This window comes from Camelus bactrianus, chromosome 11 (genome assembly GCF_048773025.1).
Source record: "Camelus bactrianus isolate YW-2024 breed Bactrian camel chromosome 11, ASM4877302v1, whole genome shotgun sequence".
NCBI classification, from domain to species: Eukaryota; Metazoa; Chordata; class Mammalia; order Artiodactyla; family Camelidae; genus Camelus; species Camelus bactrianus.
The window spans coordinates 82977685-83038632 of record NC_133549.1 but is presented as its reverse complement, the minus strand read 5'-3'; the positions used below and the strand labels follow the sequence as shown (position 1 = coordinate 83038632).

At 44.1% G+C, this 60948-nt stretch overlaps 2 protein-coding genes, 1 long non-coding RNA gene and 1 other non-coding gene across 10 annotated transcripts; 1 reads left to right on the top strand and 3 right to left on the bottom strand.

Moving 5' to 3' along the window:
• Positions 1–766: 766 nt before the first annotated feature.
• Positions 767–840, bottom strand: TRNAT-GGU (transfer RNA threonine (anticodon GGU)). Its single transcript has one exon. It is a non-coding gene; the product is annotated as a tRNA-Thr (tRNA).
• A 2887-nt stretch (positions 841–3727) lies between these two features.
• Positions 3728–9989, top strand: FXYD4 (FXYD domain containing ion transport regulator 4). Of its 2 annotated transcripts, none has more exons than XM_045520437.2 (8): positions 3728–3872; positions 5230–5305; positions 5924–5956; positions 6065–6088; positions 6763–6837; positions 6966–7002; positions 7267–7304; positions 7478–9989. In XM_045520437.2, exons 1-8 carry the CDS (start codon positions 3762–3764, stop codon positions 7495–7497), a joined length of 414 nt encoding a protein of 137 aa, XP_045376393.1. In that variant the 5' UTR covers positions 3728–3761; the 3' UTR covers positions 7498–9989. The 2 variants fall into 2 exon arrangements, with proteins under 2 accessions (XP_045376393.1, XP_010958051.1); XM_010959749.3 differs by having other exon boundaries at positions 3743–3872; positions 5246–5305.
• A 7637-nt stretch (positions 9990–17626) lies between these two features.
• Positions 17627–36838, bottom strand: HNRNPF (heterogeneous nuclear ribonucleoprotein F). Of its 5 annotated transcripts, none has more exons than XM_074374426.1 (4): positions 25958–26149; positions 25002–25292; positions 23363–23422; positions 17627–19566 (listed from the first exon to the last, which is right to left on the bottom strand). In XM_074374426.1, the coding sequence occupies exon 4, from the start codon at positions 19513–19515 to the stop codon at positions 18271–18273; it is 1245 nt and encodes a 414-aa protein (XP_074230527.1). In that variant the 5' UTR covers positions 19516–19566; positions 23363–23422; positions 25002–25292; positions 25958–26149; the 3' UTR covers positions 17627–18270. The 5 variants fall into 5 exon arrangements, with proteins under 5 accessions (XP_074230527.1, XP_074230525.1, XP_074230528.1 ...); XM_074374424.1 differs by having other exon boundaries at positions 25002–25136; XM_074374427.1 differs by lacking the exons at positions 25002–25292; positions 25958–26149 and adding an exon at positions 36744–36838.
• Positions 36839–42094: 5256 nt separating this feature from the next.
• On the bottom strand, positions 42095–56288 carry LOC123618326 (uncharacterized). Of its 2 annotated transcripts, none has more exons than XR_006726746.2 (3): positions 55324–56288; positions 48233–48514; positions 42095–43115 (listed from the first exon to the last, which is right to left on the bottom strand). It is a non-coding gene; the product is annotated as an uncharacterized LOC123618326 (long non-coding RNA). The 2 variants fall into 2 exon arrangements; XR_012510353.1 differs by having other exon boundaries at positions 42095–43112.
• Positions 56289–60948: the final 4660 nt, after the last annotated feature.

Here is a 60948-nt window from a genome sequence, read left to right as displayed (position 1 = left end):
TCTCGCTGGTCGGTCTTAGATAATTCCTGTCTTATTACCTTTAATGGCTTTGAGGATGCATCTATGTTCTTCTCAGAGCAATAGGTAGGGCTTGCAGAAGGGGGAAAGCACAGTCTGGGAGTGTGAGGAGCTGTGGCAGCGACTGACATGAGCAAAACAGAGAGTCCTGGGTGTGACCGCTGATTTTCAGGTGGCCACTCTTGCCAACAGACATCCCTCCTTCCACACAAGGTCTTTGGTATCATTTGCAGCACTGAGTCCAGAAGGGGAAGAAAGGGTTCAGGGCTAGATCTTGCAGCTTCCTCTCTCTTGACTTTTGATACCTCTAGGTTCGCATCTGCACCCACCCAGCTGAGGATGCTTCTCCATCACCCATTCCTCCCAGCCTTGCCTCATCTGAGGTTTGATTTCCCTGTAAGTCTCAGTGCTTCGCATCCAGCTCTCCCATCAGGTAAATAAGAAATCAGACCCAAATGGATGGCTCCAGGAAGTCTGATAAGGAGTGCCTGCCCAAGAAGCAGGGCAAATGGCCAGCCCTCCTCGAAAGTGACTTCCTGTGGGGTTGGGGATGTAGCACAGTGGTAAAAACGTGTGATTAACATGTGTGAGGTCCTGGGTCCAATCTCCAGTACCTCCATTAGAAAAACTTTTTAGGTTTTTTTAAATAAATAAAATGACTAAAGTTGGAATTGACCTTTTCTTATTTTTTCTTCTTTTTTTTTTTTTTGGTGGGGGGAAGTAATTAGGTTTATTTATTTCTCCTTGGAGGAGGTACTGGGGGTTGAACCCAGGACCTCATGCCTACCAAGCAGGTGCTCTACCACTTGAGCTATACCCTCCCCCCACAAAATGATCTACATTTTAAAAAAAAAGAAAGAAAGTGACTTACTGAAAACAGCCTTCAACTGCCAGTCCAGCTCCTCAGGAATCACACCTTGAGAAAGCAATTGTTTATCCTAAACACTCCTAACAAATGAAACACTTCTTAAAGCTTTTAAAGTTTTCTATGACCAGTTTCATGACCATTTGTAAGGACTGGGTTCAATATCTGAGAAGCTAAATTCATGAACCTGGGAACTGACTTGTGCCACTTCCAGTGTGGCAGGCACTGCTGCCTACCCCGAGCATGTGTCTCAGAGGGGACAGACACGATACTCAGCAATAGTGCGCCTACACCTAACTTTGGGGAATGGGGGAGATGAGGTGGTGACTTACCATTGTGCTCACAGAAGTTACCCACTGGTAGCTGGGCTCCCTCTCCCTGGGTTCAGTCCTGTGTTCCACCTGTCCTCTACCTTGGACCACTGTCAATAGCACCTGGGTCCAGTGAAGTTTTCTTTCTATCTGTTAAAGATGAAAACACCCTGTGGTGATAGGGATGGGAGTGGAGGAATCATAGAGAGGGTAGAAGCTTCAGGGTGGGGCAAAAGTGCTAGGACCTTCCAGAGAAGTGGATCTGAGGTCCTTTTCATACTTCCTGGAGAGCTTCCAAAGCACCTGGGACTTAAACGGTCCTCTTCCTACAAGTGTCTGCTTTCTTCTGCTTATTCCCCGTTGTAGCCTGACAGGGCAGAAGAATTCAGCTGCGGAGTCTGGAAACTTGAGCTGAGTCTCCACTCTGTTATCAAGATGCAGGATGTCCTTGAGCAAGACCTTTATCTTCTCTGGAGTGTAGTTTTCCCAAGGGGGTGAACTGAACTGTAATGATGCCCCCCCCCCTTCTCTTATGCTGCAGAGCTCACCGTGTGTGTTTCAGGGCCATTCCCAGCTATCGTCACAGCTCCTGTGCACTGAGCAGCATAATCAGATGTCATCATCACAAAAAACATTCGAAGTCAGCTCAGTCATCGGTCCCACTTCAGGGATGAGCGAGCAGGCAGGAAGAGGATAAGTCAGTTGCTCAAGTGCACATAGCAAGTGACTAACAGAGCCTGGATTTGACTCCAAAGTATGTGCTATTAATGGTTCTTCTTGAATCTTGAGGTTAACAGACTCTCCTCACACAGGGCCTGGGAGGCATTCATTCCACAAATACGTACTGTCAGCCCCATGCTCCGGCAGCACCTCTACCCTAAACCTGGAATATAAGTCCTGTCATTAATCCATTTTGGGGAGCGGGAGCTGCCTGAGATCACCCAGGGAGCAGGTGGCAAGTTGGACTGCAAATCCAGTTCTTTCTGGTCCCAGAGCCCCTGTCTTTTTTTTATTTAATAGACTTCATTTTTTTTTAGGGTAGTTTCAGGTTTATAGCAGAACTGAGCAGAAAATACAGAGTTTGCACATAGCCCTCCTCACCCCCACACATATATACTCCCCTTCCCTCAACACCCCTCATCAGTGTGGCATATTTGGTACAATCAATGAACCAACATGGACACATTATTGTCACCCAAAGTCCATAGTTTACATTGAGGTTCACTCTTGATGTTGTACATTCTATGGGCTTTGACAAATGCAAAATGACATGTAGCCACCACTATAGTATCATACAGAATAATTTCATTGCCCTAAAAATCCCTTGTGCTCCTTCTGTTCATTCCTCCCTCCCTCCCTCTCCCCAAACCCCTGGAAACCACGATCTTTTTATTGTTTCTGTAGCTGTGCCTTTTCCAGAATGTCATTTGGTTGGAATTGTACAGTTTGTAGACTTTTCAGTCTGGCTTCTTTCATTCAGTAACATGTCTTTTAAGTTTCTTCCGTGTCTTTCATGGCAGAGCCCCCATTTTACACTCTGTGCAACAACTGAATCTTGAAGGAAGTACCATGGAAGGTTTTCATGAGGAGATGCAACATGTTGGCACTAGGGTTGCCCTCCCGCTTCCTACTTACCTGAATCCTCCACACCCTGCCTTTCAGGGCTTTATTCTGCCCTCTGACCCCCCAGCACTGGGAGCCCCTGGTGGCTTCTTTGTCCTCACTGATTCAACAATTCAATCAAAATCTATTTATCGGTGTCCGTGTCTGGGCATTGGCAATAAGGGAGGCAACATTCCTGCCTTCAGTTGGTCACCATCCAGTGGGAGAGAAGGGTGAACACAGAAGAATTAGGCAGGGGAGATGGCAGAATAAAAAGGCCTGTATCGGGGTTGGGGAGGGCAGTTAAGAAGAGAGTTTGGCCAGCAGTTCACAAGGCAGGCATGGGGGTCTGCAGAAAAAGGTGGCCCACTCCTCATCCTGAGGTTGACAGTCCTCTTCCTCCCTCCCAGCCCACCCCTCAGCTTCCCCCTCACACCCCTGCCCCCATGCAGTAGACAGGGAATGAAGGCCTGGGCCTGGGTAGGTTCTGATTCCAGCTTTCAGTCTTCTGGGGCCAAGTAAGTAGTTGTCAGGGCCTGGTGGGTGATCCTGGGGTGCATCCATCAGCCCCAGCTCCTCCTCTTGATAGAAAGCAATGGGATCCCTGAGCAAATGGAGCCTCAAGGCCAGCCCCTGACTCCTTGTTGACAGTATTGTCCCCAAGACACCCTCCCCCCTAGAAGTCCTGGAACATCCACTGCTGGGACAAGGACCCAGAAGCATCCCATCCCCATCCAGCACCCCTCTGGGCCACTCTTTTAGGGTCTAGGTGAAAGTCCACCTTCTCAAGAGAAGGGTCTGAGGCCCATCCCTCTCCCCACCATCACCCTAGCCTCTGAGCTGGCCTGGGGCCCATGACTCCGCTCTGTGCTGGGTGTGGCAGGGTAAACAGTCTCCTTTAAGAGCACACTGGGGAGAGGGAGCTCCAGGAATCTTAAGGAATCTGACCAGTTCCCTTCTGCCTGATGGTATTGTTGCCCTGGGCGGGGCCACTAGGTTTAAAGAGCCAGAACCCACCTGGGCTGGACGCAGTCCCAGCAGCCTCCACAGACCTGCTCTCTGCACTGGACTCTCAGGTAAGCTCAGGAGCAGATCTCCGCTAGGACTTTGGGGCTACCAGGCAGAGGGGTTGGAGGCGGAGGGGTGGCCCAAAGTACCAAGCTGAGGAAGGGGCAGTAGGGGCTTGAGTTTTCTCAGTAATGGCTTTGTGTTTGGGGGTTTTGGGGATTGGGGGCTGCCTTCTCTGTGACCGCTGTCATATGGATGGGGGGGTTGGTGGCTGGAGGAAATAGGACCCAGTCTTTGACTAAAGAATATGTAAAGTGGAGTTGTGATCCTCATGATCCAGAAGTTTAGGGTGGTAGAACGGGTAGAGAGAGATGGGGAGTCCAAAGGAGGGCCTGGTTTGGAAACTGCTCACAGCCAACAAACCCCGGTGATCCGAAGGAGCACGTTAATAGTCCTTCCCTTCTAGCAAAAGGACCCATACATTTATGTATTTACTTCTTGTGACACATTTCACTACTTACTATGTGCTAGGAACTAACCTTAGGCTTAATATACAGTAACCGTATGAAGTTGCTACGATAATCAGCCTCATTTTTACATGGCACTGAGGCACAGAGAGATTAAGTGGCTGAGAAAGGAATTCTCTGGCCAGCTGGGCTCAGCACATAATAACTAGGGTTGCAGTGTGGAACACACTGACAATCCCTATGCCTGCCTGAGGCTAACCACAGGCAGAAAGCTTGGGGCAGTCTTATCTCAAGGACAGAGCCACCCCCTGGACTAGTGAATGAAGACATGGATAGTTCCTACCCTAAGGAGAAAACAGAAAGGAGCAATGTCCAACCCACTAGGCAGTTTCCTGCCACTAGCAGTCTGTTCTCTGAGAGTGGAATTTAGGGCTACCTGGAGCAGCGTCCCTGGCTGGGGCTGGGGGAGGAGGCTCTTGCCTGCCTCTGGCACCTGGCGGCCACTCCCCGCCTTTCCCTGCCCAGCTGTTCACGCCTCTGCACAGCTCAGCCCTGGGTGTGCCTTAGTGGATGCTCTCTTGGAATTCAGTCTGGTAGTGCCCCAGGCCCAGACCTTTGGAAACAGTACACCAAGGTCTGACAACTGTAGTGGTTTGAGTAGGGGTTAGGAAGGCAGCCTGAGTTAGAAGAGCAGCCCTGCTCTCCTGATTGTGTCAGGCATCTGATTACCAGATTTTTAACAAAGCCCTGTAAGGCATTTACTATGTGTAGACACTATTTTAAGCACTTAACCAGTATTAATTCAATCCACGTAACTCCACAAGGCATTACTATTATCATCTCTAGATGAGGAAGCAGGAATTAGTAACTCTCCCACATCCAACCCATCAGCAAGGGCATCCTTGAGGCACAGGCACAGTGAGCCTGGGGCCGGTCTGGGCTGTCTGACCCCAGCCAGCCCCCTTCCCCTGCAGCCCTGTCCTGCAGCTGTGTCATGGAGGGACTGACCCAGGGCCTTCTCCTCCTGCTGGCCGGTGAGTCCTCCCAGAAGTGCCACTCACCCACCCACCAAAGCTGTGAAAACCAGGGCAGCATCTCACGAAGGGGGCCTGATGTGGAGTAAATGTGCTTTCATTTAAACTGTCAATGTAAAGAGAAACCTTCAGGAAATAACAGTACAGGGAGGAAGCAGATATTGCAAAAGTTATCCTGAACAATGGAACTTTGGGAAACTGTAACCATTTGTTGGCAGAAAGAGGACAGCTGTCCCTACTTCTTTAGGAGACAGAGCATTAGCCACAGTCCATGAAGGAAGCTTTTCAGGAGAGGATAAAAAGAAACCAACACACCATCCCATTCTGAGCGTAAGAAAGAATAGCAGGAAGGGTTGTGACTTGCGGGGTTGGGGGCAGAAGAGGGGTATTGGGGGGTGGAACTCACAGAAAGGCCAGGAAGTGGGAGACAAAAATCTCAAGTCTGTTTGCAGGGAAGATGTGAGGACAGGAACTTGTGACCTCAGGTACCCCCCACCCCCCTCCACAATCCACAGTCGAGGCTGCTAGTCCTCTGGACTGGGTGGGGTCAGGCCTGCTGATTCATTCTGAGACCAGTGTCATGGATTAACCCCCAATACCTCTGCTTCTCTCACCCAGGCCTGCCTGTCTTGGAAGCCAATGATGTGGTTGGTGAGTGAGGCCCCAAACTGCCCTGCTGGCCCTGCCCCCACCTTTTCCAAGACCACATATCCTGCCTCCTGGGTCTGGTCCTTATTCTTTTTTTTTTCTTTCCTGCAGATAAAGACAGTCCCTTCTACTATGGTACGAACTGATAACCCTTGCCCCTACCCCTACCCTTACCTCTCCTGGACTTCTTTGCTGGAGGCTGGTGAGGAGTGATGTGGAGGGAAAGAGGGGCGGATGGGGCCAAGACTAGGGATTAAAGAGTCAAGGTGGGTGGTCGATCAAAAGGAGAGGCCAATATGCAACATGGTCTTTGGGAGAACTTCATTCCAGCAGGGAGGTAAGGTACCCACTAGGTATTTGGGAAGACTTCTGGGGAAGGGCCTGGAGGCATCAGGCTGCTGGGCCCCTGGGGTATCTCACACCTAATCTCCTTCCTTCCACTCCCTCTCTCTTGCCTTCCCCAGGACCCAGCTCCTTGCTGCCCTACAGCCCCCCAGATTTCCTCTTCCTCTGCCTCTTCCTTCCCCAACATGCCCCTCATTTCCCCCAGGTCTCATCTCAAAGGCCACCTTTCAGGAAAGCCTTCCTTGATCATCCTCCAAACCCCCTTCTTTTTCTGTGCTCTTCTGCTTATTTTTAATTCCCAGCGCTTGTTCCCACCAGATAGTATACTATGTGTCTATTTCCTGGTTTGTCTTTCTTGTTGCCTGGAATGTAAATGCATCTGTACAATCATGTGCTCGTAAATATCTTTTGCATGAGTGAGGTGGAGTCGGGCTGGTGCCAGCTCCCTCTCTGTGCTCCCCCAGACTGGGAAGGCCTGCAGGTGGGCGGGACGATCTGTGCAGTGCTCCTGTGCATCGCTGGAATCTTGTTCGCCCTGAGTGAGCAGTGGGACTGGCAGGGCTGGGGAAGGGGTGGGGAGGCAGGAGGTGGTAGGTGAGGAGGGGGTGGGAAGAGGGGTGGCCCAGGCTCCCCAGGCTCTTTGCATTGGCTCTCTCTTCCTTCACAGGTGGCAAATGCAAATGCAAGTCAAATCAGAAGCGCAGGTGAGCACAGGGCCCTATTGTGTTTACCTTGAGCTGAGCAGAGCTATTTGGGGATAAAGTCCTACAATTTGGAAAAAGAAGACAGCCTCCTTCCTGGCTGTCCCTGGGCTTGCATGGGATTTGTTTTTCATAGATTATCCACCCTGAAGGGCCCCAAATCAGGGAAAGCTCTGATTTGATCCTGTTAAAGTAGCACCCAGGATTCTGGGTGGCGGAGAAGAACAGAAGGTTCGAGGATGCTAATCTGATGTGTTCCTTTCTCAGCCCCTTACCCGAGAAAGCTGTTCCACTCATCACTCCAGGTGAGACAGGCTCCTTCCAGAGGCTTCCAGGCACTCAGGCAGCCACAGAATTTGAGAATTAATAACTGTTATGCTGTGTATAAGGTGGGACTGTCCTGAGCTAGTCAGCCTTGGGGCTGCCCGAGGCTGAGGAGAGTGTCTATGGTGTGACCGGAGCCCCATTCTCTCCACAGGCTCTGTCAGCACCTGCTGAGCCCAGGACCAGCTTCATGGCAGTCTTTTGCTCCCATGCTGTTCCTGCCCCTTGGGGGCCCCACCCTTCATCATGGCCTTTCTCTCCAAGGGTGGGCCCTTAGGCTCCCTTCTGATAGGGAGGCTGTCCAAGGCTTATTATTAAACTTCTCTCCCCCTACCATGGTTTTCTGTGGGTCTGGTTGAGGATGGGCAGGCTGGGCAGGGGCTACAAAATCTTGCTCAGGAAAGAGCAGGCCCCTCAGTACCTGGGGGAAGGAGGGGGCCCCATGGATTGCTAACGCATCCTCTGGCCACATGTCTGTCCTGAAGCCGACTTCCAGCATGCCCCGCGCTGACTTTGCGACCCTCCTGATAGTTGGTCTCCTGCTTCATGTGCCAGACACCTCAGTGTTTTATCAAAGGGCCTTGCAATTTCTGCACCTTGCTAGAGACCTCAGAAGTCCCAATGACCCAGGTACCCATGACATCCTATAGCCTAGAATGATCCCCAGTGGTTTGACACCTGCTAAGACCCCACCTCACTTATTGAGTGTTCACACAGCCCAGGAAATGCAATTGCTTCATTGACTCACCCCAGTAAAACCCTGTGTAATCCTCAGACCAACCAACGGACCCTCCCCCTTCTCTAATATCCGGTGAGACCCCACTGTGAGCAACATCTCAAGAAGCCCTGCATAGTGCACTTTAGAATGAAAAACCATCCATGCAAATCTAGGTCTCAGTATTGTCCAAAGTCCATTCCTGGAACACCTCCTGGGAAGGTCCCAGGATGCATAGGGTGGGGCTGGGAACAGCCTGTTCATCCTGCAACCTCACCCCTCTTGCCAGCCTCCATAGCCTAAGGTGGAAGTTGCGGAGGCACGCAGCCCGCTCCTGCTCCCAGAAGGGACCCGAGGGTGGGGTGGGCTGGGGTAGCAGAGATCTGCCCTGTCTGTGCTAGGCAGTGGCTAATGGTCTGGGTCTGGGCTGCTGAGGCAGCTCCCTGTCTTCGTGTTGCTTCAAACCAGCCCTCTAATGTGCCCGGCTCCAAACCTTCCAACCACTTCCCACGTTGGTGCCAGATCCTCTAGAAAGTATAATGTGTCCAAGATTTTGGGTCCCCTGACTTGTGGGCTGGGGTCAGGAAGCTAGTGCAGGGGATTCTATAGGTTGAGGACCTTACCTCCTGGTCTGCAGCCCATCCTTGGCCCTGAGGTCTAAAAATGAGGATCATAGATCTGTTTGGGGCCCTTGAAGCAGGACACATAAGCAGGGAGAGGGGAGGATTCCAAGTCTGGCTCAGAACTGCAGCAGGAACCCGAATGGGACTCGGGATACCGAGTGCAGCCACTGTCCTAGGTAGGTGAGGGGAGTGTGGCAGGGAGCCTTGGGGCTGTGCCACGCTCATCACCCACCCTGGGATGGATACTCTCAGACCTTTAAGGCCCCAGCATTGTGAGCCGGATGCATGCTGTGAAAAAAGTAAAAGGAGTGTGCTGCGATGGCTGAGGTTCATGGGTACCTCGTGGGTGATGTGGTCAGGGCAAAATGTGACATCTGAGCTGAATTCTTAAAGGGACATGGTGAGAAGGATCGGCCGCACAAACATCTTTCCTGGTAGAGGGGGACACTGGCCTTCTTACTTTTTGAGGACCAGTGTGACTGGTACGAAGACGATGAGATCACGGAGGAAGCAGAGGTGGCCACTGCAGGGAGAACCCCTGCCTGGTCCTGAGTCGGGAATCAATCGAGGGACCCGGAGCTGCGCAGGCAGCGGGAGCCGAGGCAGGAGCGCGCAGCGGCCCCGGCGCAGGCACGGAGCCCAGGGGCGGGCGCAACCCGGACGCGCGGCTGCGTCATCCGCCCGCGAGCGGCTTCCGACCCCGCCTTTTCCTCCTGGGATTGGGGAGAGGGGTGTCTTCTCCTGGAGTGTGGAGTGTACCCCTAGCTGGACACAGGAGGACGCTGGTGTGAATGGATTGCATTGGAGAAAGTAAAAACGAGTTCCGCCTAAGAAAGCAAAAGTCTGTGGCCATACGTGGGGCTAGGGTGACAGACGCGGAAGCGACACCGTCAGAACGCCCCTTCTCGATGACTGACAGCTGCTGTCCTACTGAGAAACTTGGGTCTCTCCTATCACAAAGTGAGACGCTCTGCTGTTTGAAATCCGACCGGTAAAGAAGGAATCCCCATCGCTGCCAGGGAAAGCTAAGTCCCTTTGACCCCCTCGATTCCAGCCTACTACCCAGCTCCGGAAGAGGGGTTTCTGGACGCAATATTCCACATTCATCTTAACGTTTCGTTCCCTGGCTCCACTTTGCCGTGGAGACCAGTTACACAGAGTCATGATCCACTTTCAGCCTGCCAAGCTTCGCCTGAACAAATCCCACACTTTCCTCTCATCCGTAAACAGCCTAACGGCCCCACGATCTCTAAACGCCAACGTGTGCCGCTCCTTCATTGTCAAGTCAACGAGCGTGACTTTGTCCAAATACAGGCTCCTGCATGGTGGTTTAGGCTGATTCTACCTGTCCAGCGCTGGGGCAAGGGGCTCATGGAGGACATCTAGGGGCCCGGGTTAATCGTGGGTGAGAGAAGTCAGCGACTGTGATGGGAGGGCGGAGGTGGGGAGAGGACCATGCAGGAGAAAGAATTAGCCTATGAAAGTTGGCACCTGGGCCCTGGAGTTGGTCTGCTGATTCCCAAGGGTAATTAAGTTCTCCTCTTTCCCTCCCAGAGTAGGGAGTGGGAAAAGTAGTCACATGACGAGAGGAGCCTCTGCCCAGGTTTCACTGTGTCGAATTACTTGCTGTGCCTCACGGACCCCTTCCTTGGGCCTGTTTCTCCTGGGGAAAGGGGGATGGGGTGGGGAGGCTTTAGTCATAATTCCTAACTCTTGTCATCTCCCAGATGAGGGGCTGCCAAGGTAGGAACCAGAGAAATCTAAGGGTAATTTCCACTTAATTGAACACTTGGTATGTGATGGACACGTTAACTCAGTTTTCCCAGGAACTTAGGTGACAGGAATTGGATCATCCCCTCTGTGCATAAGAGGAAACCTAGGTTCTAGATCTCACAGGCCATCTTGTCCTGAGCCTTTCTGAAGGACTGGGCTACACAGCCTTTCTGGTATTTATCACTGAGAGAGAACCCAGGCACTGTGGCTGCGTGGGAACTATATACCCCCACTCTTTTTGAAAGAATCTTATTTTTTTCTGATTGCAAACATCTTTCATGCTTATTACAGAAATCTGGAACATTACAGGGGTATCTAACTTAGAAGGCAAACCAGTTTCTAACCCAGCACTCAGAACTAATCAAGGATAAAATTTTGATGTATTACGTAATTCTATTATATATCATATATCACACATATATTATTCTATACTTCTCTGGAGCTACAGCCAGGTTATTACATGAATAGTTCATCATTTTGCATTACTGAATAGTAGTCCTACACAATCCTCTTAATATAAGGGAAGGCCTACTAACCTAAATATATAAGGTTTATTCTAGTCTTAGAATAGTCGCTTGAAAACACTGTAATATTTCTGTTTATTAGAAGATAGCAGCATCTTACCCTCAATTTTTGTGTAAATACTGGAAAACCCAGGGTAACAAGTGAGGGCCAACAGCTATCATGAGGGAGCAGTGGAGGGCCATCTTGGTTGGTCACTGGTGAGGTCCTGTGCCTGGTTCTGTAGAGGGATTTATTACTCAAGTCTCAACCCTGCCATCAGAGGAATATTCTTAAGGTCAGATCTGCTCAAAATGCACAAAAGATAATCTATTTATCTTACAGAAAAATCCCTTTAACATGGCCTATAGGCCCTACCTACATCTGACCCCAGGCCCCACATCTGACCATCAACTCTCCAAGCTCCCCCCTGTGCTCTCCCAAGAACAAACACAGTTTATGCTGCAGCCTTAGCTTCAGGGCACCTCACTTCGCTCCCTCTGTCCCAATCTTCTGGCATCCCAGCATCACCAATCCCCTTCCTCCTTCAGGCTCTTTCAGGAGGCCTCTGGGGCCACTCGGCAGCGGCACCACCAGCATTTGTCCTCTCATCACTGTTGGCTGCTTCTCTTTGTACTCAGCTCAATTCACGTACTGTTTATATTTTACTGATTTATTTGATATGGTCTCCGACCTCTACAGAATGTAAATCCATATCAGCACCTGCAGACTTTTCTCAGTTTGGGCTCACAGATTAATTTATTTTCAGATTGCTGTCTTGTGATTTCCAGTGAGTACATATTGGTCATTTTGTGCTTCTCATGTTCTCAGGGTAATTTTAGGAAATCTGGTTGTGTTCCTTCCACCAGTCCCCTCACAGATGAGAATAGCACATGGGTCTTGAGGTCATCATAGGCTCACAGTTTATGTATACAACATCTGGCACCCTACCAAAAATATCCATGCATGAAAGACAAACGTAGACCAGGCAGACAACATACAGAGAAAGAAGATGCAGATGTTGGAATGATCAGACCAGGACTTTAAAACAACTGTGATTAATGTGTTCAAGGAAAGAGATGATATATGGAGATTTGCAGAAGAAAATAAACCTGTATGTTGTAGGTTAAATTGTATCCTCCAAAAAGGTATTTTCAATTCCTAATCCCCCATACCTGAGACTGTGACCTTGTTTGGAAGTTGGGTCTTTGCAGATATAATCATTTTAAAAGGAGGTCATACGGGATTAGGATGGACCCTAATCCAATGACTGGTGTCTGTGGAGCCGGCTGGCACTCTCTGGAATAATAAAAACCCCCACCCCTGGGCTGTCTGTGTGCCTGAAGCCTACTGACACCTTAAGCCCACTCCCCACTGCAGGGTCCTTTGCATACCTGCATTTCTGCAAGATATAAAAGATCTCTTGATGTGTGTTTACCCTAACAAAACTCATCGCCCCAGGAGATAATAGCCCATCTCACAATACCCTAGGCGGACTCAAAGCACATCCTGCCCTTATCAGGGTTGTAAATCCTATTATTCAGAGTAGACCCTGACAGATCTTACAACCAGTCAGGTATCTGGGCACGAATCATGCAACCCGCCTACTGCTTGTGTGCACAGCCCCCTCCCCCCAATAGAAGACCCAACACGCCCATCCCTGGCACTCACCCGGGCGCCTCTCCAGTCTGTGTGGCCCGCTGTTGCCTATAGCAGCATCCCTATTAAGCTTTCCTAAACTTTTCTCGGTCTCCGGTAATTCTTCTACCAAACCGCGTGTCACTGTCACCATCACCATTGCCCACAACAGTGTCCTCCTAAGAGGAGGAAAATGTGGACACAGGGAGAAAGCCTTGTGGCGAGAGGCAGAGATGGAAAGATGCAACATGAAGCCAAGGAACACCAGGAAGAGGAAAGGAAGGATCCTTCCTCAGAGACTTCAGAGGGGGAGTGGCCTCGGCAACACCTTAATTTTGACTTCTCACCACCAGAACTGTGAGAAAATTATTTTTTTATATTACATTAAAAAATTAAGTGGAAATTTTGGAACTAAAAGTTCTTAACTCAAGTTAAGAACACAACTGATGTTTAACAATCAATTAGACTTAACTGAAGAGTGATTGGAAGATAGATTAAGAAAATAAAGACATATAAGGAAAATGTATTAAATAAAATCCAACATTTACTAATGATTAAAAAACAAATTTATACTAAACCAGAAGTAAATGGAAATTTTCCTAATAAAGGGTATGCAACCAAAAAACAATTGGTATTTTAATGGAGATTATTGAAAGCTTTCTATCTGAAATTGGGAATAAGATGCCCTCTGACCCCAAATTTGTTCAGCATCACATTTTCTAATGGTAAAAAAAAAAACTTATCTAAGAGTAGGCAATAAGGCAAAGAAAAGGAAAACGTACCTGAGGATTAGAAAAAAACTAATCAAACTTCATTATTTGCAAATGGCATGATTTTGTATGTAGAAAATCCAAAGAATCTATTCAAATAATCAAAGGTAAGTGAATTTATTAGGAAGACCACAAAGGTCAATATGAAAATCCTAGTTGTTGTTTTTTTTAAATCCTAATATTTCCAGTCCCAGGAACAAACTCTTCGGCAAAAGAAATAAGACACCATTTAAACTATAATAATAATAATTTTTTAAAAACCCTAAAAACAAAGAATTTTTACACAAAAACATTTAAACTGAGATACCTTAAAAGAGCCTTACGACTTGATGCAAATGCCAACATCCAGAACAAGAGGGTGGTTGCTTTTTGAATTGTAAACAGCTCGCAGCTCTCTGCTTCTGAGGGCGTGGTGTGATTTGTGTGTGTGTGTGGGTGGTGTTGATTCTGAACACCCAGTGTCTGAGCTAGGACATGCACTGAGACTTGTCAGAGACACCACACAAGACCATTTATGCACAGTTGCCTGGATGACGGCTCCTGCTCTGTTCTTTGTGGCAGATGGCACGGCAGCTTGCAGACCCCCTGCAGCCTTCTGGTCACCTGATAATGGGGTAGGAGCAGTGTTTTCAAGTGTAAAATAAGGTTTCTCCAAAATCCAAAAGGCCCTACTGACAGTTATGCCTCGTTCTCAGTGAGGCAATGTATTGGCCTTTACATTGGAGGAAATGTCCCAGTTCTGCCCAAGGCCAGATGTCAGCGAACATTTCCTCTAAAGACTCAGATGGTAGGATCTGAGTTAGGATATGTTGGGTGTTGTGGGCCGCATGGCCACATGAAACTACTCATCTGTCAGCCAATGTAGCACAAGAGCAGCCTAGACAAAACACATGGATGGGCATGGTTGTGTACCAATATTACTCTACATACAGAAACAGGCAGCCAGCCAGGTTTGGCCCATGGGGCCCAGTTTGTCAATCTCTGGCCAAGACTACTAGACCCTAAAAATGTCCCCAATGTGGCAGAACCCTGAATCCTTCCACCCTCTAGCACACAGGTGTCTTCCTAGGGCATCCCAAGAACTCACTGCTTCCTTCTCACCGAGACTGAGTATGCCATCAATACAGTGGATCATGGCAAGGTGATCAGTGTCTCTTCAGACTCTGCTGTAACAGAGGGCAGGAGTTACCACACACCTGGAGAAAGACAGGCAATGTGTTCTGATGGCCATGTTATAAGACGGTAATTTTTTTTAAATCTCTTGCTTGATACTGATTGAAGAGAACATATTCACTAGATCAGGGGCTCCCCAAGTCCCAGAGTCTTGTTGACCTGCACTGGCAAACACACCACATTAAATACTGAGCTGTGACGGTGAACTCCATGGTTAAGTTTCTGGTCGTTCACTGTCAGTTCACCATCATCTGCTGGAATCCATCTGCTGTTTGCTGGGACCAGACAGGCAAATAAAAAGGGCGAGGCTCGCCCTAACTTCAGATATTGCACACGTGTTACAGAATCTCTCCTTGTTTACTGTCTTGGACGGGGAACATCATTTGACAGGTTCCTCTTGGCCTTTCCTACCATTATGAGTCTTACTTCAGTGTGTGTGTGGTGGGCGGATGGGGTCTGCAAACCTGTTTAACCCAGTGAGGTGAATTTGGGCCTAGGAATCCACCTGCCACCTGGCTTTCCTATGCTCCCACTCTAACAGAGAGGTGATGGTTTTCCTCCTGGTTATGTCAACTCAGACCCCCCTACCCAACAGCATGTAACAGACTTGGGTCATTTCCTACCCCTGGCCTCAGAGGGGTAGATTTATAGAACCCTTATCACATATAGTTGCTGCAATACAGTCAGGCCCTTCCTCCATTCCAATTGATGGTCTCTGGGGCTGAGACCTGGCTCTGTGCTGGAAATAAATAGAACAAGATCCTGATCTTCAGCTTTCTGCTCATATAACCAAAAAGGGGTACGAGCTGGGAGCACAAAGCTGATAGAGCCCAGAGCTGGGCCTCTTATGACCTCTGGACGCAGAGATCTGAGCTTTCACCACGGACCTTTTGGGCTTTGCTGCCCATTCTGACAGTTACGCTACTTCACATCTTATGATGGCCACCACCTGGTCTCTGCTCTTCTGGAACCCTTTCAATCCCTATGTTCTCCTACTGCCAACTCTGGCTGAGGAGCACTTCCACTAGTCTCAAAATGCTGGTGCACCTCACTAGCACACTATCAGTTTAGCAAAGGAATGTTCTTGGGTCCTTTCCAAGGACATTTTTAGCTCAGTGTTTTTTCTAATCTTCCCTAGCATGCCCACCTGAGGCCTCCAACCCCTTTTCTCAACACTCAGCATCTCTCCCTCCCATAGGCCATTGTCTCCAACCTTTAAGGGTCAACTCTAGATCAGGATGGACCCCTAGAACGCTTAGAATTTAAATCCTGAGTCACAAGAGATGCCTCACATTAATCAATCATTTTATACTCAACCCTCTGCTCTACCATCCTCAAGATCCCCTTGTGTGTTCTAGGTCCTATTCACCTATTCACATACACTAATCAGGCCCTGCAGTTTCCTTCTGTAGGAGGGGCTCTCCCTTCTGCGCCATGCTCAGTCCAGACACTAGTTTTCTGAAACAGAAAAGTCAGTTGTCAGCTGAGTTTCCTCTAAGGGACTAGGCAGTATGTTTTTTTTTTTTTGCAGGCCAAGAGAAATGTGAAATATTCACAAAATTGCAATATTCTGTGCTACAAGCCTAGTAACAAGGGTGGAATTCTTTGGGGGGGGCATTATATTCCTAACTGGGGTTCCTTGCCATCAAATTCATCTGTAAAAACCACGCAGCTGGTACTTGGCTTACCAGCAGTTTGCCAACCCATTCTGCAAACAATAAGACGTTGAGGGGGCAGGTATGTATTATCGTGTAATTCACCTACCTCAGGTGAGGCCTCTGGACAGTCCTCTAGTTAAGAGGCAGGTGGCTACTGCTGCTGGCCCAGGTTTCAGAGCTACCTTGGGATTTAAGGTCACCTAGCACACCCCCAACTTCCCATCCCAGGTTCCCAGAGCCCACTCCTTCCATATCTGGACCTTAAAATTAGTAACTCTACAGGGGGTTAATATACTCCTTGAAACTTCACTGCTCTATCAAACTGGCCTTTCATGGCATCCTAGCCACTGCTACTACAGGTTTCATAAGCTCCCAGGCGTTCCACCTCACAACCCAGAGGGCCTTTGCTGTTCCATGGTTGACCATCGCCTGAAAACGTCAGCACTGTAGGCTCATGGGACGAGCAGAGACCCTGTGAACATGGGAAGATGCAGTCTCTGCCCCACCCATCCACCTTCATGCTACTCAGTCTTCTCTGTTTATCTCCCCAGGTCTGCCTCTAGCATTCCTGGGTGATGCTGCAGCCCCATCTCTAGCCACGTGAGTCTGCAGAACACTGGTGGGAAGAATGGTGAAGTGGGGCGAAGCCCAATAAAGCCAAAGAAAGACTAGTCTACCTACAGATAGACACCAGATAAAGATCCTTAAAATGATGAAACTGGGATAACTGGGCTGCACTGCATAGTTATTAAAGACAACACTGTATGGTTATTAAAGACAAGTGGGAAAATAAAGCTGGGTAAACTAACAGCTATCAAGCAAAATTCTTTTTAATAAACTTCACTCACATTTTAAAGTCTTGACATTTTTATTTAATATTTGTGTAAGTGATAATGTGCTATGCGCAGAGCTGCCTGAAATGTGGAGCTTGCTTTCCACTGCTAGAAATTTCTAGTTAACAATTTGGGAACAGGTCTCAAGCTTGAGAATATGTGTATCCTGCAGTAACTGTTAAGTGCTAACCCAGGGTAAAAGTATGAAAAAAAGCGTTCAAATCAACATATTTTATATAGAAAAACTGAAACAAATTGTGGCTGATGATTCAGGGTATAAAGCACCCAAAAACGAAGATCTCTAGCTATGAATAGATGCAACTCCAGCATAAAGGAAGGGAACAGCAGGGCATTACAAATGGCTGATGAATAGGACATGCTAGCCACAGGAAGCTGGGACTATATGCTCATTCTATTCTCACACTTCCTGGTATGTATTTCTAGTCACCATTTCCACTCACATATTGAACATTTTAAAATATGATTTTTAATTTAGCCTTGTTTTAATACAAGGGAAATTAGTGCTAAATTTTAAAATTCACACTGAAATACAATAGTATTAAAATGAACCACCCAATCATTCTGCTATATTTGGTGAGTAGATAGTCTGTGCCAGTCATTGTGAAAAAGTCTTTTTATTTTAAGAAAAAAATTTAGTTAACAAAAAAATTTAACAAGTTTCACTTAGCAAAATACACCCGAAAGGAAATCACAGTACAAAGAAAGTTTTAAGTCAAGGCCTCACCAATTCCTACAGTATTAGTAATGTGTCTCAATTTTCAAAACTAACTTTTTAAAAGCTTAAACTTAACCTAAAAGATTTTAAATGAAAATAAACTAGAATGAACAAACATGAGAAATGTTCCTCTTTGAATTAGGGATCTAGCACCTTGAGTTTTAAAAAAAAGAGAGAGAGAGAGAGAGAGAAAAGCACACCTCCCCAATGTGTTCACGATGATGTAAAAGATCCACATTTAACATACTTAAAACTACTTTATAACTCAGCTATAACATCACTCCAGAAGTACACTACCAAAATATTAATTGAGAAAAGCTGAAAATAGTTTTAGTTTACTCAATATCACATGCTAGAAGAAAGTTTGCATGAGAAAACACTGAAGAGGTAATTTTTTTTAATCCAGATTTCACAAACTCATGGTGCAAAACGGGTCCCACAGCTTCCTCTAGAGTAATAACTGCTTTTCACTGCTTGTTGGCTGCCTGTGAAAATTTGATTGAAATAACTCAAATGCTACTACAAAACTAGTCATACCCTCCCATGCTGTTCTGGCCACCGTAGCCAGCCCCGTAACAGCCACTCACGGATTGGCTCTCAAGGCCACTGTAAGTGGACTGGGTTGACACCCCCATGCCTTGCATCATCTGGCTGCTATAAGCCCCGTTGCTGGCCCCCGTTGTGGAATTCAAGAAAAGTTCTATGTATCTGTGCTGCATGTTGGCCCTGTCTTTGGACATGGCCGCCACAGCTTCTTCATGAGTGGCAAACTCAACATCAGCTTCGCCCGTCACTCTTCCATCAGGGCCAATCTCAATATGGACTCTCACAGGGTTGAGCGGAGAGAAGAAGTTGTAAATGTCGTTCTCCGTGGCCTTGTAGGGCAGCCCCCTCATGTGGACGCAGTGCCCGGTGGTGCTCTGGACAGTGAACTCGCCATCTCCATACCTGTGGTCGTACATCCCAGAGAGACAGTAGCTGAGGTCTCTTCCAAACAGGTCGGTGGTGAAGCCGTAGCCATCGCTGAGGCCGCTGTACTCCTCGTAGCCCCCATAGCCTGCACTGTAGGCTCCGGACCTCATCCTCTCCAGGCCTGCTTGTTTGACAATGCCGATGTACCTCCTGGCTGTGCCGGGGCGGTCATAGGGCCCCGGTCGCTGCACCGACATGAACTTCAGAGGGGGATCCGAGTATGACCTGACTTCTTCCTGACTGCTCTTGAACACCTCGATATATCTGTGCCCTATTCTCTCCTTGTGCTTCCCTAGAGCCTTCTCAGCTAACTCCTGGGAGGCAAACTGCACAAAGGCTTCCCCTGTAATCTTGCCCTCAGGGTCCACAGGCAATGTGATCCCGTTTGGCACGATTTCCAACCCTGAGAAGAACTGAACGATTTCTTCCTTGGTGCATCCAAATGGGAGTCCTCGAAGCCGCACAAAACCATCATTGGCGGTGTCGGCACTGTTTGGACCACTGTGCTTCAACACCCAATCCATCTCGGTTCTGTGGGACTTGAACACCTCAATGTACCGGTGTCCCATGCTTTCCCTGTCTTTTTTAAGGGCCATTTTTACATCTTCTTCTGATTCAAGTTCAACAAAAGCCTCACCACTCTGCCTGCCCTCTCTAGTGTAGATAAAATGAACGCCTGCGGCCCCATCATGAATTGTGCAGGTGGAGAGGAAATTCTGCACATCCTCAACAGAGCAGGACCAGGGCAGGCCACGGAGCTTGACCACAAAACCTTCACCTCCCTCGGGGCCCAACATCATGGACACTTGACAGGGCAGACGTCAAACAAGCTTGGGTGCAACTTTTTGTGGCTGCAAAGAAAGCAAAAACTACTTTACATAATTTTTCATTTAATATGTGCAACAAGAATATGCAATAAATAGCTTCCCCCCTTTTACAGATGAATGAAATTAAATAAAGATGTTAAGAAATACAAATACGTTTGAGCTCAGATTTAACCCTAGGTCTCCCCAAAAATGTTCGTATTACTCACAGATAGCTCAAAAATAACAAATTAAGGGTTGTTTTTCTTTAATAGTGATCTGGAAGTCAGGCAATAAACTAAAATTTACAAATCATAATTATCAATTACTATGAGTTCTAGGAGGGTAGACAGAAGAATGAGTTGAGGTAACATTCAGAAATACTAAAAGAACTCAGAACTGGAGGAAAATAGATGAGCTGTTTTCTTGCATCGCTAAAGTAAAGGATAGATGTGACTCGGTACTTTGAACACAGAAGAACCTAAGTATAAGGCAGAGCATTTTCTTGTTTTATTTATTCCAGATGTCTGTCATGAAATGTGTTAATTCATTTATGACAGTTCCTGAGTGATTTTTAAACTACAATCCTTATATTTAACCTATATGCTTGTTTGTGGCAAGATACTATACAAGCAAAAGGAAGTGATGAATACAACTATTTTAAATCACAATACAGAATAAGATTTTCTTTGATACTGGGATGAACCAGAATCAGTCTTTACATCAGCAACAATGCTGCAAGGACACAAGGAAGCAGTGACTTCCAGAGTCTAAGGAAGCATCATTTTGTTCCTAAATTGTTAACTCAAACATGAGTTAAGTGTGAGGTCAAACTGAAGACATATACAAACAAGCAGATAAGCCCATCAGATTAGTTATGTGTGCTGCAAATACAGAAATCAGATTATATGCTTCTCAGTCTCAAAAACATAACACACAGATTGCTGTTTTGTTGAGACTAGAAGGGAATGACCACCTCCAAGTACAAGAGGCATGCGCGAGCAGTGCCCTTCCTGACAGGGTGTCACTAAGTGCACGTAGCACCTGGTACCACTCACTGCAAGAGTAAAAGTCAAATTCATGTCAAAGGGCTATACTGGGAAGAGGAGGAGTTGAGCCAGCAGACAGCAATATATGCATAACTGAGACAATGAAAATATTGATGGGGCCAAAAATATATTCTTGGTCATCAATACTCAAAATGGGCACATGTTAAGTATACGGAAATTACATGTTTCATCAAACTGTCACTGCCCATCAAGCCAACAGATGTAGTCATTAAAATCAGTGATAAGAGAGTTGCCTTTTCAAGAAATCCGGGCACAATGGTTATCACACAGATAAAAGCAGAATCTTACTTCAGATGAATCCGAAAAACATCCCAGATGGAATGGGGTATTGAGCCCAGGAAGATTAGGTATCTGACTGTTTCATACTGGGTACTTAGCACTTCCCCAAGCCCTCAAATGTCTGTGGTAAACCACACTAGTTCTAACCTTCCCCCACCCTCAGCTGATCATCATATCTTCTTAGAGGACTAGAAACCGGCTGAAGGAAATTAGAACAAGGTCTAGGAATTCATAAACAAGGAGTTGCTTCGCCTCATAGCTGAGATCAGTATCCATGACTCTTGCTCTGGTCTCAACTCCACCCATCCCCATGAAATTCTTCTCTAAAGAAACACCATTTTTCCTTATCAATTAAGGAGACTATCACTTCTAACCAATCCCCTTACACTTTCCCTAATACCAACTTTCCCTCCAGCGGATTGCTGATTGGCTTTCCCTTTCAGTAAAATCAAAAAAGGCCTGTCATCTCTACCCCGCACCATTAAAAAGGGCATGATCTCACTCTGCCAAGGATCTCCCAGGCAAAAAACATTTTCTTATCACCATCTAATTTGTTCCTACGGCAGAACTTGACCATCCTCTGAAAATCTCCTCTTGGTTCCTGGCTTTTCTCTTACTTCCTTAGACACTGTCTCTTTGAGCCTTTCCTCATCATTCAACTATAGGCAATCACTGGCCTTTTTGGAGGCAGCCTCACCTGATCCCTAGATCTTCAGGGCCAGCTCTGAGCTCAGGATACGCAAGTTCTCAGTCATAGGCTGAGTTCCATCTATGCACCAGAAATGAATGTAGCCATTTTCTCTCTGAAACTCTTCTATAGCACCCTGGTTGCAGCATAAATAGCCTTACCTGTCATCCAGAGGCTCCAGAATGAAACTGAAGAAAGCCCTGACTACTTCTTTCAGGCCCTTAAATCCAATGAGTTCATCATCTCTTTGCAGTGAACCCATTCTCCACCCTAATCCTTTTCCTAATTTCATGCCCAAATTCTGTTCAGTAACTCTTCTGACTCCAACATGTAAATAAAGGTTTCTCACAGCTCCTCCCTGTCCCTAGCACGCTGCTTGGCTGCTTGGTAGAGTATGAACTCCACCATTCCTTCATGACCTGAAATCATGTTTTCCCCTGCATTGTCCTCAGATCCCTTTCTATGTCTTACTTTCAGTACCAACAGCCCATTCCAGCATATTCACATCTGATCCTCAAACTTTTCCAAGCATAAAGTTGGCACTTCCTGAAGCCCTATCTGCAGCTCGCACCAGTTTTTTTTTGGTGGTGGTGGTGGTGGGGTTTGGTTTAGTTGTTTAAAAAATTTTTTCGAACCCAGTTCAATCCCCAAGACCTTATATATGCTAGGTACACATTCTCCCACTGAGCTATGCCCCTCACCCCTCTCATGTTCTTTTTTCCTTACTATTTTACATTTCATTTTGGCAGAGGGAGGCAATTTGGTTTATTTATTTGTATTTATTTTTTAGAGGAGGTATTGGGGATTGAACCCAGGACCTCATGCATGCTAAGCACACATGTTCTTTTAAAGTGACTTTTTCACTCTCCTGTTCTAAGACCTCAGTCGCTTCCCACCGGTTGGAATACAAACCACAAGCCTAAGAGGGTGCTCAAGCCTTGCAACTGTGGCCTGCAACACACTAAGCTCGTATCACTTCTATTAAAAAGAAATCTCTATTCCTGTATTTCTCTGTGCCTGGAATGTGCCAGGCTGTCTGCTCCCTAGAATTTAACACACGTGGTTATTCTCTCTCCAGACTCCACTCAATCTTCTGTCTAGTTAAATCCTACTAATCCTTAGGGTCTCAGCTCAAACACACCACCTTTCCCACAAGACCTTCCCCTTCCATAAATTAAGTCTTATGCTTCTATACTCCCTGAGCATTCTTGCTGTGATTTGTTTAGAAATCTTCAAAAATGCCTTGAGAGCATAGCAGGAAAAGACTTATCTCTTCTGTAGGTCATCGTGGTCCCACCCCCAGCACAGCAGGCCTAAGATTAGCAAGAGATTAACTGATGGCCATGTGGGGCCAACATCACCCTCTAGAATATGGCAGCACAGCTAGATTAAAAAAGACAAGCAAGAAGTGTGTAAAAGAACAGATATTTCGTGTAAGAATTACTTAAAATGCCCAATACAGAACAGAAAGTATAAATGTTTCTTTGTTCCAGAAAATGTTTCAAAAATAAAGTGGTTTCTTCTCTGAATGCAAGATGAAGAGCACTTTTCCAAAACAAGTATCTGTACATTAATTGCACATAAGGCAATAAATACCCTCACTTCTGCCCCCAGAATTCTCTACATTTGGATTCTTCGCAGACTTACATTACTTAGGACATGAACTAAAACTCAGAAATTAAGAGCACTGGGGCTCAAGTTGGATTTAAAGCTAGTGAAAAAACGTTTTTACTTCACACTCAAGAAAACTTTCTGCATCAATAAAATCAATTATAAAGAAATTACTTAAAAAAAAAAAACAGCTCACCTTAGAGAACAGTGAGAGATGCCCACAGTCAGAGACACTCCAGGTAGGCAACGAATTATCCTAAAAAAGAGAGAGAACGTTAATTTTGCCTCAGTGCCCCAGCATTCCCAGAGTGACTACAGAGGCAGCAGTCCCCCGGCTGGGATGGGCTTCTCGGAACCACGCAGCTGCCTCAAATTAAAGTACACACCTGCCACACCCTCGTTTCTAAAAGGTTTACCCTTTTCATAGGGTAATGCAGAGAGTAACAGCCACTCCCACTTGCCTTGAGAGATTTTCTCAGTACCGGAGTTCTATACAAGGTAAGGAAATTTAGATATTTCGATATCCAGGGCGGGAGGGGCACCGTCAGGGTGGGGCCTGGGCAAGGTCGGATGGGTCCCAAGAAGCCAAGGGCGGGGAAAGCCGCGCAGACCTGCACGGGACACGGGGGAGACGGGGCCAGATTTTCACTGGAATGGGCTCCAGGGAAAGGTTATTTGCTAGAAACTGATCTAACAGAATTTACAATTCACAAGTATCCCTATAGGATTGGGTGGAGATACTCAAAAGACCTTTCTTTCCTAGTTTTATTTGACAACTTCATTTCTTGTGACTTGTATTTCTAACACTGATCTTTTAATTAACTGAGGAGGAATGGGAAGGAGAGAAAGAAATAATGCTTTAACAGGAAAATCACTACCATAACATACAGCCACAGGACAAAGACGTCCCCAAAAGACTAGGATATGTGCTTATGCCCAGGAGATACTCTGATAAATAAGGTACATTCTTAGTTTTAGAAACACAGAATTGAGAAACTCAAGTTAATTTCTCTAAGCCCGCTGTCTTAGTTATCTGCCATGCTTACTAGCGATCTAATTATTAGGACATGCACACCCAGGGCGGCCTGAAGCACCGAAGCCGATTTCCACAAGACTGAACCGTGGCGCGCACACATTTGAAACGCTGTAGAACACTGGTCCCCCACCCTCTCCACGCCTGCACCCTGTAATCGCCGGAGGAGTGTTACAAAATACTGCTCTTGGATCCTGCACCTGGAGATTGATTCAACTGTACGTACAGAAAGGGAAGCAACCAAAGATTTTAATTTTGCACAACTCACCCCAACGACTGGACTATAATGGAAGTGCACAAACGGACCACCCAAGAATCTTATTAAAATGCAGATTTTAAAACAATAGATCTGGGCTGGGGCCCAGATTCTGCATTTTCAACAAGTTTCCTGGACTCCTGGGAAGCTCTCCAGAACGCGCTGTTCCTCACTCTACTATACTGGTTAGACAAGATTTAGTTCGGATCGAGGTAGACCAATCAAGATAAACAGGGTGCGCCTCCAGCGCGCGACTGACTAGGTTTATCAACGGAGTACACAGGGCGGTCTAAACTGCACCCCCACCTTCTTGTTCAGGGACGGGAACTCGGCGGGACCTGGCTTCACCCTCCTTTATTTGTGTTCCAGGAAGGCCTGAAAAGCATTTCCGTCCTCACTTGTAAACGAACTGTAACCTACAACCGGCAGCACGCACAAGCCAGATTGTCCTGGGTGTCTTGCTCAGAAAGTTCTACTCTTAAATCATAGACCGCGCGGGAGACGCCGCCTCAGGATTACGCGGTTGACTCTTGCCCTGAGACTTACCGCTGAAAGCAGGACCGTTTTCTACTTTCATCAAGCAAGCGTGGTTTACAGCGAAAGGACCCCCAATTCCACTCGACGCTTAAAAACGCAGACGATTCCGGGCAAAAGCCAGGTGCATCTCCTTTTGTTATTAACCTGAAATTGAAACTCAACTGGCTGTGGGCAAACGCCTCGTTCGAGAGCTGAAAGTGCGGTTTGAAGCTCGCGGCCGCGGGCCGCCAGGGGCGAGTCTGAGCGATTCGGCGGGAAGCTCGGTATCGCGCCCGGACGCCAAGCTTCTGGCTGGGCCGCCTGGCAAGATGAAGCGGCTCGCTCGGCCTCCACCCGGGGATACGAAAGCCTCGAACCCGCCCAGCTAGCCCTACAGGAAGGCCCGACGCCAGGGAGCCCCATCCCCGGGCCTGGGCGGGGTCAGCGGGAGCTTCCGGGGCGGGGCGAGCTACGGGTGGGGGAGGGGGAAGAGGCTTCCCGGGCCTCGCGAGGTGGGGGAGGGGAAGGTCACGAGGCGAAGGCTCACCGGGCCCGGTGGGGGGGGGGGTCGCGGGGCGGGCGGAGGGGGGCTTACTAGGGCTGCGGGAACAAGAGTTTTCACGCCGGGGAGTGTGGCGGCAAGTGTTGGGGGTTAGGTGGGCAAGAGTTCTCGGGCCAGGTTTCCCGGCGCCGCGGGGGGAGGGGGCGGGGCTCCGGAGTCAGGGGCTTCGTGGGGCGGCCAGGAAAGAGTTCCCGGGACCCGGGGTGGTGGGGCGGGGGGCTCCCCGGGCTGGGGGCGGAGCTCCCGGGTCGGGTCGGGGGACTTCCTGGGGCAGCAGGGAGCGGGGGGAGCTCGTGGGGCAGGAAGGGGGAAGAAAGAGTTCCTGAGGTAGGAGCGGCTGTTGGGGGAGGAGGCGGGGAAAAGTTCCCGGGAACCGCGGGGGTCTGGGGGCGCAGACGGGGGTCGTCCGCTCGCGGCGGCTCACCACGACGGGTCCGAGGCCTGGAGTCCGGAAGGCCGGCGCGCGGGGCTGCGTCCCGGAGGCAGAGGCCGCGTGACTAGGAGGGCGGCGAGCCGGACGTGGGTCACGGGGTGTAAAGGAGGAAGTGCCACCGACGGGCCCGCCAAGATGTCACCAATGGAAACGCGTCCTGCAGGTGCGGCCCGCGGCCCGCGCGGTCGGCCAAGGGAGGAAGTGGGAGGAGGAGGAAAGAAAAGCAACGAGGAAGACGGGTCTGCGTGAGCTCTCAGGAGAGGTGCCAGGGTGGAGAAAAGTCCAGAGTACGGGCAGAGGGGAGGGGTGGACGGGCACCACTTACGTGGAAGGAGCCACCGTAAAATTAAAAAAAAAAGAAAAAAAACATCTCTGAAGACAAGAAGAATTCAGAATGGAAACTAATGGACGAAAGGTGGAAAACAACCTCTTTGTATACCTTGTTTTGTACATTTGGGCAGAGCCATGTAAGTATTTTGCACAATTCTAAAAAGACTAATTTTAAAACATGCAATTCTTAAACTTTATACCTAACAAGCAATTACACATTGTGAACCTTTGAATTCTAATTCAAATGAACTGGAAAACAATTACAAGGCAACTGGAGTAATGTTAGCAGTGACTGAATTTACATTAAGAAGTTATAAAATTTTAGTTGCAACTATGCCGCTATGATTCTTTTAAGTCATTAAAGAAACATCTGATGTCTAGAATCTTTCTAAATCTGAGTTGAGGGAGTCGGATAGCAGATGAAACATGGACCAGGATTTAGTAATTACTGAAGCTGGGGGATGGGTACATGTAGTTTCATCATACTTTTGTCTCTACTTCTGTGTATGTTTAACCCTTTTAAGAATAAAAATATTTTTAAAAGAAAAAAGTCTTAATCTATTTACTAAAAATAAAACTACAGAATTTACAGAAAAAAGGAATGGTACTAGGTGAGAATATGATGATGCGGTCTGCAAAGTCAGACTGTGGGAAACTCTTAAAAGGACAACAGCCACTCCGACAAAATAGCTCCAAGGGAGCACTTACTGAATAAAATAAATTTAAGAGAATTATCAAGGATTCACAATGCATGGGACATATTCAGATCTTGATTCAAAGTGGTACACATTTATAAGACAAGGAGATAAATGAACACTGATTAGAATTTTGATAGTAAAGTATTATATTTACTTAACATTAGATATGATAAAATTTAGTTATGTTTAAAAATAAAGGAATTAATTTTTAGAGATACATTTTGAAATATCTGTGGGTGAAATGGTGTGATGGCTGGAATGTGCTTCAAAATTATCTGTGAGTAGGAAGTAGGTGGGAGATGTAGAGAAAAACTGTCCATGACTGGTGATTGCTGAAACTGGATGACAGGAATCAAAATCCAGCCATCCCATGGAAAGTGAAAAACAGACACTAAAAACTCATACATTCAAGAAAAATGAAACAATAACGTGAAGGAAAATTAAGCCACAAAATTGGCTTATTTCTGGAAAGACTGTCTCTACAGAAATGAGTACCTTGACTGCTTCATAAGCATTTTACTTTTTAAAATCCTCTTCGAAATATATTCTGGGTAATTTATATAACTGGCATACATTTTCTCACTTATTTTATTTAAATATATTCACTGCAGTTAAGTATTTTTACATATGCCTCTTTGACTTAACTGGCTGGTGACAATGGCTAGGTAAGTGTTAATAATCGATCAGTCATGATAGGGTTCCCACCTGGTGAGGAACAACATGTACAGAAGACACCGGGGAACGTTATGCTGAGACAGAAAAGCACCTGAAAACACAGAAAGCAGCCAGGGCTGAGATCAACAAGGGAGGGAAGCAGAATAAGAACCTCCAAAGCCCTGAAGGACTGGTTCAGTATTTTGGACTTTATTCCAAGGCCAATGGGAAGTCACTTAACTGTTTCAAAATGGGATGTGGTGTAATTTGAGTTTTGCTTTTCACCAGAACAGTCTAGCTGCTCTTTGGAAAATGAATGGTGGAAACAGATGCATGGAGATGAGATGGGAAGAAATGAGAAGTTTAGGAAGAACTGATGGTACTCTGCAACAGAAATATTGTGGTAGAAATTGAAGCACATGAAAGGATTTGAATGATGTGCTGTAGATAAAATTTACCCAACTTGGAGAGTCATTCATTAACCCAGAAATATTGTGCACTGACAAGATCCAGGTCCTGTGCTAAGTCCACAGAACAGTGGACTAGGAAATCAATAAAGAGAGGAACAAATAAACATGATGACAAATCCTGAAATAACCCAAAATTAGAAAATGGGATTCTGAGGAAGAGACATTTAAACAGACCAGAAGCATGAGCGGGGCTAGAATGTTAAAACCTTTTTTCCGCCTGGTAAAAAGCTATGGTTTAAAAGTAGTATTCAGAAGACCATATTATTCTTTTTTTCTCCTTTGTACATTACCTATTTATTTCCCCCTGGATACTTGTTCAAATTATTTTTAAATGTATCCCTTTGTCAGGTTATGTTGGTGTTGGCTGCTTTAAAAATACTTTTATTTTGTGGTGAATCTTTTTCTATTAAATTCAAAAGGGAAGTTTAGATACCATATCTGCTGCTTATATCAGTTTTCCACTTGCCGAGCACCAACAGGTCTGGAGAAGAAGCAATTCCCTGTCATAGGACAGTATATGAGCAGAGACCAGACCCCTATTTGTTTACAGGTGTTTTACTGTTATACTGGAAATTCCATTAGAAAACTCCAGTCTCTTTGAAACCAGTAGTTTTATAAAGTCCCAACTGAGTGGTTCTTAAAACACTTTTTTGCTCTCAGGGACTCAACTCAGAATAGGATGCAAGTCTTGATCAGCTTTTTCAAAAGTGTACCCCACCTCCCCCAGAGCTGTACCGAAATTTTCAAGGGGTCATGCAGCTGAAGTGTGAGAACTGACCCAATTTGCACAACATGCCAAGTTCAATACATAAAGCTTCCTAAGGTCTATTAAAGAGAGAAACTACAGATGGATGGTTAAATACATCAACATTTTAAGTGATGGATAAAAATGTAGTAATAGTAACAAAGAAGATATGTCATAATCTGTAAGCAACAGGAAAGCTATCTTCCATTATCTTTTAACTCTTAGGCTCTTTATTTTTCTGTAGCTGTCTCATGGTAATACTACACTGTTTTCCTCAGTGTTCATTTCTCAAAAGCTGTCTTAACTAAAAAGCAAAAATAGTGTAATGTAAATTATAGGTAGTGTAGGTAAATTCTAACTATAATGCCTGTGTTGAAATTGACACAAAGGACAAATTTTTAGCCAACATAGCACAGGCAACCATTGATCTATGATATTATTGATTGCATTTTGCAGGTGACTGAAGAATCAAGATCTAAAGACATAACAGGAAAAAAAAAATCAGGTGGGGTGTTCATAAAAAGAAACACTGCTATTAGACTTCCACTGCTAAAGATAAAATCTGTTCTCAACAGAGGGAACTACTTCGTCATCATATTAACTGGTAGGGCTCACCTCATAGTAGGAAATATGATTCTAGCTTAGCTAAGAAATGGAGGTTGGGAGTAGGGGGAGGGAAAGGAGGGATTTTGATAAAGAAAATACAATCGCTAAAATAGCTCCCAACCACCAGCTCTACCAACTGTCCTGTGAATGAGCAGAAGGCCTCAAGAGGCCCGTGGGTTACACTCATGGTCTCTAGGGAGACCTTTGCAGCACATGCCCACAGCCCCCTCTTGAGGCCTAGAGCTTCCTCCTGGGACTCAGTGGAGAGCTGACACCTAGTGTCACCATGCAGCTGCCGCAAGAGTGGAGACTGCTGTAACTAACTCCCTGCTCAGGGGACCACAGCACACTGCCCTGGGGAGTGGAGAACAGAGAGCCAAGAGGGGGAAAGGAACATGACCATGTGCTCCAGCACTAGGATACCACAAATCACACAGCAGGTTAGAAGAGCAGTTTTCAGGGAACAAGATGTGCACACACACACCTGAAACTAACCACACTGTGAATCAAAGACTTCAATAAGTAACTAAGTAAGAGGAAAAAGTACTACACAAAACTATTTTAACAGGAAAAATAACAAGCACTTTCAGATACTCAGTTACAGAATAAAGAACTTTCCAGTGCTAAAAACTGAGTTTTTATAAAGTTAGTAATGAATTGAAAGAAAGGATAGTGGCTTGGAAAACCAAGTGTTCTAAACAGCCCAAACAGAAGAAAATTTAAAAAACAGTAAGGGGAAAATGATATGAACTTCAGAGAACTAAGATAATTACATAAGACAGGAGAAATGGCATGTGAATGATAGGGTTTCCAAGAGAAAAACACAAAATGGAGGCAAAAGAGAACTCATCAAGAATGGAAGAAAACTTTCCTGGCTTAAGATAAACTCGGTTGTGTAATTCCCAACAGATACTTCAAAAACACACAACCCAGGCAAGCATATGTTAGTAAAACTCCTAAATTTAAAGTACAGAGAAAAATTGCTTTGGAAAAAGAACAAGTTAGGTACAAAGGATAAAAATATGGTAGCCACTAGCCACATGGGGATGCTAAGCATGTGAAATGTGGCAAGCACAAATCGAGATGTGCCAAGTATAAAATTTAGTACCTATAAAATGAATTTCAAAGATTATAAAAGAACATAAAATCTCTCAATTTTAACGTATTGATTATATGTTGAAATGATATTTTGGATGTACTGAACTCATTAAAATATACTAAATTAAAATATTAAAGCATTTCCCAACTTACTTTACAAAGCCAGTACAGTGTCCCCAAAATTCATATACTGAAGTCTCAACCCCCCAGGTACCTCAGAATGTGACCAGATTTGGATATAGTCTTTACAGATGTAATTAAGTTTAAAATGATATAATTACGATGGGCTATATTCCAATATCACTAGTGTACTTATGAGGGGAAATTTGGACACAGATAAGCAGAGAGAACCATAGACACCTTAATACAGGACTTATAGCCTCCAGAACTGTGAAACAACACACTTCTGTGGTTTAAGCTACCCAGACTTCAGGACTTTGTTATGGCAGCTGTACAAGCTAATACACCTGTAGATATCAAAACCAGACAGACATCACAAAACAACCCCTATGAGCATAGATGCAAAATTCCTCAACAAAATACTAACAAACTGAAACCAGCAACCTATAAAAAGGATTATGCACCATGACCAAGTGGGATTTATCCCAAGAATGCTTAAGGGTGTTTCAACGTAAGAATATGTTCTGGAATTAGATAGTGGTGATGGGTTTTTACAACTTCGTGAATATACTAACCTCCCCAACTGCCCCCCCTCAAAATCCCTCTGAACTATACCCTTTAAAGGGGCGAACTGAATGGTATGTGAATCTTATTATTTAAAAATTAAAAAAAAATTCATATCATAATTCTACTGGACAGCACTAATCTAACCAAATAATCATGTAAAGCAGAACAGAGACCTCAATTAAGGGAAGATGAAGAATGGAGATGACAATGATGGACCATTTTTGCAACATAAATAGACTTATAAGGAAAGACTGTGATAGGAATTTGTAATATTTATTATGAAAGTCATACTATCAGGGAAACCTATAGTTTAGATTTTTTTTCATTCTTGTCATTTCCCCCCCTTAAATGATTACCGCTTTTTGTGTCCTGTTTAAGAGATCTTTTTCCTAGTCCAAGGCCATATGGATTTTTTTTAACCTTCTGAAGTTGTTGTTTTCATCTACATTTTTAACATATTGATCTACAATAAACTTGGAATTGATTTTCCAAGAGTTTCATTATTAGTTTATCAAGTTTCACAGGCTAATTTCACTCATGAACTCATATGAAAAAACCCTAAATAAACATTCGCCAACCAAATCCGAAATACACAATGCTATTTAACACATCATGACCAAGTTGGGTTTATTCCAGGAATGCAGTTATAGTTCATCATTTCAAAGTCAATCACTGAACTGTCACACTGACATATTAATGAAGGTAAAATATGAGTTAGCTAAGCATTTTTCATGTTCTTTAAGAAATGCTAATATCCTAAATAACAAAAGATAAAAAAAAAAAAAAAGATGAATTACACTATATATTGGAAGTAGGGAAAAACTTTCCTGACCATGACTCAAAACCCATTATATTAAAAATAACAAACAACAAAACCCAATCATTATATAGGAAAATACACACATACACAAAACAACCCAAACCTCATGCATGGCTAAAAACACTGTAAGCTAAGCAAAAATACCAATGATTAAAAAAAAAGATACTTGCAATTTATTTTCCCAAGGTGTTAATATCCTTAATATATTAAAGAGCTTCTAAAAAGAAAAAAAAAAGGAAGTCAAACAATCCAAGAAGGAAAATTGGGCTAGAGTTACAGACAGATGATGGAAAAAGAAATGCCCTTAAACACGAAAAGATGCTCAACTTCACCCATGTAAGATAAATTAAAATTTTAAATGAAATAACATTTAAAATACCCATCACATTGGCAAAAATACCGAAGTTGGATAACAAACTCACTTGCTGAGGTTGTTGATAAGCAGACTCTCAGATACTATTTGTGTAAACACTAAGTTCAACCCCCATGGCCAAAAAGGGAAAAGACACTTGTGAAGGCTATTCATTGCAGCACTAGTTCTAATAGAGAAAGACTAGAACAGCCCAATTGTCCATCACTAGAGGTCCAGTTGAATAAGCTTTGGTGGAGTGTTATACCTTAAACCAAGAAAACCAAAGACCACTGAGGTTGTATCAAGAAAGTCAGGAACCAATTTGAAGGGCTCCCACTGGCCAAAAATTGGATTAATTTGAGCATCAAAGAGAATAAAAGCTGCAATAGATTTAAACACATCCTATATGTAAAAACCCACAACTTATGATACCAGAAAAATTACTATCTCTGGCACATGCTAGGGATTCAATTCATTACACTAGATATTTATAAATACGAGGAAGGAATCAAAAACTTAAACTGTCTTTTATAAAGTACACCAGAGAGTAATCAAATGATTAAGAAGATTTCCTCTCTATAAAGTACTCCTGCTAATAAATGAGAAGGAATATTTAATTAAAATATAACTGATTTGGAAACTTAATTAACAAAACAATGGATCTAGAGAACAACCATCAATGGCTGCTAACATCACAAAGGCAGAACACCAACCAGTATGTGCCTCTGGCAGGAGCATACAGCACCTCCACGGCAGTGTTTCCCCAAAGAATCTCAACGGAATCAGAACAGCCTTAAGAGGTAACTACCATTTTACAGGAAATGCATAGGACAGAGATTCAAACACCACCACAGGAATGCGCTCAGAAAAATCCTGTGGGGAACGAATTCTATATGACAGAACCTGATTTGCACAAACGAAGATCTTAAGCATAGAGAAACGTTATATCATCACAATAAAGCCTATTGTTACACCTGAAAGGTAGGTGGTACAAATTGAGATGTGCTATAAAATAAGTACACACTGGATTTTAAAAGCTTAGTTTGAAAAAAAAAAAAGCACGAAAAATATAATTTAAAAAATTGTATTACATAATGAAATATGTTGGATCTATTTTAGATGTATACGATGTTAAGCTAAATTCTTAAAGTGAATCACATCTGTTTCTTTTTATTAGAAAATGCAAAATTACTATGTGGCTTGCATTATTTCTATTGGACAGTGTTGGTTGCTCTGTCTTACAACTTAAGAGCAATGTATCTACCAAATATATAATGACCTTGCTTGGATCCCAAATCAAACCAACCAGCTATATAAAAACATTTATTACACAATCAGGTTCATTTGAACACTGGAAATTTGGTATCAAGGAATTACAAATTCTTTTAGGTCTGATAATGGTATTGTGGTTATTTTTTTAAATCCTTAGAAATACAAATAATTGTGGATAAAAATCTTACTAAGTCTGGAATTTGCTGTAAAATAAGCCAGGCTGGTCTTAGATGAGCCTGGTTCTCCCTCTGCCCAGCCTTTCATCTTCTACAAGAACCCTTGTTCAGGGCAACTAAGTAGGGGTAGGGGCCCTGGCAGAACACTGTCCCTGTCAGACAGACCCGAGTCCCAGTCCCAGCTTTATCCCTAAGGACACATCTATATTATGCTAACAGTAATGCCTCCTTATAGGCTGGTCATGAGCATGTGATTAGAAAATGTAGTAAACACCTAGCTCTGTGTCTGGATCCAGTAAGGGCCAATTAATGGGATTCTACAGAGTCTGAGAGACAGAGCGCAGATGCGACAGGGGAGGTTGGTGGGTAAGTCACCACAGTGGAAAGAGGCCCCTCCCATTTCTGTAGGCCCTCCAGGCACCTACTCCAACCGACATTCCTATGTCTCCACTCTCCCTCAGTTTTGGCTTTATCCAAGAATGAACTCTCTTCCTATTTAATCACTCCTTTCCCTTAAATCAATTCACGTTTTTATTTGAGTTATTTTTTAAAGGGAGCTTTAGTAACAATACTCAAGTGAAAACCAGTCACATGCCAGTTTAAAAAAGGTAACAAAAAGCAAATAGTACAAAAAGAATGTTACTAAAATTTAAAAAACCTAAAAATAAAAAAAGACCGTAACATAAAAATATACCTAATCAATGAACAGAAATGCATACAGGATCCCCAACGCAAAGGATGGCCTTGCTTAACACCAGTAATAAAGCAATCTCTCCCAATGTTCATTAAAAGCAAAACTACTTATTTTAAAATGAAGATGTCTAGAAGTTAGCACTGAAAACACCACTTTTCACTGACAGATCCCAATATATTTTTTGTCTAACCAGAGAACCCAAGGTATTTTCATTCCTAACAGAAATTCAGAAACATAGTTAACTTTTAAAGACGTGACTAAAATTAACAATGAGGTCGGTAGTTTCGATGATGTTTTTAACTAAGAAATTATTTGCTGCCTTCAACTATCCCTGCTCTACCAGGGTCCGAACATCCGAGAACGGCCGCCAACCTCTGGGGTCGGGGGGGGGGGGCTACTCCCCTCCGCCACCCTACCCCAACCCTGGCGGTTCCGGGAAGCGGCCGCGACCACAAGCCCCCCCCACCCCCCAGCACAGCCGCTCGCGGGCCCCTCACCCGCAGCGACAGGCAGGAGCCGCCGGAGTCTCAAAAACAGTTGTAAAGCACGTTGGTGCGTCTCCGACCCCCAAAGGGAAGGAAACTGCCGCGAAGGGCGTCTTGGGGGACGCAGATGCCCGGGGAAGGGGAGGCTCCCCGGGGCCTGGGGGTTGTCTGGCGGGAACCTGTGGGGGTCCTCTGAGAGCCCCTTTAAGTACAGATTAACCGGGAGGAGCCTGCGGCCCCCAACCGTTTCCGTAAGACCAGGTCTCGGGACCGGGGCCGGTCGGGTCCCCGCGGCTCGCGCAGCGTCACCCAGGCCGCCCGGCGCCACCGTCAGTGAACCACGAGGGAACCCGGGAGGCAGAGGGCGCCGCGCGAGCGCCGGCAGCGTCCAGAAGTTTCTCGGGCTCAGTCGGTAGTCAGCAAAGATACATTCAAAGATCAAAGAAGTACAGGGCAAGGAAAAAGAAATGGCCGGTTAAGTTCGCTCAGAAGCCTGCTCACAGCAGGTAAAGACGAGAACCCGAGTTTTAACCAAAATGCCGACACGATACCTCTGAGAGCGGGAGTCAAACGCAGACAGGTTCAGGGCACACACGCAGCACGGAGAGGGGAAAAAAGGCCGCAAAGACGGAAAGCGGAGGTTCGGCGGGAACGTGGGAGGGGGGAGGAGTCAGTTCAAACCAGTCTTGCGCAACTGTCGGACGCCTCCAGCCACGTGAAAGTACTGCTTTCATTTTTAAATGAGCCCCTTCTCCGACCGTCGCTCGTTGCCCTCACTCTACGCCTGGCAGGGGCGCTCGGGCTCTGCTCCCCCTGAAGTCCGCGTGAGGCTCTCCTTCCCTTCCTCGCTTCGGGCCCTGCCTCCCCAAACCCCAAATCTCAGCTCCCGGTCCAGTCTCGGATTGTAAGGCCCTTCACCTCAGGCCCACCTCCCCGAAGTCCAAATCTCAATTCCCCGGTCTCCGGGTGTGCGGCCCGTGACCTTAGACCCCACCTCCCCCGACCCTAAATCTCAAGTCCCGCAAACCCTTCCCCTCAGTGAGCCCAGTCCCGTGTTGGACCCCAGGTGTGTGGCACTTCACCCCAGACCGCACTTCCCTGACCTCCCCACCCCCTACTCAAATCTCAGCCCCTCCGTCCCCGGTCGGTCTCCGTGTGTGCGGCCCTTGACTGCAGACCTCTCCTCTCCCTATCCCAAATCTCAGCTCCTCAGTCCTCACCCCCACGGGCCGCAGTCCCCAGTTGGTTAGCGGGTGCGGGACTCGGGACACGCTGCCCGTCCCACCCCTCACCTCGGGCTTCGAGTCTGCACACTCCCGCCCTTATTCACATTTGGCACCTCTGTCGTCCCTCTGAGCACCTAAAGGAGGGTGGAACGCGGGGGACTTGGCAGTTGTAGCTGAGGCAGTTGAGGCTTGTTTACCGTCACCATGGAAACCCCTGGCAGCGCGCCCTGGGCGGGGCTCCCGGGGGGCGGGGTCAGGCGCGCAGCGGGCCTGAGTCCACAACTCCCGCGCGTCTTGCGCACGCGGAGCTTCCGGAAGCCCTTCTACCCTCGACGTGCCCTGCCCCCCCCCGCCCTCCGGCCTTGCGCCCAACCACCCAGGAACACCAGCCTGAGAAGCCCACGCTCCCGCCCCGCTTCCGGCTGCCGCCGTGAATGCGGGCCGGTTCCCCTGCAGAACCCCACCTTTCTCTCCAGTAAGACGCGGAGCAGTCCCACTTCCAAGACCGAGCCGGAAGGACGCAAAGACCACGACGGGGTGGAGTCCCCGTGGCGAACTTCCGGGGGTGGAGCCGCGAGGGCGCCATTGTGACGCACCCGGAGCAGAGCCAGCGATTGGTCGGCCAGACTTGGGGCGGGGCCGAGGCCTGCAGAGCTTGGGTGGTGCGGGGAGAGGAGCGGCTGGACCTTGCTCAGGAGAGGGACGTAGGTCGCTGAGCGCTCCTGAGCTTCTAAAGATACTGACTCCGAGAGTTTCCCAGTGAGCCCAAAGGGTGCCTGGATTGAGGACCAGCGTGACAGAAGAAAATGAGAGTCTTTTCCTCCCGAGGAGAAAGAGGGAACCGAGAATACCGGAGACAAAGGCGGCTTCTGCGGCAGGGTTTAGGGAAGAATTAGTAGGTTGACTGAGGTTGCTCACGTGATTATCCCTTAGGCTGAGAAGCCCCGGTGCCTCCGAAGGTGACCCAGATGACTCAGGGGGAATGTAGAGTTTTCAGTCAGTGAGCACCTAAGTCGACAGGCTGGATGGAAATGGTTACCCTGCCTGAGGCAGTGGAGCTGGGGTTTTTTATGTGTTCTGGGATTAGTAATTATTACCATTTTATTTTTAGAGACTCGGTTCATAAAGAGGACGATATCAAGGCACTCATCACAGTTTATGCAGAAGATCTTCTAAAATCATCAGTTAAGGGAGTACTTGGAATAGGGATAGATTAGGAATGGCCGACTCTAGTAAAGGAAAGAACACGGTTTCTCAAAAGAAGCTGATTCCAGGAAAGACGAAAATGGGAAGAGTAAAAAGCTGAAGCTGTCAGGGGAGGTGAAAATGTACCATAAAATTAATCTGAGGCATAATTACAGAAAACAGGTCCTACAAAAATCAGATAGGTATTCCTAAGAAGCCTAATGACAACACAGCTGGTACTGTAGAAAAGTCTGTTTCTTGAGGGAAAATGCAAGTAGCTGAGGCAAATATTAAAATTATGCCAATAGTAATGATGCTTCAGAATTTAGAGACTGTGAAAGCAGGTCCAAGAAGATACGTTCATGCAATCTAGTAAGAGAGCCTCTGAGCCAGGTGGGCTTTTTGAACTCCTCATCAAGTCTGACAGTTCTCCAGCATTCATCAGTGATGCAATAATCTTTGAGGTCTTCTCTGAACAAAAGACTAGGGCCTTGTCCTGATTATGAGCACCACCTTGTTCCTAGGGAGTTACCCCAGGTGTCCTCCAAGACATCTTTTGGCAAGTGAGTCATTTGTAGGCCCTCTTCCACAGTAAGGGCTGGAATCACTTCGATTGGTGCCACAGATCCCAGGTCTGTTCGACAGATGTCTGTCTCATGTCACTAATTGGAGGAGGCTTGCCCCCACCCCTGGTCTACTTGGACTGCCTCCTCAACTGTGGGGCTTTAGAGGCCTCCACCTTTTCTTTTCACCTCTATGTCTCACCCAAGCTCTGAAATCTAAAAAGAGACATTTTTTTTTCATTCTTGAGAGTACCTGCACAGAGATAGACCTCAACAGTCTGGTTTAAAAACAATGAATTCACCGCAAATGAAAATCATCCCAAGATGTATCCATTTACAAATGGACTTGCCTGTTTATTTCCTATTGTTTGTGTAAACAGATTATTATCACAGATTTAATACCTTTTAATAAATATTTTAAGTTTTAAAAGCTCGTCTCTGGAAACTTTTCCAGAGGTTTGTATTGTCTAGAATTTTCTAGCTGATACCCCTTGAAAGATTTTACCCATTAAGCTTTAATTTCTCTTCCTTTCCCAGGAGAGTGCTGCTGGATAGGCAGGATGACGAAGGCTCAGAGAAGGCTTTTACTCAAAATCACATTATCTGTCAAATAGCAATGACAGTAATAATAGCTAACGTTTATTGCACCATCACTGTGCTTTGCACTATTATGAATACTTAATCTCATTTCAGCATCATAGCAACCCACCAGTAGACGTTGCTACTATCACCACCACTTAATAGAAGGAAACTGAGATACAGAGTCATTAAGGTAACTTCCCTAAGGTCACGCAGCTTGTAGACGGCAGGTCTGAGCACTGGGCTTAGGTATGCTAGTTCCAGGGTCTGCACTCTTAACTACTATACTCTCAAGCCCCGTGAGAGACGGGACTTTCAGGCTGGCTCACAAGACCCTCCTCTGCCTTCCTTTCCCATCTGAAAGAAGGAAAGAATGAAATGAGAAAGCAGTTTAACTATCCAGTCACAGAATAGGTCCAGTCCAAAAGGAGTGTTTCTCATGGAGGCCAAGTACTCTAGTAGACAGAGATGAGGGATAAGATAACCCAGGTGGGATACAGGCAGGTCCAGCGGTCACAGCCTTGTGTGGCTAATTTTCTTGATTAATATAGAAAAATGCACCTTTGAAGCAGCACCAGTGCTTTTTCAAGAAGTCACCTGCAGAAGGCTGGACCCCTGAGTTATTTACAGTTCCTTCAGGATACTTCATAGTTCTTTCAAACTGTGGTTTGTGTTAAATAGTACAAGAGGAGTAATGGTACCCCATGAGCTTGATGGTTACTTGCTTGAATTGGTTTCTGTGCCTAGCCAGAGTGCAGGTGGACTGGGTGGGCCTGGGCAGTGTTGTGTGGCTGCCCTTACTTTGACCATTTCTTCAGCAGGTCTGGCCAGCAGCAAGCCCTAACTTGAGCTAAGGTCTAGTTGTGTCTCCATTCTGAGTTGTCAGCCTTTAACCTGATCGTGAATGTTCCCACCCAAATATATGTCCAGTTAGATTCCTTCACTTCTGTGGGGCCTCAGGAGAGTCAGAAAACTTCATTCGCCACAAGATGTGCTATTGTATGTCAATTATAGCTCAATAAATCTAGGGGGGAAAAAAAGAGCTGGGTGCAGGGCAGCTGGCAGCCTTTCTCTTTCTCTCTCAGTAACTTCCATTTAAAAAAAATTACGGAATATTTAAAACATACAGAAAATTACAGGCTTGCACACATTTAAGAGATATTAATATTTTGACTATTTCCTTTCATTGTTTTTGGCCAAAAAATTATAGATAAACCAGTGCCTGAGATGCTTTTCAACTTTCCAAAAGGCAATTATTATAATTTTTTTCTAATTCCTTTTTTGCTTGTTTGTTTTTTGGGGGGAGGAGGTAATTAGCTATTTATTTGTTTGTTTATTTATTTATTTTTAATGGAAGTACCAGCAACTGAACCCAGGACCTCATGCATGCTAAGCATGCAACTACCACTGAGCTATATACCCTTTCCCCGTGATACAATTTTTGAAAGATGAAATATTTCAGAATTTGAGAAAAATCTTAAAGATAATACAGTCAGTGGGGAGTATTGAAGTTTTGAGATCAGAAAAATAACAAAATATGTAGTCCATTTACATACATTTTTTAAAGAGTATTGCTTCCTATGGTCTAGTTTATGTGGGTAGGTGTGGGCCATCTTCATCCAGTTTCGAGGCCCCCAGCTAGAGTCTGGTCAGTACCTCTTCCTGAACAGACGATTAGGTCCACACCACCGAACACCTCCCTTATGGGGTTCTCACACCCTGGGCCACCATACACTTACCCTAATTGCCCAGGGGCCAGATATAAGACAGCCAGGGACAGCCCCTGTGCCCCAAAATCTACTGAAATTATTCAGATTAGTCAACCATAAACCTGCTTGCCCTGTCTCTTTCCTTCCAGCAAAACCACAATAAAGGTGGTTTCCCTGCAGCTTGCCCTCCCTTTGCCTGGTGACTGACTTCGTTCTTCCCCTGAGTGGCCCTGAGTGGCATGCTGTGTTCTCCCCCAAGAGCTATGGGTACAAACCACTGTAAAAACTTTCCAGTTTTTCCCTCTTGATATGCCTCTGACCTCACCACACCTTACCCCAGGTAATACGGTTAAAACAATTCCTTCTCACTGCAGCTTCCATTTCAAAACCGTGGGAGGAAGCCTGGCAGGAGGTCCCTGCATCAGTTCCATTTTGTCTTTGAGTACTAGCCCCTCCTGGGGAGCAGCATGTCCTGCCTCTGCTTCTTCATAGCAGAGTTTGTGCTCCCTAAGGCCAGTGAGCAAGGAGGCCAGGATTGGCCAGTGATTCTTCAGCCTCACTCCACGTGGGAAAGAAGCCTCACTCACTGCATGTGGGATACAAGTGTGGGCCCAGGTTAAGTGGGTGGCAGTTCTCCTGAGAGCTGACTAACTGCATTTCATTACCCATGCTTTTGTCAGAAGTTCTCTTTTTCATCACTTGGGACTTATTAAGCAGCAATGTGTCCTAACATTTTCATTTTGACCACTTTATGAAAAAATAAGCCCCAAGTTTTATCCTGGAAAAAAGGGAATAAATTTGAGGACTTATCTTCATAAAGGTTCTTAATAATGTTGATTTTGAAAGTTTCTGACCTACAACAGAGAAAAAAGAGGGGGTGGTGAGAGTTTGTAAGTTAACAATCAGTTGATTAAAGTGATTTGGCTGTGACTGACAAGGGATCAATTTTCAAAATATATAAACAGCTCATACAACTCAATATCAAAAACAAACAAACAAAAAAATCAAACGACCCAATCAAAAAATGGGCAGAAGAACTACATAGATATTTCTCCAAAGAAGACATACAGATGGCCAACAGGCACACAAAAAGATGCTCAATATTGTTAATTATTAGAGAAATGCAAATCAAAACTACAATGAGGTATCACCTCACATGGGTTAGAGTGGAGAATACAGTCTACAAATAGGGGAGAGGGTATAGCTCAATGGTAGAGTGCCTGCCTAGCAGGCATGAGGTCCCAGGTTCAATCCTCAGTGCCTCCATTAAAAAAATAAACCTAATTACCTCCCCCAACAACCAAAAAAAGTAGTTTACAAATAATAAATGCTGGAGAGGGTGTGGAGAAAAGGGAACACTCCTACACTGTTGGTGGGAATGTAAATTGATGCAACCACTATAAGAAACCATGTGGAAGTTTCTTTAAAAAAACTAAAAATACTAAAAATATAGCTACAATATGATCCAGCAATCCCATGCCTGGGCATATATCCAGAAAAGATGAAAACTCTAATTCGAAAAGATTACACACCAGTGTTCATAGCACCACTATTTACAATAGCCAAGACATGGAAGCAACCTAAGTGTCCATCAACAGATAAATGGATAATGGAAGATATGCAATGGAATGTTACTCAGCCATTAAAAAATAATGAAATATTGCTATTTGCAGCAACGTGGATGGACCTAGAGAATATCATACTAAGTGAAGAAAGTCAAAGACAAATATTATGATATCACTTATATGTGCAATCTAAAAAAGAATAAAATTTACAAAATAGAATTTTATTTTGAATTTATTTAGAAAATAGAAACAGATTCACAAAGAAAACACTTATGGTTACCAAAGGGTCCTAGGGTGAGGGTGTGGATAAATTAAGAGTATGGGTTTAACAGATACACACTACTATATATAAAATAGATGAACAACAGGATTTACTGTATAGCACAGGGAACTATATTCAGTATCTTGTAATAACCTATAATGGAAAATAATCTGAAAATATATACATATATGTGAATCACTTTGCTGTACACCTGAAACACAGTATTGTGAATCAACTATACTTCAATAAAAATAAAAAGTAAGTTAAGTGGTTTAGTGTGTGGGTGGCAATGAGAGATGGGGAGGGCAGCAGGGGGAGGAAAGAAAAGATAGGGCTTATTCTTCTATATAAGGAAGGAGAAATCAAAACTTCCCTGCATCACAGACAGCCTCATGTCAGGAATCATGGAAACTACCTAAACTCTTGCTTTTGTCAGGGCATCCCAAGAGGCAGGCCACATGGAGTGCTATAAAGAAACTAGGAGGGGAGGGAAGGGTAGAGCTCAGTGGTAGAGTGCATGCTTAGCATGCACGAGGTCCTGGGTTCAATCTCCAACACTTCCATAAAAAAAGAAACCTGATTACCTCCCTGACAAAAAAAAAAAGAAAGAGAGAGAGAGAGAAAGAAAGAAAAGAAAGAAAAGAAAGGAAGGAAGGAAGGAAGGAAGGAAGGAAGGAAGGAAGGAAGGAAGGAGGAAAACCAGAGGTGGTGGCTTCATGCTGTGGCAGCCTGGCTAAGCAGAAGGACATTGCCCGGAATCCCTTTCATGTGTGTTTCCGAATGGGAAAGGAAATATAAGATTCTTCTGTGAGATTTGGCGATGGAACCTGCCATCCCTAATCCTCTTCAGTGAGTGTCAGTGACCAGCCTTGCAGCTCTCCACTTTCCTCTGGATCCTCTGTTAACTTCCCCAACTCCTGGGTCAGGTGTGAGTTTAGCAAGGCAAGAAAGGGTCTTCGACTGGACGCCCCTACTACCAAGGTTAGAGGCAAGGAGGACAAAGAGAATGGAGCAGAATTTCAGTTTCAGGTCTGATCTGTGAGTTCCAACTGTCCCCACTTCATATCCATCTTTCCTTCCCCACAGAGAATGCTTAACCAGCTCCCACTGTGGCATAGCTGTCAAATCCCTGTAACAAGTTAGATATACACATCTCCTGGTGGTTCTGTTCCTCTCTTTGAACCTTGACAGATAAAGAAGGCTGCTCAAAATTTTTAGTTGTACATATAAAATAAATGGGTACTTAGTGACATGGCTGTGTTCTTAGTGCCTTCCTACTTAACACATGTAGAAAATATAAATCACATGATCTGACAAGCAGTTAAGTATGCTGTCTTCTTGGCATGCTGATAGCAGAGATTTTTTTTTTTTTAATGGTCTGGTGTACATTTTCCTAAAATGATATATTCTGGTATTGTGATTAAATACAAAATATAGATCTATATCTATATCTATCTAGAGGGATGTACCTAAAAATGTTAACAGTGGTTTCCTCCACACTTCCCCTCTTCTGAATATTGGGACCACTGCCTATTTCTACTATTCTAGCCCTTTATCCTTTCTCCAGGGCTTCTCCAAGCTTATGGGACCTCACTGTAGCAAACTCACTTGCAGGCCATCAGGTCACCTCTCTTTGCTCTTACGGATCTCAACTGCTCATTATCAATGTTAACTTCATTGACTAAAACCAGCATCTGAGGTGCAATCTCCTCATCAGATAAAAAGTTCTTACATTTTTCTGAATGTCTATTTTATAGGCGCTCACGAAAAAGTGCTAATAAAGACAAGTCATCTACCTTGTAATCTTTAACACCTATGACTCACAAATATCTCTACACTACCATATATAAAAATGTGTTCAGGAAACCTAACTGGAGTTGGGAAGCCATGGAGAAAAGGAGCTCTCACGCATACATCACTCATCGCAGCATGCATAGGAAGCAGGAAGAAGGAAGATTTTCCCTTGGCTTTGCAACAGCCAAGCTACAGGTGCCCAGCACAGAAAACTGCCTTCACCTGTAGCCAATGGTACCATGTTATTGCCTGTAGCCAATGAGAAGCCACCACCACTTTCAACTCTCATTTTCTTCCAGTGAACTTTTGTTTAAAATAACCCCAGCATCTCCTAACTTCCTCCTTTCCTCTATAAAAATACACTTTCCTCTTGGGTTCTCTGGACTTGCCTATGGTTCACCATAGTGTGCTTGTCCCGAGTTGCAATTTCTCTGCTACTTCTGAATAAACTTGATTTTGCTGGCTAAATCGCTTTACCTTTTTCTTTTTAAAAAATTGACATTTCTAGTGTCAGAAGTGGGATCCGAAGATGACGAATCCCTGAGGAGTTAACAAGCCTGGAACTGTGTGTGGTGCCCCTTTGAGCCCCTTGTGCCCCTCACTTCCATGAGTCATCGTCGTCCTTTTGGTTTGGTAAGTCTCTTCTGAGATTCGAGCTCCCCCCATTTTGGTTGAGCTCTCCAACTTTATTTGGGATCCGTTTTCTTGCAGGCATCATCCTTTTGGTGAGTACTCATTTGTTTTCTGAACTTCTGGTTTTGAAGTATGGGATCCCAGTCCTCTAAATTCTCTCAGCAGAGGACTCCTGGGACACCCTGGCCGGTTTAATGTTAAAAAAAAAAAACAACTATGGTCCCTCCTTGTGTACCTTCTTAAAACTAAGTGGATCGACTTCATCAAAGATCATTTACAACTCCAATGGCCATGAGAGAAACTTCCAACCTCCCCAAGCTTGTTTTTCTCAGAACCAAATTAGAAGACTGTAGCTCTAAAGTCAATCAGACTGAATGGGATCCCTCTTTTAATTGGTACCTGGAGGCTTCCAACAGTATTCAAGATTCCAAAACCGCCTCTTTACAAAATACCATTTCTAAATTAACCAACAATTGAAAGAGGACCCCCAAAAGAGCTTCTGAGGTCTCTTTTCCCCTTCCCCCATCCTTTGTCTCTGGAGCCAGCTTCCTTTCCCTTCTGCACTGTCCCCATCTCCTCCTTAGTCTCCACTTCCTCATTCTAATCTCCTCACTGAACTTTCCTTTTTCTCTGAACCTCTCCTTGCCTCCTCCTTTTCTGAACCTGTTAAAACTTGCGCCTCTAAAAATCACACTCTCTGAGGATCCAAATGCCTAACCTCTAATTTTTGCATGTTTCCTGGACTAAAAGCTGAACTATGAGCCATAGTCAAAGGTGTTTCCAAGGTAACTGAGGATTCCCACAGATTTGCTGAGGAATTTAATATAGTGATTCACATTTACCAACTAACTGGGCTTCTCTGACTTATATCAGCTAGTTCATATTCTTGTCAGTGAAGGCCAGGCTCACACTGAATGAAAACTGCCAATTGAGAGGATCCTGAGAAATCTTTAGAATTACAACCCTAGGACAAAGAAACTCCTGAGGTCTTATTATATGATCAAACTCATGGAGTCACCAAGCGACTCCACTTGGCAATTCCTAGGACTTTCCCAAAGCCGGTTGACTGGAATAAGAGTCAGGCTTGCCTCCAGAAGCCTGATGAGCTCATGGCATGATTATTACAGCCAGTTCCAAATTGTCTTTAAAGAAAACTCTGGTCTTCGTTTGGATGTTGAATCCACTCGACTTGCCTTTAATTCTATGTTCATTAACAGGCTAAACTGGGATCTTTCTCTTCTAGCTAAAAGGACCAGGATGTAATGGGAAACTGTGTCCACTCTAGATTTAGTTAGTTTAGAAAACCAACTCATGCACACCCTAGATGATTCAACTAAAAGGAAGACCACTAAAATCCTTAATCTTCAACTCCAAAAATGGAGGCCTCTAAACAAAACCAAAACCCTCCTGACCTCCACCATTATTTTAAAAAGCTAGGACACTGGAAGTAAGAAAGGCTGCTACACTTAAGTATTGCAAGGACTTTTAGTCTTCTAATCAGCCTTACCAATGTCCTCCTAATCTTCAAGGACTTTGAGGAAATACAGAGGATTTCCCCAACCTTTTCTCTTGTCTTGAAGAAATGACCCTTTAGAATGGGAATGCATCTCTTTCTGTCCTTTTTGCACCAGAGCTATATTCTTGGTGCTCAGTCCCACTACCATTAAACAGCCCCTGCCTCAGAGTACTAAATGGTTCAAATAGTGGGGGGTCTCTAATAAAGCTCAATAAGTTTTTATCTCTAAACCTACCTCCTTCATACTCAACACCTTTCAGTAAGCCATCTCACTTGCTATGAAATTCTCCTGTTAACTGCCCCTTGTATCACTCTTGTCCACTGTAATAATCTTAATCCTGCTACTCTTCTCCCCTCTTTACTGATGAAACCCTTCATGACTGCTTATAGGAAATTCCCTTAGATAATGTTGGCTTCTCATGATTCACTAATGGTTCTTATTTGAAAGACAAAAATGGTAAATATTATGTTGGATATGCAATGTCAACTCTTCTTTAAGTAACTGAGTGGCACCTTTGCCTTTGGCTACTTTGGCCCAGTGAGCCAAACCATACAGACTCACATGGGCTTGTATCCCAATCAAGGGCAAAATTGCCAACATTTACACTGATGGCAGCTATTCCTTTGGCATTGCTCACAATTTTGGATGTTATGGAAACAACATGGCTTCCTTACTTCCAGTGGAGATAAAATTAAAAACAGCCTTTATGTTCAGGAATTATTAGATGCCATACTCTTATTACCTGCTGCTTTGACTATTATTAAGTTTCTGGGCATGCTAAACTTGACTCTTTAGAAGTTAAAGGAAATTACCTCATTCACATTTTTTTTTCCCCAAAAAATGCTGCCCTCAAAGGGTCCAAAAGTCAAGCTTCTGTCATGGTCCAAAGGAACTTGGACCCTTCTGATTGTTGGATCTGTCATCAGAAAACCCAATCTGTCCATGACAGCCATGACTCTATTCTTCACTGTAGCAAACATTTTCCCTTCATCTCCTCTGTGACCGCTAACTACAGCTTACTCTTTTGGATATATCTCACTGAGTCAAACATCTACAACCAGGTTTTCCTGCACCTTGCTTTGACCTCTCTCATGTCATACCTCTCAATGCAACTAATCATACCTATTTCACCTATACAGTTCCCAGTTCTCACCACTAGGTTAGGTGTGCTTGCCATGGGAAAACAACTCCGTTTTGTATGGCCTTTGAGAACAAAGTCCACAGAAAGCATGGTTTCCCTTTAATTGTTCACCAAACACCACTGACCCTTGGTTTGAAAGGGCCAATAGAACAATCTCAATTAACGGCACTATTAATAACCAAACCCTAGCAGGAGTCTTACATGAACCATCTGGTTTTATCTTTGTAGCCAATGGGGCTCTCCATGGGCTTATGAATGTTTCGACAGCTGGTGGGTTAGAGGCCAGTGCTTACTAGGATTTCTAACTGTCCACATGGACATCCACATGGAAATCTGAAGCTTCCCATTGGTCTTCCCCATTAAACCTTCACAGCCACCTTAAATGGGAACTCCTGGGAGGTATACACGACTCTGGATTTGCTTCCATTGGAAGGGCACTTTTTCATTTAATGCAATCATTATTTCTCACGGTAACCCCAAGAGGTAGTTTTATCTCAATTTCATAGGTGAGGGTCTTGTCCAAGTCATCCAGATAGAAAGTGGCAGATCCTAGATTTAAACTAGCCTGTCAAATCCTGGAGTCTATGTGCCTCTTAAACTCTCTACAAGATTGCACCTTGACACAGCTAGGCCTCGCTTTGTAGGGTTCCTGTATGCACAAATTTCACTTAACAAAGTTTAATTAAGTAACACCAGCCCCCAACAACTTGGTTCAAATTCCAGTTACTACGTGTATTAATTGTACTTGTATAAAATATAAACGTGGCTGCTAGCTCTTCAGGCTACAAATCATAATAGAAACAACAGATGTCCATCATGATCAGTGACCAATAATGTAAGTTCTCTGAAAGTCTGTCAGTGAGCACTGTGAGGCTGTTACTTAGTTCACACATGGACAGAAAAGCATGTGGTTGTGTTGCTTGATTCCCAAATTAAACCTAAGTGACAATTTTTAAAAAGGGATGATCAAAGAGGGTACTCAGGCTAAGGTAGTGTCTTACTCACAGATAGCTGGGTGACAGCTTCCCATGGGCTGCGTCCACAGACATGTGAAGACTCGCACCATGAGCCATGGAAGGGTTGGTGCCACTACTGCAGTATATAGTGCTGCAATTCTGGGGTGCCTCACTGCTGAGGTGCTGGAGTGGCAAGTAATGCTTCCAAGGATTTCAGAGTAGAGCAGATCACTCCATGTCACCTGCAGCTTGCAATCCGTGGTGAAGAGCTGGATTCTCTTTTCAAGGCTACCATAGCTGGTGTGGTGTGATCCCTTATATTCCCAAGTCTCTGGAAAGAAGGGACAGCAGAAAACTGCTTAGACAGTTGTTTTAACCAATACTCTTTCCTCCCCCATCATTGTACTGTAACTGGGATGGAAGAAATAATGGGAATATGTGGAATTTTTAAAATAGTTATATTGAAAAGCATAGATAATTACTGTAGACATGACAAAAGAAACATTTGGACATTCTTAGATTTGAAGTTGGTAAGAGTACCCTTTTGTGTAGCAACAATTGTGTGTTGATTGGCTAGGTTCCTCCCACATGTTTTACACAAAAATGGAATTGATAGACCATTTTTTACAAAAATAATTTGTCTCAAGACTCTTCTATTTGTGATGTGTCAGAAATATTTTGCTCATATTTTCAAATTTTTAAAATTTCAAGTTGGTTATATATTCTGAATAACCTTAAAACAAAAGCTGGGAATATAGTGTTATGATGATTGATTACCATATTAGGTTGAAACTGAGATGCTATCCATTTGTAGTATGCACCATTATTTTACATACTCCTAAAGAAAGAAAAATTCTGTGAATTAAACTATGATATCCCATCAATTATGAGTTGTATCCCAATTTCAGAGATGTTAGAATACAAAAAAATGTTCATTTAGAAGTGACAAAATAGGGTAGTGGAGTTATTTATTTGCTCAGCACTTAGTATATGGCAGGCCCTGTGCTAAGTGCTCTCTCTATTGATGAATTTTTTCACCTCCACTTTAAAGATGTAAACCTGAGGCTCACAGAAGTTAAATGATTTGCCAGAATCACTCTAGTTATCTAGGAGATAGACTAGTAGATAGAAAAGGGCAGAACTAGGATACAAACCTAGATTTGGCTGACCCCAGACACCACACTCATACCTAGAATTGAAGTTAAATTTATCAAAGTTTTCTGCTTTTGGCTTAAAATTCCAACTTTCAGTGGTCCTTTATTGATATGTTAATATTCAGTAATTCATATAATATTTTAAAAATTATATTTGTCAGTTTCTAACTAACTGTTATACGATTTAACTTAATGTACTAGTTAATGGTCCATCAGAAAGTTATATTTTTCTGCCTGGAAGTCTTCATTTAAAAAAAAAGAATTTTTTGATGTTTTATAATAGTATCAAAAAAAACTTCTTATTTTAAAAAACTTATTTTATTATGGAAATTTTCAAAAATACAGAAAAATAAAGAGACTAAACAGTATAATGAAAAAAAAAAGGGGGGGGAACTGACCAACAAAGAGGAAAGTGCAGCAAGTAAATGAAAAGTGAGTGCTGGGTGTGAAACTGGAATGAGCTTAAATGGATTTATGGAAGAAACAGCTGAATGGAGGAATGTTGACACTGCTGCTGTTCAGGAGACTAGATCTGCAACCAGAGGAACCCGTTGAAGGAAAACTTATCAACAGAAATGAGAAAAGTGTGATGAAAAAGATGAAGGTGTCCTAGAGGATGTGATGCTGGCAAAAAACTTCACATTCACGGCTTCTTGGAGATATTTCATGACATTAAAAGTGGAAAGGATAAAATGTTGGAAGCTGGCAACATTTTATAAAGGGGTATGACAATTCACCAAGGCACTGAAAAGATGCTTGCTGTATCGTAAATTATACAATGAAAGAAGCAGCAAGTGTTGTTTAGACTACTCTTGGTAAGTTTTTATAAATAAAACACTTTAATGCTCAATGTTTCTAGTAAGTTATATAATACAAAATAAATATTAGTTTTAGTATTATATAACTGTCAAGAGAGTTTTAAATGTTTTGGTAAAAAATTTTAAAGGTCACAGAACGATAATAATATTCCCCCACTGAGTATTAAGATTGCTTTGCATGGTTTCAGTTTGCATGGCCACTCTGACAAGCCCATGCTGCCGTGCAAAGCAAGGAACACACACACACACACACAGCAAAGAATTAGTCTGACTTAAGAGGACGACCATTTGAATGGGATCAAAGTACTCTAGGTTTCTATGCAACCATTTACTATTTGGGCAACTTTGGAAAAATCACTTAACTTGCCAGAGTTGAGTCTCTTCAGCAGTGAAATAAGGCATTTGAACTATAACTTTCTCTTCTTTCCTGGCCAGTCTGACGTCTGCTAAGTGACAACCTACAAGTTACTAATGGCAAAGGCCTTTCTTTTGTCCTCTAAGTGAGAGGGCCACCTGACTCAATCTACAATGTGATCGTGAATATTAAATCTATAAATAAATCTAAGATAACAATCTATAATAAATGAAATCTGTAAATGCAATAAAAAGCAATTTGTAAGCCACTGTTCCTTCTGAGACAGACCGCATTCTTCTATGAATATCTCTCTAAATAAACTTGCTTTCACTTTACTATGGAAAAAAAAAGCAAGTGGCCATTTCCTGAAAATGTTAACTATAAACTTTTTGTTTCCTATGGGGGGGTTCTGGCTGATTTAAGAGTCACAAAGTTGGTTTTCATTCATCCAGACCACGACTGACACAGGCCCCTTTACATGGCTGAGCTCTGTGAGCATGGTTCTTTCTGACACTGAACTCACTTGGGCAAGTGTGCCCTTGAAATGTGCCTTTACGTTTATAAAATCTGAGCGATGTTGAAAACCTCACTTTTGCTCTACTTTTTAAACACTTAGTATATTTACATGAGAATTCTTCCTAAGGATTAATAAGTGCAATTAGATACTCATTTCAAAGCAGTTTACTTTGGTTCTTCCTTCAGGCAGGGGACCATGCCAGCTGCTCTGGACACAGTAGTAACTACATTTGGTCCCCACCCTTGATTACTGGTGAGCAACAAAGACATTTAAACCTTTTAAAATAAAACCAGATTAATTTCATTTAGATTACACATGAACACCTACTGAAGAAGCACTTCTAGCAATCAGCAAATACTTTTTGAGAACTTATTGGAGCTCCATGCTTAATGGTATGGAAGATAAAGAGAATTAAATTGTTCTGTCTTTGTGTTCAGACAGCTTACCACAAAGCTGAGGTTTTGGTTTTTTTGTTGTTGTTGTTGTTTTTTCTGAAAGAGCACAACATGTATGCAATCATGCCTTTTCAGAAAAGAAAAAGTATTCTCAGGGTCACATTTCATTAAAAACTCCGAGAACAGAAAATTCGATTAAATCGCATAGGACTAAAATATGAAGATTGCAATAAAAATAATGACTCCAGTCAATCCTTGACTAAAATTTATGTTAAGCACCTGTGAGGGATCCTAAACTGTACTGAAAGCTGTAAATAAAAGCCAATCACACTTAGGCCCTAGAGGGAAAGTCAATGGCAAACCTTGGTGATGCTTCATACCTCTCCTTCATCTTTCTGTCCCTGAGATTTCAAATCTCTTGCTATTCACAAATGAGATTTTACAAAAAGCTGCTTTTAAATCTTGGACATCGGATCACAGTGAAATAATCCATTGTGGGATAAAAGTTCGCAGGGTGGCAAACGAGTTAGAGGAAGCATCTGGAGCCTTTCTTCTGAGAAATACTACACCCACAGAGTTAACGGGGAGGGCTAGCGTTCTAGAAGGCCGCACTTCCTTCTGTATACAAGTGAAACTCCCTCAAGGAAAAACTTTTTTCTGAAGTAATTAGTAGGAGTACCACACCTAAGACTGAAAAAACAGGTTCTAATCCTCCAGGCAGAGTGAAGAAAGGCAGTGGCTTCCAGCAGAGACAGAGCCATAGGGCAGTTCTTTCAGGGTGTTAGTTGAAGATCGGATTTTTTTTAATTGAAGTATAGTCAGTTACAATGTGTCAATTTCTGGTGTACAGATAGGATTTCAGTTCCTCCTTTCCTTCAGTGTAAAGCTGTCTTGTGTGATAAAGTTGGTGGGGGGACAGGCATTTTGCCACACAGGTTTGTTGAGCACTTGAAATGTGGCTAGTATGACTGAGGACCTGACTTTTTATTTTGTCAAATACACAACATAAAATTTATGGGGGCGGGGAGGGTATAGCTCAAGTGGTAAAGCACATGCTTAGCATGCACAAGGTCCTGGGTTCAATCAATCCCCAGTACCTTCTCAAAATAAAAATAAACCTAATTACCTACCCCACCCCCCAAAAAAAACCCAAATAAAGAAATGACTCTTAAAAAGTATTTTTAAAAAATAAATAAAATGTATCATCTTAACCATTTCTAAGTTCACTAAGTATATTCAGTATTGTGCAAGCAACCTCCATAACTCATTTTTATCTTGAAAACATGAAACTCTTTACCTGTGAACAATTCCCAATTTCCCACCTTTCCCCGTCTCTGGCAACATCATCATTCTACTTTCTGGCCCTATAAATCTACTTTTGATACCTCAAGTAAGTGGAATCATATAGTACTTGTCTTTTTGTGACTGGCTCTTTTCACATAGCCGAATGTCCTCAAGGTTCATCCATCTTGTAGTGTAATAGAGAAGAACAAATCTGACTCCATATTAGATCTGTTTCTTTGGCTCTAACCCTGTGCTCTGTTTCTTGGGCTTAGTCATGCAAGTTCTGTACCTTTTGTAAAAAATGTTTCCTATAGCCTGAAATATACAAAGACAGCCAGTTCTCAAGGCTCTGATCTTTAAGGATTTAACACTTTCCCATTCATATAAAGATAAAAAGTTGCAGAATAGAAAATAACATTTGTCTTGGAGGTTTACAGGGGCCCCATGACCTGACCTACCTGGACAGCTATAAAAACAAAGGATTCTGACACTAAGAAGTTTGGAACAACCAACCACACCCCTTCCCCTTTTTAGTATAAAAGGAGCCTAAATTCTGACTTGGGTAAGATGGTTCTCCATGACATTAGTCTGCCATCTTCTCAGTCTTCAGGCTTTCTGAATAAAGTCATTATTCCTTGCCCCAACACCTCATCTCCTGATTTACTGGCCTGTTGTGTGGTGAGCAGAACAAGTCTGGACTCAGTAATAGTGGCATGTCTCAGAGTTTCCTTCCTTTTTAAAAAGGCTGAATAATGTTCCCTCTTACGTATGCACCACATTTTGTTTATTCATTTAATGGTCAGTGAACACTTGGGTTGCTTCCACCTTTCAACTATTATAAATAATGCTGCTGTGAACATTGGTGTACAAATATCTCTTTTAGACCTTGCCTTCAATTCTTTTGGGTACATATCCAGAAAATAGAATTGCTCGATCATATGACAATTCTTTTTAATTTTTTTAGTTGTCATACTGTTTTCCATAGCAGCTGCACCATTTTACATTTCTATCAGCAACACACAGGAGTTCCAATTTCTCCACATCCTTGCTTTAATTTAAAATAAAAACTCATACTCAATCCAGTTATGGGAAAACTTTTAAGTATGTTTGGAACAACATGGATATATGAGTCTGCTTTTCAACTGTAAATTTTATGAAATCTAAATATACATTAAGTATTCCCAATAAAAATTAAAATTCCTGATTAAAAAAATATATGGAGATGTAATATAAATGGAAAACACACACCAGGCTTCAAAGGAGAAAAGAACATCAAACATCTCATTGATAATGTTATATACTGACTACATATGAAATATTTTGAATATGTTGATACAAATAAAAATATTAAAATTAATTTTACCTGTGTTTTTACTTTTGTAAATGTGGCTACTAGAAGAATTTTAAATTACATTTGTGGCTCACATTATATTTCTATTGGACAGCACTGCTGTAAGGGTAGACACTATTCCCACCACATAATGAAAGCCATCAGATTCTGGAAGACTTCTTCTGGAGTCCCAATTACTGTAAGTCAAACAAATACTTTTCATTCTGTCTTCTGTCCCTAATATTTATATCCATCTTTCTTTTACTACGGGAGGATTACCTGAATGAAAATCTCTATCCACTGTTACTGAGAAAACCTGGACTGCTATATCCAGTCCCTCAGTGACTATCTGGTGTCCAGGCTTGGGTATCCTATTTTCTGTTTTGTTGGTGTATCATAGCCTGATGCCTTCCATTAGAGTGTCAACTCCCATGCCTGGGATGAAGGATGGGGACTGTGTGACACCACACCAGGGAAAGCTCAGTGGTGGTAATGTGTTTGCGGAGTCCAATTTCATTCCTTCTCCTTAAACTTGACAATGCTTCCTTAACACAACTTCTCCTCCTGTACCTTTGTGATTCTTACCCATTTACAGCTTATTCCCACTCTGAAAGCAGGCAGAAATCCTGGGGTTCCTTCTGTCTATGTGATGACAAATACTGGGGCAGGACCTAGGCCAGGCGTGGTCACTTTCAGTGACTATGGCTACATGCCCAGAGGAGTGTAGCCCCTCAATCTCACATTGCATTTAGAAGATTTTTATATACCAAGAGCTTGCCCCATTTTACCATTCACATTAATGTTTTGAGTTCTCATTATAGACTCTAAGGTTTTATTTTTGTACGGCTATGTGCAATCATAAATACGTTTTCATACTGGTGATGCCCACCAAAGACTACCAAAACACAGTTATGGTCCAACAATGAAGGGTTGTATGCTGTAGTGAGGGAGACCTCACACTCTGGGGAACCCTGGGGTATCTCACGAAGGGGGTGTAAATCAGAGGGTTTATTATAGTATTCGGGCTTGTGTTAGTTTGGGGAGGGCCCAAAGAGACAGTGATCTGTTCTGGTGCCGTCAGGAAGTAAGGGCAATTCAGTGATACACTTATCTGGAAAGCAGGAGGAATGGAGTAGGGCTAGAGTTGTCATTGGAGAAGCAACACTCATGTTAGCTAGGGAAAGGATGTTTGGTCATCTTTTTTGTGGTTGCATTGCGTTTTTTACCTGTTCAGGCATGATTAGTCTAATTATCCCCACCTTCCATCTCCTCAGAGAGAGACCTCACCTGACATCAAAATTCCATGACTCTGCTTATGTTGATCAGGACATTCAGGTCACCAAAGGTGGCTCTCAGGATTCCTTTTCTTCTTAGCGCTGAATCTGATCATAAGACGGAAAGCAAAAGATTTGCTTAGCAGCTTTTGCTACAGAATATGACAACTCTTGGTCCCCGATACTGCTAATTCCGACTGTGTATGTGTGCTTAACAAACAACTTCTCCCAAAGAATGGAAAGTTCAGTCTGTCTTGTTTACAGCAAAAACAGCTGGCCCGGATGTAGCAAGAACTCAAATGACACTGAAATGGAGCGTTTCTTACAGAAGTGAAGGTCTTAGAGTTGACACCCCAGCACTTTGTCTCTGAGGATCGGGCCTGAGGCGAAAGCCCTGCCCGCCAAAGGAACCCCTTGAAGTAGCCAGGTGAGGTCACCTGACGGTGCGGAGTAGCGACCCAAGAGCTGAGAGCGCAGCCTGCGCCCGCTCCTAAAGTTCTGCCCTCGGAGTCGCCTTTATTGGTCTCGGGGGTTCTCGGCTCCCTCTTTCTCCTCGTCAGGAAATGACTCTCATTTTCTTCTGTCACGCTGGTCTTCAATCAAGCGCCCTTTGGGCTCATTGTTTGGGAGACTCCGAGTCGGTAGCTTTAGTGGCTAAGGAGCGCTCTGCGAACCCGCTGCCTCGCCTGATAAGACCTCCCCCACCTCCCGCCGCTTGCTACACGAACCGCCTCCGGAATTTCGCCCACACAACCACACTCACCCACGCCCCCGCCGCACCCCGCCCTCCGAAGCCCCGGCCCCGCCCCGAGCCTGGCCGACCAATCCCCTGCTCCGCTCCAGGCGCGACACTTGGGGCCCTTGCTGCCCCGCCCCCAGGCACCCGCCACTGGGGCCCCGCCCCGCCCCGCCGTAATCTTTGCGTCCTTCCCGCTCGATTTTGCAAGTAGGATTGCGCCCATCTTCCTGGAGAAGAAGGTGGGGTTTGGAGAGAACCCGGAAGCGGGGCGGGGGCGCAGGCTCCTAGGGCTTTTGTTGCCGGGTGCATGGGCGCAGTGCCGAGGGTAGCAGGGCACGCCACTTCCGTGCGCTGCGTGCGCCGTGCGCTACGTGCGCACGACGGGCGGGAATTGAAGATTACGGCTAGCCTCGCCCCTGGCTCTGCCCCCTTGAAGCCCCGCCTAGGGGTTTCCATGGTGATGATAAACTAGCCTCAAATGCCTCAGCTAGGCCTCCGCATTCCGTCCTCTAGGTGCTCAGAGGTACGACCGAGGTGCTGAATGTGTATAAGAGCGGGAGTGTGGAGACTCGAAGCCCGAGCAGAGGGGTGGGACGGGAAGCGTGTTCGAGACCAGCACCCCTTGACCAACTGGGGACTCTTGGGGTCGGGACAGCGGGTCTGCGATTTGGGATGGGGGCGGAGTCGCTCTTTGCAGAGGCAGCAAGGAGTATCCTTGGCTTCAGTGGAGGAGTCTTCAGCCCACCCGGGAGACGGAGACCGGAGGAGCCGGAAGGGGACGAATTTGAGGAAAATCCCTTTTTTAGGGCAGGGATGTCGGGGGAGCCCTAGACGGATCCGTATCCTAGGACATGGAGGTTTGAGAGGTCTGCGCCTGCCTGCGAGGACACCTTAAACGGTGCAGACGTGGTAGGAAAAAATTGTTTTATTTCTTAAGGCAGTAAGTCACATATTTAAAGACTCCCAAGCTTGCACGAGGCTTTATTACTCAAAAGCTTTTCTCCTACCCATTTCCTGCTTCCTAAGGAAATAGTTCAAACCTTTGAATTTTTCTAATCCAAGGAGTTTTATTTCTTCATTTTGTATCTGCATCTCTTCTTTGTGTTCTTCCTTCATCAGCTTCACTAAATTTAAATCCATCAGTCTGAAATATTTCCTAATTGAGTTCCTTTGCCTCTTGGTCACACTTTGCTGCAGCATTTGTGTAGTCAGCCATTTGCTTGTCTTTCTCTTTTTCTTGTCATACTCATGACTACATTTTACACTGGTTCCTTTTTGGCAAATCATCTTGGAATGAGCCTGCATTCAGCAGGTTGTGGGAGTAGATCCAGGGTTTTGTCCCACACTCATATTTTTTTCTTTATTATCAAGATTTTTTAGTTTAGTTCTTTTTCTCCCACTTTAAAATTAAGAAAGATGACACAGATATATTGTAAAACATATCTCGAAGGTGTAAAGAATACAGCTCAACCTAGAATCTGTGTACCCATCACTAACCTTTTTTGGGGGGTTATTAGGTTTATTTATTTATGGAGGAGATACTGAGGATTGAATCTGGGACCTCGTGCATGCCAAGCATGCGCTCTACCACTTGAGCTATACCTTCCCTCCTTCATTAATCTTAAGAAATAAAATTCTACTCTCAGGTTCCCCTTCCCATTGGTTCTGAATACTGGTCTTGGTAGTTGGAAAAAGAATAGTAGTAATGAAGCTCTCCATACAGTGCCTGTGTTAGAGCAGGCAGGTAACTATAGATACGAGCAGAGAAAGGGGGATGCAGGCCAAATGGCAGGAGTTGGGCAGAAAGGAGAGACACAGGCCCAATGCAGGAAACCATACATCATGTAAGCACCAGCAGTCCCTGGGCAGAGAAGGAAAAGCAGGAACCTCTGGGCTAAGTGGTCACCCTTTGGGGATGATGAGCAGCCTGGAGGCTAACAAAGAAAGGTGGGAAAAGGCCGGAATTTCTAGTGTCTGAATGTAACATTTTGCTTATTATCCCCTCATTTCAATAAAATTAGCCTTGCAGATTAGAAGTACCCATCATGCACCAACACCATGACACTTCTGATCCAACCTAAATAAGGAAAGAATCCCTCCTCCCTTTGGGAAGGTGGAGTTGGGATGAAAATCAGGGAGTATGACCCCAGACCCTTCCCTCCCCAATAAATACTCTGCCCGTTCATTTTTACACTCTACGTAACCAACTTGCCAAAGAATCTTGCAGCAGCTGCTCACCTGAGCCCGCCTGCTCTCCCCTTGAAAGTGTACTATTCATTACTTAATAAATCCTCACTTTACTTTATTTAAACCTCCACCTCTTGTCTCTGAATTCTTTCTGGGACAAGAACCTGGAACACCAGTTACATCCATTGGCAACACATGTAGTCTACTCTATAGCACGTGGGCTAGTTTCAAACAAGGTTGAATTCTCTTAGAACTTGTCTCCTCCTCCCCTACAACATGGCATAATCTTAGGCTTGAAGGGACGCTGTATGTGAAGCTCTGGGCAGTTGGTACAGTGATTGCTGACTGATACTTCTGTATTTGGAGGGATTTATCAATGGCTCTCTTGCCTCTTGATTGAGTGTCCCTTTTTTGTAAGATCTGTTACCAGTAAAGCTGCCTTCATCTGTGATTGTGGATCTGTAGAGTAGTGAGAGAAACTATGGGAAGAGGCAAGCTAAAAAATAACAGGCTGTTTTAGGTTGACCTTTTTTTTTTTTTCTAATGTTGGTACCTGGCATGTGTGTCTACTGAAATAAAATGCACAATGTAGAAGTTGAGAGTTATATTTTATTCAGTGGACATTTCTGAGGAATCGAACCCTTTGAACGAACCCTTGATCGCAGTGAGGGACTGATCCAAAGAGGTAGGGGAGGAGCCAGGATATATAAGAATAAAAACAAAGACCAGGTAGCCGGAACATCAAAAGATTACTGTTAATGAAAGAAAACCAGATAGCTCAAGTTAAGGAATTTAGTGCTTTTCTAAGTATGGGAAGGTGCAAATGTCTGGACTTCTTGAAATCATTCCTTTGACATGCACCTAGCTATCTAGGGCCAGTATCCTGTTCTTTCACGTCCCTCAGGGTGTCCCTCAGAGGCCTGGCTGCCTGCTGGTCTACATCCTGAGTTCACTGGCAGGGAGTGGCAGGGCTGGTGGTAGCGGCTGATGACTTGATGGCCACAACATTCTTTGTTTATTGATATGGCTTGCTGTATTTTTTGTTCACATAAATGACCAATAAAAGACTACTGGATGAAAAAAAAAAAAAAAAAAAGAAGGAAAAGTAGAACACTGCCTTTTATTTTATGATCCTTTGTGTAGTCCTAATCATCACAGCTCCTCCCATCTCTATCTTGAATTTTATGTTGGTTAGTTGCTTGCTTTTCTTTATAATTTGACTAAAATTGTGTCCCACAGAAAAATGTACTGAACAGTTCTGCATGTCTTTGGATTCTTTATGTATTGTTTTCCTACTCCGTGTTTTCTTCAGTGCCTTTCTTTGGTTAGTTAACCTCATCTGTTGTTTTCACAGAATTATTCCAAAACCAAGCATAAAGCTGTAGTACTTTTTGCTGCTAAGTATTCCATTTGATAAGCAGGCAACAATTTATTTCTCCACTGTTCTGTTAAAGGACTTATAGGCTGTTTCTAGTTTGGGGTATTGTAAACAGTGATGCTTTGAATCAGGACATGTCTTCTGGGACACACGTGCCTGACTTAGTTTTGGCTTCTGTACCTATGATGGAATTTCTGGGTCATAGAGTTTGCCCACATTCAACTTCATCACATAAGGACACTTTCTAAGACAGTTGTACCAGTTTATTTCCCTAGCCCCAAGGGGATTGCTAGATTATATAATGAGTAAATATTTAACTTTATAAGAAATTACCAAACTTTTCCAGAAGTGTCTGTACCATCTTGCATTCTCACTAGCAATATATGAGAGTTCTGATTGCTTTACATCTTCTTAACATCTTTTAAAACATTTAAAAGTATTTTAGCCATTCTGTAGGGGTATATGGCCATATTTTGTCATGGTTTTAGTTTTCATTTCACTAATGGCTCATAATGTTGATTATTTTTTCATGAGCTTACTTATCATCCCCATAACCCTTTTAAGGTATTTATCTGATCAAGTGTTTTGCCCATTTAAAAAAATTGGGTTCTTTCCTTCCTATTGAGTTTTAACAGTTCTTTATGCTTTGAAAATACAGATCCTTGGTGTTATATCTAAGAACTCTTCGCATAACACTAAGTCTTAAAGATTTTTCACCTGTATTTTCTTTTAAAAGTTTTACACTTTTATATTTTATGTATAGATTTATTCCGAGTTTTTTTTTTTTTTTTTTGCTTTTGAATGAGGTGTGAGGTTTAAATCAATATTCTCTCTCTTTCTTTTTTTTTTCTGCATGTGGATATACAATTGTTCCATCACCATTTGTTGAAAAGACTACTTTCTCTGCTGAATTGCCTTTGCTGTATTGTAAAAAATTTTTTAAAAATCAGAAAAAAAATTTGTGTGGGTCTGGACGTGGACTAGTTACTCTGTCCCCTTAGTTTATATGTGTATCTTTTCATCATTACTACATTGTCTTCATTGTAACTTTATGCTAATTTCCAAAATAGTGCAGTGTGAGTTCAACATTATTCACCTTTTTCGAAATTGTTTGGCTATCCTAATTCCTTTGCCTTTCCATGTAAATTTTAGAATCAGTTTGTCTATATTTATTAAAAAATACTGCTTGGGGGTAGGTATAGGTCAGTGGTAGACAGCATGCTTAGCTGGGTTCGATCCCCAGTACCTCTTCTAAAAGTAAAGCAAGCAAGAAAGAAACCTAATCCCCCCACCCCCCAAAAAAGGCAAAATCAAAATACTGCTGAGATTTTGAT

Coding starts and splice junctions, on each gene's coding strand:
- FXYD4 (XM_045520437.2), top strand. CDS start 3,762: ATGGTATTGTTGCCCTGGGCGGGGCCACTAGGTTTAAAGAGCCAGAAC. Junction 7,003..7,266: donor AAGTCAAATCAGAAGCGCAG/GTGAGCACAGGG, acceptor TTCCTTTCTCAG/CCCCTTACCCGAGAAAGCTG. Junction 7,305..7,477: donor TGTTCCACTCATCACTCCAG/GTGAGACAGGCT, acceptor TTCTCTCCACAG/GCTCTGTCAGCACCTGCTGA.
- HNRNPF (XM_074374427.1), bottom strand. CDS start 19,515: ATGATGTTGGGCCCCGAGGGAGGTGAAGGTTTTGTGGTCAAGCTCCGT.